Source organism: Camellia sinensis, chromosome 2 (genome assembly GCF_055761805.1).
Source record: "Camellia sinensis isolate YWXY chromosome 2, ASM5576180v1, whole genome shotgun sequence".
Lineage (NCBI taxonomy): Eukaryota > Viridiplantae > Streptophyta > Magnoliopsida > Ericales > Theaceae > Camellia > Camellia sinensis.
In genome coordinates this window covers 51,199,912-51,272,000 of record NC_138962.1, presented here as the reverse complement: position 1 = coordinate 51,272,000, position 72,089 = coordinate 51,199,912, and the positions used below count along the sequence as shown (strand labels likewise).

General features: G+C 40.7%; 2 protein-coding genes and 2 pseudogenes across 11 annotated transcripts; 3 read left to right on the top strand and 1 right to left on the bottom strand.

Moving 5' to 3' along the window:
* Positions 1-4,840: 4,840 nt before the first annotated feature.
* On the top strand, positions 4,841-10,982 carry LOC114289891 (disease resistance protein UNI-like). Its single transcript, XM_082914401.1, has 2 exons — positions 4,841-5,014; positions 8,124-10,982. The coding sequence occupies exon 2, from the start codon at positions 8,561-8,563 to the stop codon at positions 10,532-10,534; it is 1,974 nt and encodes a 657-aa protein (XP_082770527.1). The 5' UTR covers positions 4,841-5,014; positions 8,124-8,560; the 3' UTR covers positions 10,535-10,982.
* A 13,283-nt stretch (positions 10,983-24,265) lies between these two features.
* Positions 24,266-34,623, top strand: LOC114289912 (uncharacterized). 9 transcript variants are annotated; one of them, XM_082914399.1, is made up of 9 exons: positions 24,348-24,509; positions 25,737-25,801; positions 31,817-31,874; positions 32,068-33,153; positions 33,279-33,401; positions 33,487-33,606; positions 33,692-33,787; positions 33,907-34,106; positions 34,193-34,623. In XM_082914399.1, the coding sequence occupies exons 4-9, from the start codon at positions 32,071-32,073 to the stop codon at positions 34,440-34,442; spliced, it is 1,872 nt and encodes a 623-aa protein (XP_082770525.1). In that variant the 5' UTR covers positions 24,348-24,509; positions 25,737-25,801; positions 31,817-31,874; positions 32,068-32,070; the 3' UTR covers positions 34,443-34,623. The 9 variants fall into 9 exon arrangements, with proteins under 9 accessions (XP_082770523.1, XP_082770519.1, XP_082770520.1 ...); XM_082914398.1 differs by having other exon boundaries at positions 24,438-24,509; positions 31,980-33,153; XM_082914393.1 differs by lacking the exon at positions 25,737-25,801 and having other exon boundaries at positions 24,267-24,509; positions 31,980-33,153.
* Positions 34,624-37,198: 2,575 nt separating this feature from the next.
* LOC145813647 (putative xyloglucan galactosyltransferase GT19 pseudogene) lies at positions 37,199-38,035 on the top strand (annotated as a pseudogene).
* A 2,001-nt stretch (positions 38,036-40,036) lies between these two features.
* Positions 40,037-48,833, bottom strand: LOC145820034 (receptor-like protein kinase 7; annotated as a pseudogene). The gene is made up of 4 exons (XR_014360939.1): positions 48,398-48,833; position 48,282; positions 41,016-43,202; positions 40,037-40,538 (listed from the first exon to the last, which is right to left on the bottom strand). The product of XR_014360939.1 is annotated as a receptor-like protein kinase 7 (transcript).
* Positions 48,834-72,089: the final 23,256 nt, after the last annotated feature.

Below are 72,089 nucleotides of genomic sequence, written 5' to 3'. Positions count from 1 at the left end.
CCACTCTGCACTCTTTCTTTTACAACTAGGAACTTGATATCAATATGCTTTGATTTTGTCGAGCTCCTGTTGTTATTGGAATATAAAACTGCAGACTTATTGTCACAATATATCTTAAGTGGGCTTTCAGTGCCTTCCAAAATACGCAACCCAGTGATAAAATTCCGCAGCCATATCCCTTGGTTTGATGCCTCATAACATGCTACAAATTCTGCAGCCATGGTGGATGAAGCTATGAGCGTCTGCTTTGCAGACCTCCAAGAAATTGCTCCGCCAGCTAACAGATAAATATAGCCTGATGTGGATTTCCTTAAGGCTTGGCATCCAGCAAAATCGGAGTCGGAATATCCAATGACCTCTAACTTATCCGATCTCCTATATGTGAGCATATATTCCTTTGTTCTCTGTAAATATCGCATAACACGCTTGACTGCTTTCCAATGATCCATGCCAGGATTACTTAAATATCTGCCTAACATGCCAACTATAAACGCAATACCCGGACGCGTACATACTTGAGCATACATTAGACTCCCTACAGCCGAGGCATAAGGAATCTTCTGCATTTCTTGAATTTCAAGACTGTTCTTCGGGCATTGGCTGAGACTAAACTTGTCTCCCTTAGCAACCGGGGTTTCACCTGATTTACAATTTTGCATGCCAAATCTAATGAGTATTTTTTCGATATAGCTCCTTTGTGATAATCCCAAAATACCCCGAGAACGATCTCGGAGTATTTCGATTCCTAATACAAAGGAAGCATCACCAAGATCTTTCATTTCAAAATTCTTAGATAGAAATCTCTTGGTGTCATGCAATAAGTTTATTTCGTTTGTGGCAAGCAATATGTCGTCAACATATAAAACCAAAAATATGTGTTTACTCCCACTGAACTTGTGATACACACATTCATCAACAACGTTAGTTTCAAAACCATACGAAGTGAGAACTTGATGAAATTTGAAGTACCACTGACGAGAAGCTTGTTTGAGTCCATAGATGGATTTAGTCAATTTGCAAACCATATTCTTTGGGTCTCCTGACACAAAGTTTTCTGGCTGCACCATATAAATTGTTTCTTTAATGTCACCATTAAGAAAAGCTGTTTTGACATCCATCTGATGCAACTCAAGATCAAAATATGCAACAAGCGCCATAATTGTCCTAAAAGAATCTTTCGAAGAAACTGGAGAGAAAGTTTCTTTAAAGTCAATTCCTTCTTTTTGAGTAAAGCCTTTGGCTACAAGACGTGCCTTATACCTCTCCACATTACCATTTGAATCCCTTTTGGTTTTAAATATCCATTTACAACCTACGGGCTTCGCACCAACTGGTAATGAGACAAGTTCCCAAACTTTATTGTCTTGCATAGACTTATATTCTTCATTCATGGCTTCTATCCACTTATAAGAGTTGGAACTTTCCATGGCTTGACGAAAGTTGATTGGATCATCTTTCGACATTCTATTTTCTACCTCATGTTCCTGGAGATATACAATATAATCATCTGAAAATGCAAATCTCCTTTCTCTGGTGGATCGCCTTAATGGCACAGATTCTTGAGGTTGAGGTTGTAGAGTTTGTTCCTCAGGAACAATTACCTCATCTTGAATGGGGGTTTGAACTATATTATCTTGAACAACATTGTCTGGTTGAGGATCCGAAATTACTTCTCGAGCAATGACATGTATAGGAACCTGTGATTGGTCAAAAGTAGTAGTAGGAAGTGGGATTACTCCTGCTTCCTCCTCAAAGACAATGTCTCTAACTGGATTTCTCCCCCCAAACTCAACATCCTCAAAAAATGTTTCAATTCCCGTCTCAAATATTGACCTATTTGTGGGATCATAAAACTTGTAACCCCGTGATCGTTCGGCATAGCCAATAAAGTAGCTGCTAATGGTTTTAGAGTCCAATTTTCGTTCATGAGGTTTATAAGGCCTCGCCTCAACAGGATAACCTTTTAAACAATTATGCTCACATTAAGTTACCAAACAGATAATCTCTAAATAAATTAATTTAATAACAACATCTCAAGATACCTAGCACAACATTAATACCAAGCCTTTGGGCAGTGATATTAACTGTAAGTGGTATTCTTGTTGTAATGATCAAACATTGACAATAAGTTATGTCAAATAACAAATCTATCTTTTGATGGATTTATTATTCACATTAGGTTTCCTTGACAATTGGCACATGTTTATCACCACAAAATGTGTGTGTAATTCTGCCAAGTATTAATCATGTCTTTGGACTAATAAATACCCGCATGAGACACACAGACATGAACTTCAAAACATTCCATATAAAACAATCAAGACGAGAGAGATCACTTTTGTGACATCTTGTTTGAATTGACTTATATTGAGAATGTTAGAAAATTAAATTTCTGTAGACGTTGTATGAAATTACATTAAATTTAAAGATTTCTAAATTTGTTACCCCGTATATGTTATATAATCTGCAGCAATCCCAATTATATACATATATATATATGTAAATACATGATGTTCACCATTTCAAAAATGAACCGCCCATCCGAATTATGTTCCATTTCCAGAAAACAAAACAGAATTTGCAGCAGAGGGAAAAACAGAAATACAAAAAACAGAATCTGATTCCAAGAAACTAAATAGGATGAATAAAAGCATATCTATTCTGATAATACACATGATATAACCGCTCTGATACCACTTGTAAACATAAATTTCAGAACATGAAACTTCATGTTTCGGATCATCTACCATGTATATCATCAAGAAAACAAGACTAAAACGACATACCTGAATCCATTGATGAACGGTTAAACGAAAGCGTCTGATTGTCAATAAAACCTTAATATTGACTTTGTTAGAGCCTTCTAATCCTTTCCCTTATGTGCCTTATGTTTCTCCTTGAAAGGATTTAGAAAACAAAACAGTATTCTTATTTTTTCACTCTTGGGAAGGAATAGGGACCATAACCTTTTAAAGGTTGTAATTGGTTTTCATAACTAAAAGGTAATGAAAACCAATAAATTAACCATTATTGGTTTCATAACTGAAAGGTAATAAAAACCAATAAATTAACCATTATTAGTTTCATAACTGAAAGGTAATAAAAACCAATAAATTAACCATTATTAGTTTCATAACTGAAAGGTAATAAAAACTAATAAATTAACCATTATTATTATTGGTTTTAAAACTGAAAGGTAATGAAAACCAACTTTAACCAATATGTTTTAATTTCTATTTCTGCCCCTCATAGAAATAGAAATTATACAACTAGTATCTACACATTAGGTCCATAACACATATACCCTTAAGCCTATTAACTAAATTGAATCACTTAAATTGTAGGCTTCTTATAAATGATAACACCACATTTAATTATGTGGTCCCATTGAGACATTATCTAACATTCTCTGGTCATGACCAGATGCAATAGCTGCTGTTGCCATAGGCAGACAAGAATCAACTTAAGAATATAGTTGGCTTATTAAATAGAACTACAAATAGTAGGTTAGTCCCTCTACTTCACTGTAGAAGTGGATTTCACCTTAATGTTTGAGGGAGATGCTGGTTTTAGTGACTCACATTGGCAGCAAATTGTGTAAAGAAAATTTGTGTGGCTTTGTGTGGTTTTATCCAGAGAAAATTTGTGTGGCTTTGTGTGACTCTATCCAGAGAAAATTGTGTTAGAGAAAATTTGTGTGACTTTGTATGGCTCTATCCAAAAAAAAAATTGTGTAGAGAAAATTTGTGTGGCCTTGTGTCGCTCTATCCAGAGAAAATTGTGCAGAAAAAATTTGCGTTTTTGATCAAATCAGAGAAAATTGAACAAAAAAACAAAAAAGCAGATATGAAGCTATCCAGAGAAATTTGTGTGGCTCTGTCCAATAACTTCACCAAAAGTCACCAACTAAAAGTCTTTATGTATAAAAGTTCAAAGACCAAACAATTACAGATATAGACTCTTAAACATTTTAACCCAAACATACATCATAAGTAATCTTTCAAAACTCTGGGTCAATCAGACTCTTAGACTCAAAAGCCTCCGTATCATCATCTCGGATGTACTCTATCTCTCTTCCTCTCTCTCTCTCTTTCTCTCTCTCTCTCTCATCTCTTTCTCTCTCTATCTATGCATTTGATCTCAAAGTATGTGTATAATTGTTGAGAATGAATTGATCTCAAAGTCTGTGTATAATGTTGGGGCGGTGGTGAAGCTTCAAAGAATGTTGAGGACGAAGAGGAGAGAGAGAGAGGGGTTGTTTGGTGCAAAAAGAGAGAGGAGAGAGAATGAGAGAGTGAGTGTTATATATGGGTATGGGTGAGGGAGGACCTTAGACTACAAAAGAACAGATTGTGAACTTAATCTATTACTAAAAGTTGGATAGGGACCTTAGACCGATTTTCCCAAATAAAATCTGGCTAAAACAAATCGGATCTAACCGTATGACTTTATAATATCTCCAATTATTCATTAGATATTTTATTATTTGAATAAAAATTTAATCTGATATAATATATTTTAATCCTTTTATAAAATTTGATCAGTCGATTGGCCAAGTTATTCATCTGTTCACCTATCTGGAGGAAATTTTATTAAATTCATCCAAAAATCAGTTGTTTGGGAGGATGTTTAGGAGAATATCCGGATGAATGTTCGGTCCAATAATCACTTATAAATTTAATAAAAGAATAAACACACCAATATTGATTTTTTAATTTGATATTAAACTGGTAAAATAATTAAAATATTATTTTTTTAACATAATTATTAAATTAAAGTTATAATAAAAGATGAGACGAGAGATGGTCTTCTTGTTTTAAATAACCCCAACGATACCATATCGATCCACCGACTCCTTTACCCGTTTCTGATTTTTCGGCTTCTCCCTGGCTCTCGCTCTCGCTCTCGCGGCGGATCTCAGGGGGTTGCGTAGATCTCAGCTCTCTGGCACGGTTGAGGAAATCTCAAAGTTAGATTCAGTGGTTTTAGTTGACCTCTCTGGATCTCTATATATGTTTGTATTCCATCCATTTTTCCAACTTTTCATTAAATCCTAGAGTATAATATACAGATATATAATTATTAAGATTATTTTTCGTTGCTTTTCGATAGAATTTGTACCTCCTACGTTTCTTTTTGTATCTATGAATGCATTCTGTTTGAGTTTTCATGAAAAAAAAAATAAAAAAAAAAATTAAAACTAATTTAGTGGAGAAAATGAAACAAAAAATGCAAAACCAGATAAGTGATGCCCAGAAAAATAGAGCGACGACCTAAATAAATATATTTATTTAAATAAGTGCACTTATTTAGGCATGGGATCTACTATATAATCCATCTTTTTATCTTTTTTTTCCATCACATCACCTCTCTACGTTTCTACATATCTTTTCGTAAAAAGACAAAAAAAATGCATTTTTTTAGGATACCCTAAACCAACCTCTAATGCCAAACAAGCTGTTATTATTTCTATATAATTTTCTCTCTCTCTTTTTTAAATAGTGAAAATGATTTTAAAATTTTAGAGATATATATTTGTGTTTATTTTTATCAAATTAATTTTAAATTTTAAATTTTTTTTGAGAAAACAAATTCTCAAAACTTAACCAAACAAAACAAAGCTAAGGTGATAGTTTTGTTAACTAAGGTGGGTCTTTGATCTGGTGGTTATGTGGTGTCGGGTTCAACTCTCACTTTGTGAGGTCTGGGGTTCAAGTCAGGAGTTTGATATTGTTAGGCTTCGGCTTAATTATTAGGTTTGGTGACTTTTTAGTTATCGTTGGGCTGGAGGTCTCGGGTTTAACTCGAGTAGCTCTTGATAGAATCTTCTCTTTTTGCTGACCCTAATGGTGTGACTGAACCTCGCTACCACATTCATCAAAGAGATATTAATAAATTTTTCCCCAAAGCGAGTTCGCCACCAACATCCGCTAAAATTTGTCCTTTTTTAATGCATCTACCCCGCTGAACCTGGGGTTTTTGACGCATACAAGTATTTTGTTGGAACCTTGATACATAACTAATGGAATGTTTAGAGTGTCTCCATTACCTGATAAAATGATCTTGTCAGTATTAGCATAAATGATCTTTCCCGCGGAGTTTGATACTTTGTGCTAGTATTTGTTTCTCTCCATTATGCGGTTGTCTGTAGCTGATTGTTGGGCGTGGCTTGGTAATTGGTTGTTAGGTTAGGTAACTTTCTAGCTTTTGTTGGGTTGGTGGTTTATTTGAGGTAATATTTCTCATATTTGTAATTACTCTGTTAGCGATTGACAAAAAAAAAATGATAATTTTATGTTTTTTGTTCAGTGAATTGAACACTGGTTGGTTTGTTTTGGTGCAAGCAAGGTTTTGACAAGCGGTTGCGGTGACGCGGTAGCGGTCGTGGGGTGGGGTGTAAAGTCCGTCGCGTAACGGTTGCGGTAACCGAAACCCTGATTTTTTTTTTTAAATTTTTCGCACAATTTGAAGAAAACTTACCGATTTAGTGAGATTTAAAATAAATTTTGATCAATTTTGTTAATTTTTAAGTATAATCCAATACATTTTATATTTTTAAATCACTATAAATTGAGTTTTTTACATTTTATTTCAATAGTTAATGATTTTAAGAATAATTGATTTTAAATGTCTAGAAATTATTTTTTACCAATGTCTTAACTAACTGAATAGAATAAAAAATATTCACAATTATTAAATGAAAGGATTATAAAATAAAAATTGTGCCATAAATTTAAAAAAAAATTATAAAGAAAAAAAATTCATATAATATTTTTTCTTTGGGCATGGATTACTTGAGTATTTATTCTTTTTTTTTATAAGCTTTTTTTTTTTTTTAAGAAAAAAAAAGTTATTCAGAATATTGTAAAATGGTGTATCGGTGTCTAAGGAACCGTTACGGTACCGCTACAGCCGTTATGTAACACCGAAATGGCTGTTACACGTGAATTTTCGTAACACTACTATAACAACCGTAAGGGGTGGCGGTAACCACTACAACCGTTACGTAACGGTTGCGACCGCTTTTTAAAGCCTTGGGTGCAAGTCAACAGAAAATCAAGTATGTCAGTTTGGTGGCAAATTCTACACCCTTAAACTTTGTTAGCTTCGGGCTTTAAATCAGCATAAAGTTGATTTACTGTGATTTTTATAGTTTTCGAAATTTATTTTTTCTTAGAAATAGAAAATGGAAACTGATTTAAAAATTTGTTTGACAAATTGTTTTTGATTTTTTTATTGTTTTAAGAAACATTTAAAGTTGTTTTCTTAATTTTTTAAACACTTTCTGCACAAAAGTAAAAGTTATGGCTAATTTTGAACTCCCCCCCCCCCTCTCTCTCTCTCTCTCTCTAAAATAACAAAAAAACAAAACAAAAATATTGAAATGAAATGAAACCATACCAAACAGTTCATAATTTGAAGTTTGGCCCCGAATCTTGTTTTGTTTTTGTTTTATTAATAATTTCTTAGAGGAAAGTGAGTCTAGCCTAGCTTGTACGGATACCTGCCTATTCATGATCAAAACCAGAAGCTTGGCTGCCGTGGACTGATGTAGTGCTAGACGACCAATTTCTATGATGAGAATATAAAATAGAAGCTAATGCTAAATTAAAGCAAACCAAACTAACTCTTTGGTTTATTATATTTCTCAAAAGTTGTAGAAGCATTTTTCCACATGTGCATATTTGGTTCTCATCTGCTTCAGCTTGAACACCATATTTATATGTAATTTGTTCCAAATATGGCAACTTCATGATAGAATTTTCTCTTCCCATGTAGAGGTTTTGTGAGTTTAGGTGTCGAGCGGTTCAAAGTCTAGCTGTTATACATCTTATTCCTGTTTGTGTTTGTTTGTAATCATTCACCCGTCTGAAGTTTAGAAACAACATTAGGGAGAAAAATTCTTGAATAACATAAATGTTGGGCCATTTTTACTAATATATATTTATAGGATTACCTTTTTGTCAGTGATTGACATTCTAATATTTTCAGGTGAATATGAAGTCAAATTGTATATATTAGCATTATTTTCTTTCTTTTTCTTTTGTTTTTGGAAATCAAATTTCAAATTGCTTTGTAATTAACATTGAAATTCTCTTTCTCTGCAATTTCTGTAATTGCAGGAACTGACCACACCATGGAATTCTTGGGTTCCATTTTTGAAATTGGGAAGAATGCATTGGAAGCAACTGGAAAATGGGTTTTAAATATCAATAGCCTTGATGCAAACATGAAAAATCTCAAAAGAAAGATAGAGTACTTGAGCTGTCAAGAGGATGATATAAATACAGAACTGAGCAGTGCAGAGCGGTCATTGAAAAGACGAAAGAAAGAAGTTGAAGTTTGGCTTGGGGATGTGAAAACGTTAAAAGGTAATGTGCGAACTTTGCAGATACTTGAGGAAGAAGTAGTTGGATGGAAGTATGTCTTCTCACGTGCACGGTTGGGAAAGCTTGTCATGGAGAAGATTCACGAGGTGGAAGAATTGCAAGTGAAGGGTAGATTTTCTAATGGTTTGCTGATTGATGCACTGCCAACTAGTTGATGGTCCAGACCAACAATGGGATCTTTTGGTGAAACCACAAGTGAAAGGAACATGGAGAAAGTTTGGGAATACTTAATGGATGATGAGGTTAGAACAATTGGTGTGTTCGGAATGGGGGGAGTTGGCAAAACAACCATCATGAAGCACATTAACAGTCGACTCTTGAATGAAACTTGTAACTTTGATGATGTTATTTGGGTCACAGTATCTAAAGCGTTCAACATTAGCAAACTACAGAGTGACATAGCTAAGGCATTGAATCTTGATTTTTCAGATTACAAGGATGAAACCAGAATAGCAACTGAATTATACGCAATCCTTTCTCGAAAGGAGAGGTATGTGCTCATCTTAGATGATCTATGGGAAGCATTTCCTATGGAGAAGGTGGGTATTCCTGAACCGGCCAGATTTAATGGATGTAAACTAGTTTTGAGAATACGATTCTTTGAAGTGTGTAAAAAAATGGCGAGCAGACCTGTCAAAGTGGAGCTTCTCACGGAAGAAGAAGCACTAAATTTATTTATGAGTAAGGTTGAAGGTCAGACAGTGCTTATTCCTGAAGTGAAAGAAATTGCTAGAAAAGTTGCCAAAGAATGTACGGGACTGCCCCTTGCAATCGTTACTTTGGCCGGAAGTATGAGGGGAGTAAATGACATTCATGAGTGGAGAAATACATTAAATCAATTGATAAGCTCAACAAAACAGATCAGTGACATTGAAAATGTAGTGTTTGAGCTACTAAAGTTTTGTTATAGTCGCCTAAAAGATGAAAAGCTCCAATACTGTTTCTTGTGTTGTGCATTGTATCCACGAGATCATATCATCCCTAGGAAAGAGCTGATAGAGTATTGGATATCTGAGGGACTAATAGCTGAGGCGAACAGTATAGAAGCAATGTTCAACACCGGTCATGCTATATTGAATAAACTCGTAAATATCTTCTTGCTGGAGAGTGCGAAGATACACAGGACAGAATGTGTGAGGATGCATGATTTGATCAGAGATATGGCTCTCAAAATAACAAAAACGAGTCCTAGATTCATGGTACAATCTGGTGAGGGATTAGAAAGAGTATCATATACAAACTGGTCTGCGGAACTTGAGACGGTTTCCTTAATGTATAACACGATAAAAGAACTTACTTTTAAACCACCCATTTGCCATCGGCTCACAACCTTACTATTGGGACATATTCCATTAAGAAAGATTTCAGATTCTTTCTTTACTCCTATGCAACGTCTTAAGATACTGGATTTGTCCAACACCTACATACAGTATCTGCCAGAGTCCATCTCCAACTTAGTGAATTTACATGCACTTTTACTAGTGAATTGTGTGTGCTTAGAGTATGTGCCATCACTGGTGAAGCTGAAGGCATTAAAAGAGTTCAAACTGAATAGAAGTCTGATTGGAGAAGTACCCCAAGGTATGGAAGAATTGGTTAATCTTAGAAATCTCGACCTCTCCTTCAATAAAAGCCTACATATGCTTCCTTGCTGGAACTTATGCAGACTCTCCCAACATCAAATCCTTAGAATTGAAGGGTCAGGAGCTTTGGTGTCAGCACAAGAGGTCTTTGGCTACTTGACGCAATTAAAAGTTCTTGGTGCTCAGTTTCTCAATGTACAGGAGCTTACCAGTTATGTGACATCTCAACAATGCCAAACCTTGGAAAACTACCGCCTTATAGTGGGAAATAATTTTGAATATATAAACAACTCTGTGGGGAAAGAAGTTCATGCGATCGGTTTTGACTCTAAACCTTTTGGGAGTGGAGTTGATTCATTGGTGCTTCCCAGCAACATAGAATACTTTGGGATTACAAGATGCGAGGATCTCATTAGCTTATCAGATATTCTGTCCTTGAGGGATGCCGGTCATTTGAGAATTTGTCTTGTCCAATACTGTAATGGGATAGAATCCATCTTTTCATCATCATCCTTCTCAGAAGATTGCCAGATCCCACTAAGAATTGTTGAGGAATTATGACTTCTTGATTTACCCAGATTTAGGGTACTCTTTGATGGAGTTGTTCCACCACGCAACATTTCATTTAACCTTAAGAAGTTGTACTTCTATAGATGTTCCAGTGTTAAGAATATTTTTCCTGCCATGTTGCAGAACTTCCCTAACCTTGAGGAACTAACCGTATCTGATTGTGAGAATGTTGAAGAAATAATAGTAGAAGTAGAGATGAGATATCAGAGCCATCATCAAGATGATAGCAACATAATCACACTCCGAAATTTGAAGAGTTTACGGCTAGGAAAGATACCAATACTGAAGAACATATATAAGGGCATAATGGTTTGTGAATCTCTGCAAGATATTCTTGTACATAGTTGTCCCATGTTAAGGAGACTGCCTCTTTCTTTCCACGTGAATAGTGGGCATGCATCAGCACCTCCCGGTCAGCACGTTAGGGGAGATGAAGAGTGGTGGGTGTTAGTATTATTAGTGTACAGAAAAGCTGTAAAGTCAAGCATAGCTAGTTGTCATTTATATTATATAATATGTAATGTTTCCTGCTTTCGGTGTCTAACTTAGCATCCTATGCTGTCATCTCCTCTCTATAAAGAGAGTGCTCATCTTCTTGTAATAACACATAGAAATACAGAGTTATTCATTTTGCTCTCTCTCCCTCTCTTTATCAAACTATTCTTACATGGTATCAGAGCTAGGTTAAGAACCTAATAATTCAGCTTCACCGGCGGGCGGCAGCCTCGCCTTGGCCGTCCGCCGGACCTCTACACATATCTTCACTCCGCTGCCACAAATTATTCTTCTTGATCTTGATCTTCTTGTTGCTGTTGCTGCTGCAGTAGTTTCTAACAAATTCCATCTTGGTCACCTCCACTCCACTCTTCTTCACCACCTCGCCGGAGCAAACATTTCTACACTGTTAAAAAAAAAAAAAATTAGATGTGAAGAAGAGGTCTGTGTCATACCTGATTCGAGCGATGCATCGGTGAACATCAACCCTGAATCTTCCTTTCATAAATCTCTCTTTATTGCCTTCAACGAACTGAAGCACAGATAGATTGTTGATTGTACAACCCACTAACCCCATTCACAAATTGCTGTCGATTCTTTCTCCGCTTTTTAACGACTTCAAATCCATCACCCTCTTCATTCGTACTCTTGTTTACTTCCGATGTTTTTGACTGCTTACCGTTGCCAATTTCAGAATCCAAGTCTGCCTTAGCTTCGTTCCCACAAAGAATTTTTATAACTGCGCTATTGTTGGCAATCGCTTCTGATGAATTTTCTGAATACTCAAACTTTTTCTTGTTCACTGCAACAGACTCACTTGCAGGATCAAGATTATGTTGAACCGATTTTACAATGAAGCTAAGCAGTATCTGCCTTGCTAGCTTCGCTTTCTCTCTGTCCTCTCATCTCTATCCTCTCTCACATTCTCAAATTATTATTTCATGGGTGAAAATACTGCTCCCAGTCTGTCATAATTGTTTCAGGAAGCACATGGGCTCCTTTAGCTACTGCTGCAAGCACTTGAGATAGTTGCTATTTTAAAATCAAGTAAGTGGGTTTATTTATCATGATGGGGCCATCAGAAGTTTTTTAGTGGAGATTATATATATGTTATATGGTTCATATCTGAACATCATTGGTCTTCAAGTGGGAATTGGAGGGATTTTAAACTTGGTCATGGAAAAGTGGGTTTGCGTGCGTCTTTGGTTGATAAGTGTGATATAATGATGCTGTCCATGCCTTAGTGGGCTACATGGGTATTCTTCTCCCGCGTGAAAAAAAAAAAAAAAAAAAAAAAAAAAAAAAAAAAAAAACTTTTTCCTATTATTATTATTATTATTCTTTTTTTACATTTTCGCTCTGTGTTAAGTTGTTTTGCTCCCCTTTTTTAAAAAACAAATAAAAAATAAAAAATAAAAAAAAACAAAACAAAACAAAACAAAACACAAAAACCAACAGTCTGATCACACAACACTTCCTTATTTATTATTATTATTTTTTAATCACCCCATGTTCCTCTGTTCCCACATACCCCAAGCACGACATCACCTTTCTTTTATTATATATATATATATCTATATATTTTATTATAATCTCTTACCCCAACAACACACCCACAAAAAAAAAAAAAAAAAAACAAAACAAAACAAAACAAAACAAAAAAAAAAAAACCTTTCTATCATTTTTTTTTTTTTTAAACATCTTCACTCTGTGTTGAGCTGTTTTGCTCCACTTTATCCATCATTTTGTTTCAACCTCAAATAGGTTTTTATCTTCACACCTCTTTGAGTTTGAGGGGGGGTATTCTACATATATCATGGTGAGCATATTCTACATATATCATGGTGAGCATGGTTACACACCATGCGAACCACCAAAGATGGTGCGCATGGTTATACACCATGGGAACCATCCAAGCCACCCCATGGCGCACTCCTTAAGTCGTCACCTTGGTGCACCACCAAATTCTTGTACATCGGTCCGGCATGACCCCGTAAACTGTCCCGACATTGATTCCGGTCAGCTTCTACAACGGTCCGGCATGACCCCGTAAACTGTCCCGACATTGATTCTGGTTAACTTCTACATCGGTCCGGCATGACCTCGTAAACTGTCCAGACATTATCTGCTACAACGGTCTGACACAACCATACAGTGTCTTCACCAACGGTTCGACGCGACCATACAGTGTCTCCTATCCTATTTTATTTTCTTGTTTTGTTACTCTTTCCAAACTCAAGTTGGTTTGTGTCTATCCTCCTTGAGTTTGAGGGGGGCTGTTAGTATTATTAGTGTACAGAAAAGCTGTAAAGTCAAGCATAGCTAGTTGTCATTTATATTATATAATATGTAATGTTTCCTGCTTTCGGTGCCTAACTTAGCATCCTATGCTGTCATCTCCTCTCTATAAAGAGAGTGCTCATCTTCTTGTAATAACACATAGAAATACAGAGTTATTCATTTTGCTCTCTCTCCCTCTCTTTATCAAACTGTGGGAATATCTGCAATGGGATGATCCCCACACCAAAACCACTCTGCAGCCTTTGTTTGTTCCATTTCACAAGGTAAATATCATTATATCGTGTCAGATTAAAAATTTGGCAAACTATATTCAAATCAATCCTTGACAAAGGCCATACCTTCTGAGAGAGGTAGCTAGTTTTAATAAATTTCATTGGGGAGTACTTTTTTATTATTATTTATAATCATGTAGTATTCGTTGTTTAATGTTGCACTAAGAATTTTGTGAACTCTTTGGCTTGTGGTTTTGGATTCTTTTAACTGCAATAAAGGAGGTAAGTGACCTTCCACCACATCCAGTAACTTTTTTATATTTGTAGAATCTGTTTGAAAAACGTTGATGAAATCCTCACTTCGTTGTTATGAAAATAAAATGTTTTATTACTTTCTTGTGTTTATGTTAAATGATCAGGATCAAATATAAGAATTGCCCACTTTGAAGCTATCAAAGTTGAGAGGGTAATTTATGTGAAAATTGGGCCGAGTTAGGTAATGGGCCACTATGAGCCACAGTACAAAGGGCCGAGTGAAATGGCCATGTAAGTTACTCCGGTCGTGTGGATATTTTGAAGTTAGTCCGGTCCTAAGGCCGTGAAGCTAGTCCGGTCCAACAGAAGATCGAAGTTAGATCGGTCTAACGGTACTTCAGAGTTAGACCGGTCTTGGAATTACACCAGTCATGACGTGTTAGTTCGGTCTAACCACGCCATGAGTTGTGCATGAGAAGCTGACGTAAGAGCAGTAAAAGGAAGAGCTAGTTCGGCTTATTCTACGGCTATGCATAGTCAGGTTTACTTCGGTCATGTTGGAGTTCGGCCATTGTAAAAACTATCTCACATGGTTTAAGCAGTCAGGGGGTGTTGAAGGATAAGCATTATCTTTCAGGAGTATGAATCCTAGGAGGACTCTGCATGGAGAAGTAGAAGTCCTACTAGGATTGTGCCACACGAAACCTATAAAAGCTCACAAACATCACCTTTGGAGAGGTAACACACAACTTTGATTCTTTAATGCACAGAGCTTTTTGTCTTTGTCTATTTTGCTGACTTAGGCATCGGAGAGGTATCCGGCACACACCCGTCGGCTAACTCACGTTTGTGTTTTCAGGGAGTAAAGCGACGATGTATGGAGGAGCGCAGACTTGATCAACAGGATTATACGGGAAGAATATTTCGTGCCCGTACAAAAATCATTTGTGATTAACTGTTTTATTGCTATCAAAATGTTTTATAAAGCTCATTGTGGTTTCATAAATTTTTTCATGAGCATGGATCTAGTTTGACTATGATTTGTACACTAAGCCAATGCGGTTCAGTGTTGGCACATAAACTAGTTTCTTTTAGGCTTGAACTATGAAGCACGGGTACGGGTACTGGTATTGGTACGATATGAGTATGTCGATATGGTAAAATTCAAAAAAAATAAGGTACGGGTACGGCTTGATATGCTTTGTAAAAAAATATTTATTTTTAATTTAGAGTAATGCAAAAATTAATCAAATAGTTTAATTTGTTAAGGTTCAACCTACAATTAACATTTAATGTCAAAAGTAGAAATATAAATCAAAAATAAATGTCAATATATTAAATAACTTACAAACCATAATTTAATTTTAAAATTATGCTAAGTATAAAACAAAAAATAAAAAAGAAGTCTAGTGAAAGGAGTTTTATTTCTGTAATAGAAGAAAATATTGTTTCAACTGAGGTACGTTACGGCTTGGGTATATATTAGGTACATTTGGATACGTCAAAAATTAATAAGTAAAAACTTGAGTCTGTATTTCGTGTACCCGGTACGTATACAGAAGTACCATACGCCGGCAAGTATCCGGTACGGATACGGCATGTTTTTACCCATGCTTCATAGGGCTTTAACCACATAGTTGAATGTGATTTTCGGCCTTGTCACGAGCCAATGTAGCTGTACTCACTAAAATTTGAATTTGTGTATTGAACCATTGAGTTTTGGATTGTCTGTATTAAGTTATTTATTGTTGAGACATTGAACGATGAACCCTATGAGTATTTGAACTGTATGATTATTGAATTTACCTTATTGGAATTGTTTTACTTAAATGACAACTGAATTGCATGATTCCCCCCCCCCCCCAAAAAAAAATATATATATATAAAATAAAATAAAAAAATTACATTTCATTTCTATCAAAAGGTTCATATAAAATCATTACGTATTGAAATACATAATTGACTTATATTTGATATGATTAGTTGTGGTAGATAGTTACTTACTCCTTCTGTATTACAGTTCTAGAGGAGCAATGCTATGCAGTTTTTTCTTGGAGTGGAGTGCTGAGTTTTGAAGCTATTCTGCATTATTTTGTTGGGGACATTAGTTTATATTTTAATTATAGAACCCTAATTTATTTGGTGTAATGGATTGTTGTGAATCTTTGTGACATGCTCTGCCATGTTATGCTCCTCTTGGACTGAACTTGTGGATTGTTGTTATCTCTTGTATTGTGGATTAAAGAACTATTCAGTTTGCTTGTTTTTATTTTTCAGAAAATACTTTTCAGAAAATTTTACTTTCTTATTTTTCGTATTTTTTTGTTTTTACTGAATTTTTTTAATATTTTAAGCAATTTTTTTACTTTTTAGACACACCGAACATAAATGAAAGTGTGGAGGAAGAGTATTTTAGTGCCAATCTATAAGAATAAAGGTGATGTCCAGAATTGTAACAACTATAGAGGAATTAAGCTAATGTGTCATATAATGAAAGTGTGGGAGATGGTGATGGAACGTCGATTGCGAGACATAACAGAGGTGTCAGAGAATCAATTTGGGTTTATGCCTGGTAGGTCAACAATGGAAGCGATCTATCTTTTGAGGAAAGTAATAGAAAAGTATAAAGAAAAGAAAAGAGACATTCATATGGTGTTTATCGACCTTGAGAAAGCATATGACAGAGTGCCCCGAGATATAATATGGTGGGCGTTAGAGAAGAAAGGGGTGACAAAAGGCTACATTGACGTGATTAGGGACATGTATGAAGGGGTGGTGACCACTATTAGATCGCCAGCTGGAGAAACAAATGAATTTCCTATCACTGTAGGGTTACACCAAGGATCTACCTTAAGTCCTTATCTTTTTGCTTTAGTTATGGACGAGTTGACGATAAATATTCAGGATGACGTGCCATGGTGTATGATTTTTGCAGACGATATTGTGTTAGTGGATGAGACTAGAGAAGGAGTTAACACAAAGTTGGAGATCTGGAGAAAAGCTCTTGAATCTAAAGGATTTCGGATAAGCAGAACTAAGACAGAGTACATGGAGTGTAAATTTAGTAACAGTAACAATGAAAGCAGAGGAGAAGTGAAGATTGAGAACCAAGAACTGCCTAAGAGTGAACATTTTCGTTATTTAGGGTCAATTATCACAACAGCGGGAGAGATTGATGCAGATGTGGCCCATAGGATTAAGGCGGGATGGTGTAAGTGGAGAAGTGCGTCTGGGGTATTGTGCGATAAACGAATACCTACTAGACTCAAAGGTAAGTTTTATAGAACGGCTATTAGACCAGCTATGTTGTATGGGACGGAGTGTTGGGCAACTAAGAAACAACATGTAGATAAGATGAGTGTGGCTGAGATGAGGATGCTAAGGTGGATGTGTGGTAAGACTAGACAGGACAGGATTAGGAATGAGTGTATTCGGGAATGGATAGGAGTAGCACCGATAGAAGATAAGTTGAGAGAGAATCGTTTGAGATGGTTTGGTCATATTCAACGGAGACCAACAGAGGCAGTAGTGAAGAGATGCGATGCTGTAACGGTAGATGGAAGTGTTAGGGGACGAGGTAGGCCTAGATTAACGTTGACTAGCGTTATAAATAGAGATATGAATCTACTTAATTTGACCAATGAAATAGCCTTTGATAGGGCCGCGTGGAGAAGAAGGATTCATGTAGCCGACCCCATTTGATGGGACTTAAGGCTTCGTTTGGTTTGGTTTGGTTACACACCTAACATAAATACACCTAAAAAGTAAAAAAATTATAAAAAAAATCTTTTAAAAATTCACTAAATACCAAAAATATAAAAAAATACAATAATTCAGTACATTTTTTTGTATTTCTATGTATTTATTAATTTTTTAAAATATTTTTTCACAATTTTTTTACTTTTTAGATACATCTAACTAAGGTGTATCTAAAAAAGTAAAAAAAATGTTTAAAATTTAAAAAATATTCACTAAAAACAAAAGAATACGAAAACTAAAAAATTCAATTTTTAAAAAAATTAATCCAGAAAACTCAAATCAAACACACTGATTGATTGGTTTTTTTTTTTTTCATAATTGCCATTATTATGGAATGAAATTGGGTTGGTTTTCCTTTAGCTTTGCAAGCTCTAAGGGTGAAGTCTTGTTAGTGTGTGGCGTTGCCACTCGCCTAGTTTGGTTGACAGTTGTTCTAAAGAATAGTCTTTGTTTGTGCTAAAAAATTTCATGCATCTTCATAGTTGTCAATTCGAATATACATTCCTCTTTATGCATTTCATCTCATCATTTGTATCTCTGTTGTCTGTATTAACTATATTTGTGTAGTGATTTTGTGAGTGTTTGGAAAGTGGCTATTTTAATAGACTATTTTAATTTTTAACTATTTTAGCCTGTGTTTGGGAAGGCAAGTTGGGGCTAAATTAGCCACATCCGGACAAAAAAGGCTGATTTAGCCAAGTGGAGACAAAACAAAAATCACGTTTGGGTTCAAACCCTTATTGGGGTAAATTTACCAAAATACCCTGACTGCCCCCTCTGAGTCTGAGGTACTGTAAATTCTATAAATTCTACACACGCTCAGCCTCCCTTTATTGTACTGTCACTCTCCAAAAACAAACGAAAGTACAATGATGTCATACATGTACATAGTGCTATAATTTTTAGACCTAAAATTTTAAAAATTATTTAAAATATTATATTTATGATTTAAATTTAAAAAATATTTGAAATAATTTAAATAAATATGTTTTTAAATTTTTTATAAAAAATAAAAAAAATGACATAATTAAAATAATAAAATAATAAAAATATACTAAAATAAGAAAAGTCAAATAATACCTTATTTTATAGGGGTATTTTTTTTAAAGTCCCTGATATTATGATTTTATAGTATAAAGGACATCAACTATTTTCATGATGTCTAAGGTCCCTCAACATCAATCCAGAGAAATTTCAGTCCAGAGAAAATTCAACTAGAGAAAATTTAATCCAGAGAAATTCTCTGATCCAAAACCAGAGAAAATTCAATTTAGAAAAATTCAATTCTGTCTAAAATTTACCTCTCATTCTAGCCAAAATAAGGTGTACAGTTCTAGAAACCATAATCCATGAGAGATAGAAAATCTTCCTATGGAGGTTAGTCTCAACAAAAATCCAAATAGACTCCTCTGAATGTCCCTTCTGCGGAGCAGAACCTGAATCTGCAGTCCATCTGTTCTTCTTATGCAAACCCATCAAGATGATTTGGTTTGCCAAGTTGGGTATTAGGACAGATGATTTCTCCCATCTATCATTCTCAGATTGGATCAACCATATTCTCACTCCATCCTTGATATTTGGAGTTTCTCCTCCAAGCAAGTCAGATTTTGTGCTTTTTGCAGTAATTCTCATGGAAAAAACTTGGCTTTGGAGAAACAGAGCCATCTTTTGCTGTCCAAAGGTTGAACCAGTGAAATTTCAAAATTTCCCTGAACACATGAGAAATTTCAAAATTTCTCTGGACTCCCCAAATCCAAAAAAATTCTCAGACAAACATTTCCAGAGATTCTCCCACCCAGAGAATTTCTCTAGACTCCACAACTCAGAGAAAATTCCTAGCCAGAGAAATTCTCTCAACACAAAGAATTTCTTTGGGCATGACTAGATGCAATAGCTGAGTTGACCAGATGCTCCAAATGTTTCATAGAATTTCTCTAGACTTCCCACTTAGAAATTCTCTTCAAATTTCTCTGGTTTGTAAATTTCTTTAGTTTTCCCTCAGAGAAATTTCTAGAATTTCTCTAGATTCCAAACCAGAGAAAAACACCATATTCCAAACAAAGAAGAGAAACATAGTTTTAAAAAAAAAAACAGAGGATTTCTTGAGCTTCTTCATCTAACAATGGCTTAAAACTCTTCTTCTCTCAGGTAACTCTGCTGCCTCGCAATAAAATCCTGCACTTGAGGTAAGGGCCAATAGGAATGGATGGGGTGGGAGATTCTGTTGCCTCACGATTTTCAAAACAAATTCAGTCAAAACAACACAAGAGGTATCATTAGTGAAAAGAGCACTGGAAATGGCAGAAATAAGGTAGATTCAACAAAGTAAGTCCTTGGCTCCCCAACTCTTTCAGGTGAGCAATTTACCCAAGTATTTAAACATGTCTGCCCATTCAAGATACACACTAACAACCATTGTTCCAAAGAGAAGACCAAGGATTGGAAGATCAATGGGCAGCATATGCTTGCTCTGGTGTTATAACTTGGAAAAGTAGACGACAATCTTCTCACCTCCGATACAACTGCTGTCATCGTAGAAATCTATACAATCTCTTGGATTAGAGACAACCTCGTCGGAACGGTTCGCGTTCTCATCACCAACCTGCTCCAGGTCCGCGCTTCCAGCTCTCTGCGTGTGTGTGTATCTGGACAGGTCTGAGAATGGAGAAGTTTAGAGAGAGAGAGAGAGATGAGTTTTGATCGGGTAAGGTCAAATTTCTCTGTGATATGTTTAGGGATCTTAGACATCAAAAAATAATTTTGTGGATCTCTTCCATTGCGAAAAATAGGAGAGGGACCCTAGACCATTTTTTCCTATTTTATATGTGAATTCTATATTACATTAATTTAATTCGTATTTCACAATACACTGTAAAAAAATCTAAATAACATATGAAAAACCATTTGTGAAAACTAAAAACAAATTAATGTATACAAATTAAAAAAAATTGACAAAAGTGTAAATAATAAAAAAAAAAGAACCACAAAAATAAGTCTCATCAAACAAACAAACAAAAAAACAAAAAAGAAATTTGCAAACAGAAATTAGCATTTGCCACGTAATTTGGAAAAAAATAAAACACATGAAAACCCATTATTCAAAAACAAAAACAAATTAATGTACACAAATAAAAAAAGTTGACAAAAACATGAATTTAAAAAAAAGAACGACAAAGTTTACGGCTCATCGAAAAAAATAAAAAATTAAAACATAAAAAGAGAAATTAGCATTTGCCACGTAATGTACAAATAAATAAAACACATGAAACCCCATTTTTGAAATATAAATACAAATTAATGTATATAAAAAAATTTTTGACAATTTTGTAAATTTAAAAAAAAAGAACTCCAAAAATACGGCTCATCCAAAAAATAATAAATAAAAACATAAAAATAGAAATTAGCATTTGCCACGTAATTTACAAATAAATAAAACACATGAAAACCCATTTTTGAAATATAAAAACAAATTAATGTGTATAAATAAAAAAATGACAAAAACGTAAATTAAAAAAAATAACGACAAAAATACGCCTCATTCAAAAATATTTAAAAAAAACATAAATTACCATTCGCCACGTAATTTACAAATAAATAAAACACATGAAAACTTATTTTTGAAAAATAAAAAAAAGTTATTGTACACCAATAAAAATAAATAAGGCAAAAAACCTAAATTAAAGAACAAGAACTAATTAATGTATAAAAAAAAAATGACAAAACATAAATTTAAAAAACAAAAAAAAAAACATGAAAATACACCAAATCCAAACCCAAAATAAAAAATAAAATAAAATTAAATTAAAAAAATTCGGTCCAAACAGAGGCTGACGTGGAGGACCACTTTCAATGAGTTGACATGTAAACGTGGATGAAGGGCAGTTTCGTAATTTGACAGGAAGACACCTCACCAAAAAGCCAAAAAATCAAAAAAGTCAAAAAGTTCTTCCCAAACCAGACTTTTAGTCCAGGCTAAAATAGCCAAAAAGTCAAAAAGCCAACCCACTTCCCAAACGGAGGTTTAGAAGGCTAAAATTTTTGTATTTGGGAAGAAAGTTGGATTTTTTTGTAATTGGATGTGATGTTTGTGAGATAAAAAGTAAAATGATTGTGGATTTGATGTGACATTTTGTCTTATTGACTATTTTAGCCTATTTTGTCTTTTAGTGCTATTTTAGCCAAAAAAAAAATAAAAAAAATTTCTTTCCAAATACTCCCAAAAAGTTTGTTGCTTGTCCTTGAGACCCAACTCAACTAATTTTGGGAAGCACAGTCAAAATTATGTTCATTTACTGAACTGATGATTTTTCATTTTCTTCATTTTTATTTATTTATTTTTATTGATCGAGGAAAACAAGTCGAGATTGCAAAACAGGGAGGGAAACATCAAAGGAGAGAAAATAAGAAAATCCAGGAGGTGGGTGCAGAAGTCAATCTAATGATCTCTCTCTTGAATTCTCGGTTGGACTCTTTGTAGTATTGTTTCCAATTTCATTTGTAATCGTAATGAAATGGAAAAGTCTGAAACCAGACATATTCACCTAGAATTTTCTAGGTGAGTAGATGTGTGGTAGAGATTAAATGTGTATAGTATAAGGTCTTTGTGTAGAATAAATCTGAATCATAAGATGATAATTTTGGATAATTTTTGGATAATTATGTCTGAGTTTGTAATATTACTAAAGAAAAAATGAAAAGGAAAAAAACAAAATACAATAATCTTTTTTTTGACTGAAAAATACAACAATCTTGACTATGATTTTCAGTAATCTTTAGTATGTTTGAGTTTATATAATTTAAATTTGTTGACTTGATTTTTTTTTTTATTTTTCACGATAAGAAATATGTTAATTCATCAACTAATGTTTCATTTCATCTACTTTGCCCATTAGATTGGTGGTGTCGTGCCTGAAAAATCAAGATGAATATAAATCCTTAACATTGATTTCTTGTTAAATTGAAACTCTAAATTCAAGTTGGAACCAAATATGAAAATCAGCAGCAAGAGGTTTAGTTACCTGTCATAATAGTTAGGGTTCAATAATAAGATATGAAAACCGAGTTTTCATATTGCTGTTAATCAACAAAAACAGAGCAATGCTATATATGAAACTTACATAAAAATGAATGTAAAAATTGAGAGGGTGATTGTATTGAAGTCTATCCCACCTGTTGGCATAAAAATGAATTGCAAAAACCGTTTCACGTGTAATGCAATGACTTCCAACTACAAATTAGAGTCAAAATTCAACATGTAATGGTGATATTATATTATTATTAGCACGCAATATTATCATCGAATGATAAATTAATACATGGAATGAGTGAATCTCACTATAACTACTAATATGTATATTAATAACATATTGTGGTTCATTAAGTTATTAGTTGTTAAATTTAATAGTTTAGGAGAGTTTTAAGTGATGTGTGATAGCTTGAAAGGGTAAAAAAAGTGTTACCAAAAGACAACTTAAGAAAGCAAATTAAATTTTTTGTTTTTACAATGTCATGTATATTTTAATTGAATAAAAACCTAAGCAAAAATTGATCAAACAATTTATTATTTATCACATAATTGTGTCTCGTTTAGTAACATCACTTTTTAGCTTAAAAGTCACTAAAAAAATCAAAAAACCAACAATTTATATAAAAAAAAAAAAGTTAAAGATTTCATTTTCTCTCTACTTTTTGTACATCTTTTCATAAAAAATGAAAAAGTTATCTCAAACATACAAGTTTTTTTTACAGTATATTTTAGCCAAAAAGATAAAAAGTTACTAAAAAAGTCTGTTGCCAAACGAGGTTGAATACCAGTGATTGTTTGTGTCTCACAATTGTAACTAACTATCCACATGATTTTGAATATGGGAGAATTATACAAGAAATAAACTACTATAATTTAATTTGTGTTTAAATTAGTTACATCTCGTTTGAATAAACTAAGTTTAAATATATTTTAATGGTTGTTTGGAAATACCTAAAAAAGTCATTTTTTAGTGATTTTTTTTCAAAATTATGTTAAAATATTTTACTTTTCTAGTTAGTCTTGGGCAGATGAATGCAAAAAATCATTTTTTTTTGGAAAAATTCCAAAAAAAGTTGAAAAATCAAAATAAGCCAAAAAAGTCAACAATTTTTCGCTTATTTTTGAACTTTTTTTAATTTTTCGTATCGTCGAGTTGAAATTTCGAAGCCTAAAAATTTTTAATTTTTTTTTTTTAAATTCACTAAAATCAAAATAACGCCAAGTTTGGGTACTTCCAAAAAAGTCAAAAAGTCAAAAAGTTACTCAAAAAGTTAAAAAGTTAACACTATTCACCAAAAGTCAACAATTACGGATGCACAACTCCCAATTCAAAATTTTCCCTACAAATCAATTTTTACAATTTTTTATTACACATTTTTCAATAAAAAGTCAAAAAGTTAACCAAAACATCCATATTTTCAACCTCAATTTTTTAGTCCAAAAAGACAAAAAGTGCACTTTTTTAGTCTTCTCAAACTTGGCCTAAAACTCCATAAATTGTTAAATCAAAACTCATGGGTTGCTTACAGCCCTAATTGCATACTTGTGTTTCAAATGACAAAAGCCAGCAATAATAAACAGGGGAAGCATCAATTCCTTTAGCTTTAGGGAAAAGTGAAATGACAGATATGCCCCTGGATTCCGTTATCTGTAACTTCCTTCTGAAGATAAGAGAACTTTGTAACAGCTGCTTACAGAGAACTTTGTCAGGTGTTTAAAATTCTCTCTCTCTCTCTCTCATCGGAAGAAATGGAGGAGAAACCCCAATTGTCGATCATCAATATTGAAGAAGATGGAGGTGGTGGGGAGGAGGAGGATGAGTTATACGAGAAGATCGAAGCGCCCAAGTTCGTGGACTTCACAGCCTCCTCCGATCCCTATCCTCCCGACGATCGTTACTGGTTCTGTTTGCGTGTCGGTACGTGTTTGTTTCCTCATCCCCACCCACATCATTCACTTGATTTCCTGATTTTGTTTATTTGTTTATTTTTTACTTTGTGTTTTTCTTCTTGAGGGTTTGATTTTGATTCATGTGTGTATGTACTAATCTATGTCACAGCTCTGCTTTTCTTGTCTACTGATTAGTTTGTTTGTTTAGTTAATCATTCTTTTTGTTTAGTTAGCTCTGCTTTTATCTGAATATGAGGATTCCCTCCCTTCCAAAATCTGTATTAGAGGGGCTGTTTGGGGGTGCCCATTTCAATAATCTGAATCATTCATTTTGTTAGACACTTCGTATATTTTATTCACAAAAAAATTAGGTTGATAAGATAATTGAAACTTGTTTAATTTACCGTGTTTTTACTAAAAAAATGAATGACAATTGTGTTTTTAAAAATGAACCATACATTTTTTTTGATAAAAAAATAATAAATTGAACAAGTTGTAATTATTAGATTAATCTTTTTTTTTGTTGTTGATAAAATACATGAAATGATCGACAAAATGAATGGTTCGAATTATCGAAACGGGACCCGTAGTGGCCCCATAAGTCCAAACAGTCCCCCTCCTCCTTAAAAGAAATGGGCTTTCTTTTTCTTTGATTTTCACTTTCCCTTACCAATCTGCACCAGGGTTATGAATTTGAGCTTTTGTTAATCATGGATAAATTTAGGTTGTATTTTACATAACTCTTTTTTCCTTTCTCCTTTCCAAATTCTTATTTAAATTAACCTGGTTCTCATCACCTTTGAACTTTTTATTTTTTAAACTCTCTTTTTTTCTTTTTCTTTTTATTTTTTCATTTTTTAAATTTAGTAGACTCTATTTGGTTGCCGAGAAAATTGAAGAAAGAGGGAAATTTGTTAATGAGGTGTTGCATCTTTTAAAGGCTATAGCTTTACTTTTCTGCTCTAGATCTAGAGACACACACACACACACATATTATTCCAAAAGCGTATGGATAGGTCTGATTACCCATTTTTTCTTGTGGTATGTATGTGTAAAAGTTACAATGTTTGATCTTTCTTGTTGCATTTCCTTCATTATATAAAATTTGGATTTTCAAGCTAAAATGTGCCAATTACCCTCTATATGTTCTCTGTAGTCCGAAAATATCAACCGTTGGCTTGGATATGCATCTAGTATTTTCCAAATAAACAATCTTTAATACCTTGTGTGACTCGTCTATTCAATTATGTCTCAGGATGTGATCAAAAGCATGAAGAGGAAATCGACCCTGAAGCAATTTCCAAAAACTTTGTTCTTCGGGTTGGTTATATGTTGTCCTTTTTGTTAAATGGTGTAGTTGAAAGGTTATAATCTAGAGTTTGATGTTAGGATCAAACACACCCAGAAAAATTGTTTCACACACACAAAGAACACAATATTTACGTGGTTTGGCCCAATGCCTACATCCACGGACAGAAATGAGGATTTTTCACTAAAATAGAGCATAATACAAATACAGAGGAGAAGATGAAACTCACTCAACTCACAGCTCTCACTCTCCAATTTCTGATACAAATCACCCTCTCCCTTCCGTCTTTATTTATACACAAAGAGAATGAGAGAGAGAGAGGAGACAAACCAACTCACCAAAAAATTTCTACCCTCTTTAATAGCAATGGTAAAAATCAACAAAGACAACAACGGGAAGAGAAGGGAGAGACAATCTTCCAGATGCCCAACTCAGACCTCCTTCTCTCGAGGTGGAAGTCTTCTCACGCCATGTTCTCTGACTCTCTCTTTTGCATGGTTTTGCATGCATGGTTTTGCAAACATGTGGGTTGGAACAACAATTCTCCCCCTCCATACCCACATGCATGACTGACTTCTCACTTGAAGTCCATCCCAGCAATGTCTCTGCAAATTTTGAGTTTGTCTCTCGAGACCACCTTTGTAAGCATGTCAGCTGGATTCTTATCTGTGTGGATCTTGATTAGTTCCAATAACTGCTTGTCCATCACTTTACGTATCCAATGATACCGAACATCAATGTGCTTTGTGCGAGAATGGTACATCGAATTCTTGCGCAGGTCTATGGCACTCTGGCTATCACAATGTACCGTGAACTTTTCTTGCTTTAATCCCAACTCTTGGAGAAACCGCTTCAACCACAACATCTCTTTCCCAACTTCCGCTGCGGCAATATACTCTGCCTCTGCTGTGGATAAAGCAACACATTTCTGCAGCTTGGACTGCCAAGACAGAGCTCTCCCTGCGAAAGTGAACAGAAATCTTGATGTAGATTTCCTACCATTAAGATCGTCTGCCATATCTGAATCAGTATAGCCTTCCAAGACTAGTTTAGCATCTCTAAAGCACAAACACATTTTTGTTGTACCCTTGAGGTACCTCAGAATCCACTTGACTGCTTCTCAATACTCTTTTCCTGGATTGGAAAAGAATCTGCTTACAACTCCAACCGCATGAGCAATATCTGGTCGGGTGGACACCATTTCATACATCAAACTCCCTACAGCGGATGAGTAGGGAATTGCCTCCATCTCTTGTCTTTCCTTCGTAGAGGAGGGACAAGAATTCTTGCTCAGCTTGAAATGATTAGCTAGCGGAGTACTGACTGGCTTGGCATCTTTCATGTTGACCTTCTCAATCACCCGTTCAATGTACTTCTCCTATGACAGCCACAACTTCTTGGCTTTCCTATCACACACAATTTTCATGCCCAAAATTTGCTGTGCAGGGCCTAGGTCTTTCATGTCAAAGGACTGTGATAACTCCTTCTTCAGTGATCTGATTGTTGTGGCATCTTGTCCAACGATCAACATGTCATCAACATAGAGCAGAAGTATGATAAAGTTTCCACCGGGAAATTTCCTGACATAAACACATTGGTCTGCAGCAGTTCTCTTATACTCATGACCTACCATGAATGAGTCTAACTTCTTGTACCACTGTCTCGGCGCTTGTTTGAGGCCGTAGAGACTCTTTTCAATCTGCAGACTAAGTTTTCTTTCCCTTTGACTTCAAAACCTTCTGGTTGCTCTATGTAAATTTCTTCCTTCAGATCACCATGGAGAAATGTCGTCTTCACATCCATCTGTTCAAGTTCCAAATTCAAACTAGCTGCTAGTCCCAAAACTACTCGAATGGATGTCACTGTCACAACTGGCGAGAAGATTTCATCAAAATCAATACCTTTCTTCTGCCCAAAACCTTTGACAACCAATTGAGCCTTATACTTGACTAGCTTTCTGCTGCCATCTTTCTTCAACTTGAACACCCATTTGTTCTATAATGCTTTTCGACCCTGGGGAAGCTTCACCAAATCATAAGTCTGATTCTTCTACAAGGACTGCATCTCTTCTTGCATAGCTTGCTGCCAGCTACTCTTCTCCTTATGATTTTGGGCTTCTTGAAAACTTTCTGGCTCCCCCTCATCGGTAAGCAAAATATACTCAGAAGCAGGGTATTTGGATGACGGCTTAACCTTTCTTGTTGATCTTCGTAACTGTGGACCAACAGTCTCTGGTAGAGGGGGTTGTGGCTCTCCCTGCTCAACACCCTCTGCTTCTGGATCTTCTTCTTCTAGAAATCCATCCTGCAACTCTACATTATTGACTGCATGCTGCGGTAGCTCTTCTTCATCAGTGGCATACTGTGATGGTGCAGGGTTTGGAATAATTTCTGTAACATCATCAACTTTGGGTTTGGTTGGTTGCCCAAAGTCTTCTACAGTCTGGCCTTCTTGAAACACCACATCTCGGCTTCGAATGACCTTCTTGTTTTTCGGATCCCACAATCTGTATCTAAATTCTTCATCTCCATAGCCAATAAAGATGCATGGAGTGGCTTTGTCATCCAGCTTCTGTCTGTGCTCCTTGGATACATGTGCAAATGCTTTGCACCCAAACACTCTCGAGTGAGAGTAAGAAATCTCCCTTCCAGACCATACTTCTTCTGGAATCTGAAAATTCAGTAGAACTGATGGCGATCTGTTGATCAAATAGCAAGCAACACGAACAGTTTCTCCCCAAAATGGCTTTGGCAGCTTTGCCATTTTAAGCATACATCTGACCTCCTCCACAATGGTCCGGTTCATTCTCTTGGCTACACCATTATGTTGTGGGGTTCCAGGAACAGTCTTCTCATGCCGAATACCGCGAGTAGCACAGTAGGCTTCAAACTTCTTTGACGTGTACTCGCCTCCATTGTCTGTTCGGAGACACTTCAGCTTCTTTCCGGTCTCCCTTTCCACCATAGCATGGAATGCCTGAAAATGCTGGAACACCTCAGCTTTGGTCTTTAAGACATAAACCCATACCTTCCGTGATGCATCATCAATGAACGTCAGGAAGTATTTTCTATCACCCAAAGATTCCACTTCTATGGGACCGCAAACATCAGAGTACACCAAGGATCCTCTAGAGTGAAATTTTCCTAAAGTTTCCTAGAGTGCTACATTGTGTGGTTGAGATTTACTGGCAAGTCACATCAAAAAATGCTTCCCAAAGATGTGACTTGCCAGTAAATCTCAACCACACAATGTAGCACTCTAGGAAACTTTAGGAAAAAATCACTTTAGAGGATCCTTGCTCATCAGAGTATACTCTGCTCAACAACTCTGATTGTCTTTTGGATGATGAATGGAAAGCGACTCTATGATGCTTCCCAAACAAGCAGATGTCACAAGGATTTAATTTTGCATCTTTGGCAAAGGGAATAAGTGACTTCTTTGCAAAAATCTGCAACCCTTTCTCACTCATGTGACCCAGTCTTTTGTGCCACAAATTTGGTGATGCCTCATCTTCTGCTGCATTGAGGCTATCTGAATTCACCTCCACATGAGTCTTGTATAGTGTGCCAATTGCCTGTCCTTTGGCTACCACGAGAGATTCCTTTTTCAACTTCCATATGCCTTTGTCGAAGTAGTTCTCATAGCTTTGTCGATCTAAGGCTATCCCTGAGATAAGATTCAGGCGTAAATCGGGAACATGTCTGACATCTTTCAACACCATCGTGCACCCAACTTTGGTTTGGATGCGAACATCACCAATTCCCACAATCTTCGAAAAACTGGAGTTACCCATCTTCACTGTACCAAAATCTCCAGCTTGGTACGTACTGAAGAACTCCTTCTGGGATGTAGCGTGGTAGAAAGCTGCTGTATCTACCACCCACTCAGTGTCGTTGTCTGACATATGGAGGCATTCTTCTTCTTCAACAGAGAATAATGCAATATCTTCTGAGACAGTAACTGCAGTGTTCCCATCTTCGGCCTTTGGCTGTCTATTGTCTTGTTTTTGTTCTCCCTTCAAGGCATAGCAATACTTCTTTATGTGACCCTCCTGGCCACAATGGTAACATTTGAACCTTGGCCGGCTCGTACCTTCTCTGGATTTCCCTCTGTCTTGAGATCTTCCTCTGCTGCGTCCTCTACTTTTGCTTCTTCCCTTGCCCCTGCCTCTGTCTCTGCCTTTATTTTCTGTGACGAGGGCATGGGATTGATCTCCACCCATTTCTTTCTTTCTTGCCTCTTCACTAAATAAAGCATCTGTAACCATCCTCATGGTTAGTTTTCCTTCTGAGGCAGAGTTGCTGAGGGACACCACCAATGTCTCCCAACTGTCTGGCAAAGAACTGAGCAGCAATAGGGCCTGCATCTTATCATCTAACTCCATTTTGACAGTTGCTAGTTGGTTCACCAGATTTTGAAACTCACTGGTGTGTTTAGCAACAGAGATACCGCCTTTCAACTTCAAATTCACAAGTCTTCTCATCAGGAGGGCTTTGTTCCGAGTAGTCTTCGACTGGTACATGCCTTCTAACTTTGTCCAGAGAGCATAGGCATTAGTCTCCTGGGCGACATGGTGGAAGACACTGTGATCGATCCATTGTCTGATCTGGCCAATGGTCTTTCGGTTCTTCCGCTTCCAGTCTTCATCTTTTTCCATTGCTGGTTTAACTCCATTAAGCTCAATGGGGTCAAACAAATCTCGGCAATATAGGACATCCTCTATTCTAGGCTTCCAATTGGCATAATTGGAAGTATTCAGCTTTATCATGGAACCTGAAGGCGACGTTGATTCCTTCATCATACAAAAAGTGATCTCTGGCTGAAAAACAGGTTTTGCTGTGGAGTCCAGACTGGTCAAATTAGGCTGAAAAGCACTTTGGATTGCCAAAAGAAAGACTGCAAATTTTTGAAATCAAATTTGCAAAATCTGACCATACAGATGTGTCCGAAATATTCCAAATAGTTGGAAAGCACTATTGGATCACCCAAATCGAACGTCAAATGGCTTAGACAAAGCCAAAACAGATTGAATGGTTCAGATCGGCAGAATCTGGTGCAGCTAAGAAGCACCAGATTATTTCTCCAGTTCGGCTGGCTTCGGGCTGACGTCAGCGGCTCAGTCAACGGCTCGGTCAGCGGCTTTGACTTCGGCTCAGCTCGGCTTTGATCGGCTTGGTCAGCGGCTGGAAGGCTTGGTCAATGGCTCAGATTCGGCTCGGCTCGGCTTGGATGATGAAGTCGGCTGGCGTGCGCGCGTGCGGCGCGTGTATGCCCGTGAAATCACGCTTCTTCTTCCTCTGGAAGCGCATGAGGCGCGTGTGAGGGTGGGGGCGCGTGGGAACGACGTCAGAGGAGCATGGAGAGCGTGCGGCCTACTCCGACCTCCATTTTTGACGTGGTTTTTTCCTATGTGCTTGTCTCATTGAGGGCTTCAAGCTTATGTGATCAAAAGTGGATTTTGACTACTTTGATTTTTAGGCAATTCTGAAAAATGCACTCTGTTTTTCCAAAAAAAGACTCAACCAGCTCTGATACCACTTTGTTAGGATCAAACACACCCAGGAAAATTATATCACACACACAGAGAACACAATATTTACGTGGTTCGGCCCAATGCCTACATCCACAGACAGAAATGAGGATTTTTCACTAAAATGGAGCATAATACAAATACAGAGGAGGAGATGAAACTCACTCAACTCACAGCTCTCACTCTCCAATTTCTGATACAAATCACCCTCTCTCTCCCGTCTCTATTTATACACAAAGAGAATGAGAGAGAGAGGAGACAAACCAACTCACCAAAAAATTTCTACCCTCTTTAATAGCAATGGTAAAAATCAACAAAGACAACAACGGGAAGAGAAGGGAGAGACAATCTTCCAGATGCCCAACTCAGACCTCCTTCTCTCGAGGTGGAAGTCTTCTCACGCCATGTTCTCTGACTCTCTCCTTTGCATGGTTTTACATGCATGGTTTTGCAAGCATGTGGGTTGGAACAACATTTGACACATTGATTCAAACAGGTCATGGCAGCCAGGAGTCCCAATATCCTCACAAAGCACTAAACAAAAAGGCTTCTAGGTACTAAAAAAAGCTTTTAAATGGATGAATTTGAATTTTTGTCATTTTTTTTCCTGTGGTCTATGTAATTTTAATTTTCAATTAACACTTTACTTGATCTTTTAGTGTGAATGAGAAATGCCCACTTTCAGTTCCAGCAAAACCTTCAAAGTCTGGAATATCAAGATTAGCAGTGATTTCTTCATTTTCTCAGGAAATGGTTGATGCCAGAGGGAAAGTTAAGCCTCTTTCCAAGCTTAGTTCAACCCCAAATCCCAAGGTCAAGCAAGTTGCAGCCAAGTACTTAACTACTCCTGGGAACAAAAATTGCCTTCCGAGTCCAAACTCCTTTCGAAGTGTTCAGAACCCAAAGCCAACAAGCATTGCAGAACGAAATAATAGAACAGTAGCAAAGGCTTTGGTCTTCCAATCCCCAAAGAAAGTCATCAGCATAAAAACTTCATCGGAATTGCGTACTCCTTTAACAAAGATTTGTGAAGGGATGAAGAGGCTTGGGATAAGCTGTCAAAGGAAGCATATATTGGGGTATTCTAACAAGTCATCAAAGGACATTAGACGTGATCCTAACAAATCATTGCCTTTGAATCCATCAAGAAGAAAACTAAGTGCCTACAAGGACAAAAGCAAGGCCAAGGAATTGTTTGGGCCTCCAAATTGCAAGGAGAAGGGAAATAAGCCTTTCAACTCTATGCCCAGGGAAACAGTTGAAAATGACTTAATTGGCATGGAGATTGACATGAAATCAAGGGATAGCTCGGTATTAGGTAGTTCAAGGATTACTGAAGCAAATGTATGTGAGGAATGGTTGTCAACTGAAAAAACATCAGGAAATTTGTATACCATAACTTCTACTCGAGAAGAAGTCGTTACTTGCTTAGAGGTAGTGCCACTAACAAAGAATTCAGACATGGTGCTGTTAGATGCCTCAAAAAGCGAAATGAACACCTCATCAAACTCTAAAGATGGGAGTTTGGAAGAAAATGATTTCCTCAAATTTGAAGAAAACTCTGAAGGGGGCAATGAAAGCAGTGAAGGAATTGACAAGGAAAGAAAAACAAAAGCAAGTTCAGAGAAGAGAGAAAGCCCAGAAGACCACAACACGGAATCTGAAAATTTAGGAGTAATAGGACATGAAGGTGAAGCAGTGGACAGCGATGACAAAGAAAATGCCTATGGTGATGACAAAGAAAATGCTTTGGTCTCTGATGGTAACAGGTGTGAGGCTAGTTCTGGGAAAAAAATATTTCGCAAGCAAGAGACAAATGAAATTACTAAAAAGGTTCTATTTCTTTCTCTTGTGTTTTAGAATAACAAGAACTTTATCACATATAATTTTCTGTTTCATATTAGATGGTTGCATCATCTCATTATTTTGATTTTCTTATACTTTTGAAATTAATGTAGGTTAACCAAACACAGGACAAAAATTTGAAAGAAGGGCTCACTGTAGATGCCACTGGTGCTCAAGGGGTGAAGTATAAAAAACCAAAACCCACAAATCCCAAGCCTTTCAGGCTAAGGACTGATGTAAGCCGTGCCTTTCCCAAATTAAATATGTACAAAAAAAATATGTTCTTGCTTGTCACATCTAATAGAACTGATGATTTTTTAGGAGAGAGGAATTCTTAAGGAAGCAAAATTGGAGAGGAAAATGCAAGCACTAGTTCATGGAATGAAATCCACAATGCTCCCAAGCAGAAGTTTGCACAAAAAGCATAGGAATGAAATCCAAGTGAGCATTTTCTTGTGGGGATTATTTCTTGTATTTATCATGGAATGAATAATACTGAAGCCAGATAATTTGCATTTGATCGCAGAGAAATGACAAGTGCCTTGAACAAAGAAAGTGCAATCACGATACAAATGAAAGCAGTGGAAATGAATTACAGAAAAATTATAAAAAGGATGAACCTGTAAGTCATCTTCATTTTCAGTTGTTTACTTATTTGTACACTTTTAAATTCCTCTCTGTTATTGTAAGGTTCAAAAGTTTGAGATTTCCTGAAAAAATTCTTTATCTTGTAATTTGCAGAAACAGAGTCGAACAGCTTCAGAAGGACAAGCATATCCAAACATAACCCCACAGAGATGTTCCAAATCAACACAACAAAACCCTAAACCAATAACCTTCAGACTTGAATATGGCAGGGATGTTAATAGTCAAAAATCAGAAAACAACTTAAGAAAGACGAAGTCATCTTCACAGCATGAACAGTTTATTAGTCCCAAAGGGTGTGTACTACTCTTGGTTTAGTATTGTCTCATCCTTGATTTATGAAAAATTCTCCATAAGACTGATTTAGTATACACTTTTTCAGGGTTGCTTCAACGAAGAAGGCAATGGCTTATGGTAAACAACACACTGTGATAAAAGAAACATCATCAACAGCTTCAAGGTCTGAGGAAGCAGGAGAGCCAAGCCATAGTGATATTAGCCATGCAAATAAAGCTGCTACTTCCTCTGCTTCCAGGTTATTGTCACAGGGAAAAAGGCCTTTAACCATTCCAAAGGAGCCAAATTTTCACAACGTCCACATACCCAAGTGTTGCGCAAGGAAAGTGGCTTAGGCAAAGTGTTATTGTCTTCTTCTTGTTCAATTTTTTATTGAATTATATTTGCTTGTTTAAATTTATTTACTTTCCATTTCATACACAACGCTCTGCAACTTTGTAATAGTTGAGGTAACTAATGTATTTGTGTGTATTCATCTACACAGACATGCAATAAATTGTTTCATTCTTTTAAGTCTGCATCATTTCAGTTTTATGAAGTCATGTACCCTGTAAAATAAAATTGATGTATATTATTGATTGATTGTATTTACTGATATTACAAGATTGATTTGTGTATATTGATTACAACTCCTATATATAGAAGAGAAGGTAGCAGATTGTGGTGGTGCTGGTAGGGGGTGAAGTGGAGGTGGTAGGTAGAGTGGGTTAGGTTTAGTGGAGTTGAGTGGGTGTAGTGGGTTAGGTTAGTGGGTTAGGTTTAGTGTACATTAACAGCCCCCCTCAAACTCAAGGAGGTTAGACACAAACCAACTTGAGTTTGGAGAGAGTTACAAAACAGAAAAATAAACTGATAAATAAAATAAAACAGGATAGGAGACACGGTATGGTCGTGTCAGACCGTTGTAGCAGACAGTTTACGGGGTCATGTCGGACCGTTGAAGCAGACACTGTGTGGTCGTGTCAGATGTAGAAGACAGTTTACGGGGTCATGTCGGACCGTTGTAACAGGACAGTTTACGGGGTCATGTTGGACCGTTGTAGAAGACAGTTTACGGGGTCATGTCGGACCGATGTAGCAGGACAGTTTACGGGGTCATGTCGGACCGTTGTAGCAGGACAGTTTACGGGGTCATGTCGGACCGTTGTAGCAGACACTGTGTGGTCGTGTCAGACCGATGTAGAAGACAGTTTACGGGGTCATGTCGGACCGTTGTAGCAGAACAGTTTATGGGGTCATGTCGGACCGTTGTAGAAGCTGTGGTGGTGCACCGAGGAGGCGACTTAGGGAGTGCGCCATGAGCGACTTATACATGATACTGGTATAACCCCCCCTCAAACTCAAATAGGTGTGAAGATAGAAACCTATTTGAGGTTGAAACAAAGGGATTGATAAAGTTGACAGGTGTAAAAGACACTGTATGAGTGTGTATATAGGCTGCCCAAAAAATATACATGGATGTAGATATCGAGCCCTCAAAAGTCGTGCCCTCAAAAGGTGTGCCCGCACCCTCAAAAGGCGTGCCATCAAAAGGCGTGCCCGAGGCATCAAAAGGCGTGCCATGAAAAGGCGTGCCAGTTTGTCGGCGAGAAGAGGCGCGCGATGCGCGTGGCTGCCTCGGCTATTTAACCAAGACAGAGCTGAGGCAGAGGCGAAGACAAACAATTGGCGAAAATCCTCTGAAAAACTCTTCGTTTTGCTGAGAAGGTTTTGCTGAGAAGATACTCTGTAACACTCTCTATAACACTCTGTTGCCCAGAAAAAATGGCTTCGTCTTCCCGCGGGCTGCTTACCCTCTTTCCCGACCTCAACGAGTCCACAGGAGAGAGAACTGGTGCGGTGGCCAGTGAACCTCAACCAAACACTGCTGGGTTTGCTCCGCTGAACTTTCCGATGCGGTCTGTGGAGCAAAAAATGGCGGTGCAGTCGGATGTGGAAGCCAATCAGTATACGTTGAAGGCATGTGTGGAGTCCATGACGGCGGTCACAAATCTGTCGCACCGGCTACAGAGTAGGACAAATGAGGTGCAGCAGTTAAACTCCCAGCTGGCTCTGCTCCAACGCATGTATAAGGATGCGCGAGCAGAGATGAGCGTGCTAAGGGCAGAAAACAAGGAGCTGAAGCGGAAGGCCACCGTGATGTTCCGCTTTGGAGGTCCGCCATATGCTGCAGTGGAGGAGTATGGGGGAGTGAACGTGCTCGGCGGCGTGGAAAACACGGAGGCAGCACCGTCAAGGGCCGCCCAGGACGGAGGCAAAAAGAAAAGACCGGCGGCAGAGTAGAGAAGAAAAAATCCCACCTGCGGATGTGGGTGGTTGTTTGTATTTCGTTATTTTTTTTTTTTTTTTTTTTTTTTTTTGTTTTTTTTTTTGTTTTTGTTTGTTGTGTATGGAAAAAAAAAAAAAAAAAAAAAAAAAAAAAGTTTGGGAAATGAAAACCGAGATGGTTGTTGTTTTGTGTTTTTTTTTTTTTTTTTTTTTTTTTTTTTTTTTTTTAGATATGTGATAAAATAAATGAAATTATAAAATCAATGGGGAACAGGTTGGCAGAAGAAAAGTGTAAAAGAAATGATGGGAAATATTAAAAGAAATGTGGGAGAAATGATAAGTGTAATGTGATGATGATAAAAGAAAATAAAAATCAGGAAGAGACATGCCACGTGAGTTGAAGAATAAAAAATAAAAAAAAGGAAAAGGTTGAAAGATTAAAAAACCAGAGGTGCATGTGTGAGTGTATGAGTCTCTTGTTTATATTAAAAAAAAAAACCAGAGGTGCATGTGTGAATGGTGTAGCAGTGTAGTGTGGGTGGAGAATAAAGAAAAGAAAAGAAAGGGAATCATGTGATTGTATTCGGAATTGTGGCCTGGGTGGAGAATAAAGAAAAAAAAAGAAAAGAAAACAGGATAGCTGTCATCCGGTATTCTGAATGGTGGCCTCAGACCCACATGAAATGTGGCCAAAAAAAAAAAAACCCGTGAAAAAAAAAAAGGAGAGACAGAGAGTGAGGGGATATAGTGGAGGGTTTTCGGACCAGTGAGGGGAGTCTGAGATTTCGGAGATTGAGGACTTGAGAGAAGCGAGCTTTGATCGGACGATCCACCCATTTGGGGCACTTCCTTTTTGGAACTACCCGAGGTTTTCAATGTCACTGCGTTGACACTGGAGTCCAGAGCTTGGCCTTGGCAAGAACAAGCCATTCCTTACCCAACTTCGTTTCACCCACAAAACAATCCTCTTCTCGATTCGTGGGTCGCCCGGGTCCGCCGTTCCCGGCGGAACAATTTCATGCTTTTCGCCGGCGGCGGAGGGATACCCTCGTCGCCGAATATTCGCCGGAGTATTCGCTTGGAATGTGATAACAGTAATTCGAGCGTTTCGAATGGTGGGTTTGCGAAATTGTGTGAGTTTGTCGATTGTTCTAATGGGGTTTGTGAGAGAGACCCAATTCGATTCATGAAACCAAGGTTGCAATCCAGCTTTTGTTTGCAGCCTCCTGGGGATACTCCAACGAGGCGGTCGTCTTTCGATAGTATTCTCGCCGGTTGTATCCCAGTTTTCGTCGAAGAACAGTCCACGAAATCGCAGTATAATTGGCACTTGCCTGAAGAGGAATTTGGGGAATTTTCAGTGTTTATACCCAAGGAAGATGTGGTGTTTAAAGGGTTGAAGATTGTGGATGTGTTGATGGGGATTCCTAGAGTTGACGTGAGGAGGATGAGAGAGAAACTTATGGAGTTGATACCAAGGATTGTGTATAGAAAGCATGGAAGTTCACTGGGATTGAGGAGTGTGAAAGATGCATTTGATGTTGCTATTGATGGAGAGAGAGGATTGAAGGAGGTGGGTGAGAAGGTGGTGTTGGTTTTGATGAAGCTGCAGGTGGTGGTGGAGAAGTGGATGACGGCAGCGAGGTGGTGTTGGGTTTGATGGATGAAAATCCGGCATGCAGAAATAGTTGGAAGATGAGAGGTCCGGCGGGCGGCTAAGGCGAGGCTGCCGCCCGCCGGTGAAGCGAAAATACTAGGTTCTTAACCTAGCTCTGATACCATGTAAAATAAAATTGATGTATATTATTGATTGATTGTATTTACTGATATTACAAGATTGATTTGTGTATATTGATTACAACTCCTATATATAGAAGAGAAGGTAGCAGATTGTGGTGGTGCTGGTAGGGGGTGAAGTGGAGGTGGTAGGTAGAGTGGGTTAGGTTTAGTGGAGTTGAGTGGGTGTAGTGGGTTAGGTTAGTGGGTTAGGTTTAGTGTACATTAACATACCCTATGTTTTTTCCCCCTTGAACAGAATTTTTTGTGATTTATATATATATATATATATATTATTTTGTAGTGTTTACATGAAGAAATAATCGTGATACCACTATCCTGACTTTAGACACTGTAGCTTTAAACTTCTTGAAGTAAGCTCACTAGGCATGTAATTAACTTGAAAGACGATAAAGGTAAAACAAAATTGCTTAATCAAAGTGTAAATGAAGTTGTTATTTAGTCTATTGGTATAATTAACAAAAATTTGACAAAATATGTAGACATATATATATATATATATATATATATATATATTAAATGGGTGAACAAACGCATGTAGCTGCAAAAAATAAAGCCACCCCTATGCACTTGAGGACTGTTGTGTGTATACTTATCGGAATGCTTCTGCAATTAAAAGAAATAAGATGATATTAAAAGATTCAATTCTTCTAAAAGGTGATTGATTTTAACAGCATTCTTTATGTCATGGTTTAGCTTGATAACCAAAAGCCCAATTAGATTTATTTTTGAAGTCAGTCATGATGAATCAGGTAAAATCGAAGAATTTCCTTGGACGAAATCACAGTCCTAGCTTCACAATTAAAGAATCCTATTCTCTTGGTTCTTCTACCAATCTTGAAGTATAAGACTTGTACTTTGAAGAGAAAGGGATAAGACAGAATAAAGAATCAAAGCCAATGGACCTGATCCCATCCTTCTCATTATTGCATGTTCAATTTGCTCATAAAGGGAGAAAGGCCTTCATGTGTAATAAATACGAGTCAATCATGTTGGGTAAAGCTGTGTACACTGGTGGCACTGAGGTCCTCTTTTTTTAAAAATTATTTCCCATTACTTGACAAATGAAGTATACAATGCAGCATAATCAACTCAAATTATATAAAAAAAAAAAGTTCAAGAGAGTGAGAGCAGAGCTTCTCTCTCTAGGAGATTTCCGGCGGTGTTCCGGCGAGACTCCGACAACTCCTTTTACATTACTAAAGTGTAGATCTACACTCCTAAAGTATAGATCTACAATTTTAGAGTGTAGATCTAAATTTTTTATATCTGAAATAGTAGTTTGAGAGTTTTCTTCCCTGATTTCTGCATAGATTTTTGGATTTTCGACACCCATAATGATTCCCCTCCTCTCTCAAGCCTTCCTCCCCAACTTTATCTTTTGGTGTTGTCCGAAGTACGGTGGCAGCGGCGGAGTTGGGCAGCAACGATGGGGACGACAGGCTTTCAGGCAAATTTTGGCCTCCAGACCACAATTTTGAGAATATTGGTGGTTTTTCCTAGATCATAACTAGTTTTTTTGACGAATTTTTTGCTATTTGTTTTTTTTTTCTTTTCATTTTGTTGTTTGGTTTGTATGGCCCTTTGGATCTTGTTTCTGTATGTTATTGTTGTTTTAATATAAACGTTTTCATGTTCTCAAAAAAAAAAAAAAAAAAAACTCAAATTATTCCATTTATACTCAGTAGTTCATCACCTGCAAATGAGTGGAATAAAAATAATTGTATTTCATATCATTACATACGTTTCTCTCTGCCTCCCTCTCTTACAGGCTAAAAAGAGCTAAACTAGCAAGCTTGGCATTTGAATTTATTACCAAATAAACATTACAATCTGATCATATAAACTAATGGACTTGTTGATTTACTGGCAACAAATTGAGGCGTGCCATGTTTACACTGATCTTCACTTGAATTGTCTACTGTGTTATTAGTCCCCAGATTAAGAGCTACTCTTCCAACTGAATCTGTGTCATTGAACTTGCTATTGTTCTCCAACTCCTCAGCTCTTACTGTTTTCGCCGCCTTTACTGACAATTATGCCTGTTAAATTACAAGGCTCGGCCTCTTCCAACATCTGCACTATCATCCTCATGGAAGGCCTCAGTGCTGGAGTCTTCATCGTGCAGTGAACTGCAATTCTCAACACCCTGGCAGCATCTTCCTTCATGGCCTCTGAGATGGCTGCGTCCACCAAATGAATCAAGCTGCCTTTGCTTCTCATCTCTTCGCACACCCACTGGACTATGCCTTTGTTCTCTCCGAACTCTGGCTCGACAGGCCTCTTTCCTGTCACTAGTTCCATCAGCACCACTCCAAAGCTATATACGTCACTCTTCTCGTTCACCTTGCTTGTGTATGCGTATTCTTCAAAACCAAAACAGGGCACAACAATCAGTTTCATTGCAACAAGTAGAGAAAATTTAGAACCACCTATTGTGATTTCAAAACACTGAAGCACTTCTGGAAAGTAAAAATGCAACTATAATGACAGAACAAACAAAAATGAGAAAGTAAAATAGGGTAATTACACAAGAATACAAGATATACGTCGCATGTCCATGGGCGAAGAATGACAAAAGGTTTTGGCTATTAAAATAGGAGAAAATACAATAAGCGGCTGTCTCTTTCTAAGTCGTCTATAACAAGAGTTCGCTCTACTCACGTAACCCTATTCCCCGAAATAACCTATAATATATTAAAATTTGAATACAACAAGAACTGAGTTAGACATTAATCGGTTTGAGCAGGTCATGTGCATGAACCTGGTAAAGCATGAGACATTCACAACAGCTACTAAACTTTATCACTGAAAATAGCATGTACATGGAAATAAAAGCTAACCTGGAGCTATGTAACCATGAGTCCCTGCAATAATGTGGGTAGAATCCCCAAACTCCATTTTGCTGCACAACTTTTGCTAGGCCAAAATCTGCAATATTGGGCTTCAATTGCTCATCCTACAAGATGTTGCTTGTTTTCACATCTCGGTGAATCACTGGCCTATCACACCCATGATGCAAGTACTCAAGCCCTTTGGCAGCCCCCACCGCAATCTCGTATCGCACCTCCCAATCCATCTGGATCTTCTGACACGTGTGCAACCTGTCCCACAAACTCCCATTAGGCAGGTACTCGTAAACCAGCAGATTCCAGTCCTCGCTTGTAATGAAACAATATAATTTCACTACATTCACATGCCTAATCGAGCTCAACATGGCCACCTCGGCATCATATTCCAGTGACCGGAGATTTCCCTTAGGAATCATCGCCGAGCTGCTCCGGCAGCTTCTCCGGTCACCGGAATCTGACTTCCAAATATGTTTAACAGCCAATTGTTTGCCATTCCTTAGCATGACTTTGTACACATTTCCTGACCCACCTTTGCCAATCAAATTTTCCTTTTTGATTGCATTCGTGTCTTCCTCTTCAGTGAAGCTCAACATATGGAATTGTTTCATATCCAAAGAACTGTATCGTTTGATTGGACGGTCGTGATTTTCCGGCTTATATTTATACTTAACATACAGGAAACATGCAAGTGACACAAACAAGACAGCTGCCCCAGCTACAAAGCAAGATATAACCGTCCGAACATTGCTGGACTTGCCGGAATCTGACGAACATGGCCGGAGATTCCTCATATTCTCACCACATAGCCCCGGGTTTCCGGCAAAGCCACGGACAAATGCTTCAATCGATAAAGAATCTGGTATACGACCCATCAACCTATTGTTTGACAAATCAAGAATGCTAAGTTTTAGCGAAGATAAACTCACTGGAATTTCCCCGGAAAGTTCGTTGTGTGACAGATTTAAGGAGTTCAGGCTCCTTAAAGAACCAATACTAGCCGGAATCTTGCCGGAAAACAAATTTCCAGCGTGGTTTATGTCACTTAGAGAAACACACGAGCCTAAAGACTCTGGAATAGTACCAGAAAACAAGTTGTTTTCTAAATGAAGATTGCTCAGTTTCTTCAAATTGCCAATTGTTGCCGGAATTTCACCAGAAAATTGATTCGAAACCAGCTCAATGTCCACTAAAGAGGTAGATTCCGAGATTGTGGCTGGTAATTCACTGGAAAATTGATTGTGCGAAAGGCGAGGACAATGGACCTTCAAACTGGTTCATAGTGAGATCAATGATTGATAAATTCGGCAAGCTCCAAATTCCAGCAGGAATTTTCCTGGAAAGTGAATTGTTGTTTACTCGTAAACGATTCAACGACAAGCAACTCACATAGTTTTCCGGTAACCCACCGGTGAACTTGTTCTGAAGCATGAGAAGCTCACTCATTTTGCCATTTTTGCACATGTTAGGCGGTATAGAACCCGTTAGAAAGTTCTCCGAAACGTCGATGTATGTGAAGTTGCCATACAATCCAATGTTCAGAGGAATTGAGCCTGTGAGCTTGTTGGTGTACAGAGAGAGGTTTGTGAGGGAATTGAATTCTCCCAATTCAATCGGAATTTCACCCGAGAATTTGTTTTCGAATAGCTGCAATGAGACTAGCTTTGTCAAATATTTGATCTCAGAGATGTCTCCTTCAAGGCTGTTAGTCGAAGCGTCGAAATTGATCAAATTTGTGAGGTTTCCGAACCCATTTGGAAATTTTCCCGAGAGCTGATTTGAATAAAGCTCGAGCTGCCAGAGGTTCTTCAGTTTTGTGATTCCCTCTGGGATTTTCCCGGAAAGTTGGTTATAGGAAAGCTCAAGATTTTGAAGCAGAGTGAGGTTTCCAATTCCTTCAGGAATTTCTCCTTCAAGACTAGAGTTTGTGAGGTAGACCCGATACAATTTGTGAAGATTTAAAATCTCCAGAGGAAATGGACTCCAATCAAATGGGTTGTCACCGAGGCTCAAGAATTCAAGACTAGTAAGATTTTCCAGCGATTTCCATGGAAACTGGCCGGAAAATCCACTGTGGTTCAAATTCAAGAACTTGAGTTGGGTTAAAGAAGACAAGTCCGGGAATTTTCCGGCCAATGAATTCATACCTAAATCCAAGTACTGTAATTTAGTGCAATTCGACTGAAAGATTAGTTTGAGAGAGAAGCTAGAGAGCAAAGAGTGATAGAAGCTAGAGAGCAAAATGTTTCTGTATTGTGTGTTATATCGTTACAAGAGAAATGAACTCTCTCTTTATAGAGAGAAGAAATGTACATTGGATACCAAATGATGATCCATTACCACCGAAAGCAGAAAGGAAAAGAGACAGCTATACAATTAGCAATATTATATTAACAGCCCCCCGCAAACTCAAGGAGGGAAAGCATCTACCAAGTTGAGTTTGGAAACAAGATCATTAAAGCGGCCAGGAGGATGAGCCTTAGTGAAGATATCAGCGGGTTGATCGACTGAAGCAATAGGAAGAAGATGAACAGTTCCACAAGTAACATGCTGGCGAATGAAATGACAATCAATCTCAATATGTTTGGTGCGATCATGAAAAACATCATTGTGAGCAATCTGAATAGCACTCCGATTGTCACAGTAGAGAGGGGTAGGAGTAGATGAAGAAACTCCCATATCAGCAAGGAGCCAGCGAAGCCAGAGAAGTTCCTGAGTAGTATCAGCAAGAGCTCGGTATTCAGCTTCGGTGCTAGAGCGGGCAGTGAGAGATTGTTTTTTGCTACGCCAAGCAAGAAGAGAATCCCCTAAGAAGAAGCAGAATCCCGTGGTGGAGCGTCGATCCGTAGGATCCCCAGCCCAATCAGCATCGGAAAAGGCACGTAGGTCAAGAGAGGAAGAAGCCGAGAAGTGAAGACCATGGAACAGAGTGCCTTTGAGGTAGCGAAGGATGCGGAGTAGAGCAGTATAGTAGGGAGTGCGAGGAGCCGACATGTACTGACTGACAATGTGAACAGCATAGGCAATGTCAGGACGAGTGACTGTGAGATAGACAAGACTGCCGACGAGCTGGCGATAAAGAGTAGCATCAGAGAGAAGAGTGCCATCGAGAGGAGTGAGACGAATCTGAGGATCAATCGGAGTAGAGGCAGTTTTGCAATCAGTAAGACCAGCACGAGCCAGAAGATCGGATGCATATTTGGCCTGGGACAAATAGGAACCAGTAGAATCATGAGAGACTTCAAGGCCTAAGAAGTAGTTAAGAGTACCAAGGTCCTTCATCTCAAATTGTTGGTGGAGAAATTGTTTGAGGTGGAGAATACCAGCTGTATCATTACCAGTGATAATCATATCATCCACATACAGAAGAAGAAGAGTAGTACCATGAGAAGTAGTCTGTATAGAGAGCAGAGTCATAGGAACTAGAGGTGAATCCGAAGTCAAGAATGGTAGAACTGAACGTAGCAAACCAAGTACGAGGTTCTTGCTTGAGACCATAGAGAGCACGCTGTAGTTTGCAAACCTGATGAGGTTGAAAAGTGGACCCAGGTGGAGGTTGCATGTAGACCTCCTCAAGGAGATGACCATTGAGGAAAGCATTTTTGACATCCATCTGAAAGAGCCCCCAGTGGCGAGCAGTAGCAACAGCAAGTAAACTGCGAACAGATGTAAGCCGAGCAACAGGAGAGAATGTCTCCTCATAATCAATGCCATATTCTTGGTTGAAGCCCTTGGCAACAAGACGAGCTTTGTAGCGTTCAATAGAGCCATCAGAATGTGTTTTGATTTTGTAAACCCATTTGCAGCCAATTGCAGTCTTGCCAGGAGGAAGATCAACAAGATCCCAAGTATGAGCTTTATCCAAGGCATGGAGTTCATCAGTCATAGCTTGCTGCCAAAGAGGATTAGTACAAGCCTCACGATAGGAGGTAGGTTCATAAGTAGAGAAGGCAGCAGATCCAACAATATAATCACGAAGATGGATAGGAGGTTGAGTTACCCGGTGTGGTCGACCCAGAGGAGGATCGGTGAGAGGAAGAGCCGGTGGAGAAGGAGGTGTGGTAGCAAGAGGTAGACCTTCAGGTAGAGCAGGCTGGACAGGATCAGGGGTGAGCAAGGGCGTCTCGATGGAGGAGGAACCTGTATCAAAATCAGCAGAGAAAAGATCGATGGAAGGATTAGTAAATAGTGCAGTAGTGGAAAGTCCGGGTAAGTGAAAAGAGGATAGCGAGGAAAACATTTGGTGTTCCCAGAAAACGACATGGCGGGAGATACGAAGACGTTTAGAGAGAGGATCCCAACAGCGGAAGCCTTTATGTTCAATGCCATACCCAAGAAAGCAACAAAGACGAGAGCGAGGTTCAAGCTTGGTGTGTTCATGGGATTGAAGTAGAACAAAGCAAGCAGAGCCAAAAACCCGGAGATTGGCGTATGGAGGGGGAGTGCCATGCAGACGTTCAAAGGGAGTTGGATTATGGATGACAGGTGTAGGAGCACAGTTGATAGTGTAAACAGCAGTGAGGGCAGCTTCGCCCCAAAAGTTTTCAGGGCAGGAAGAAGAGAGAAGGAGAGCGCGAGTAGTGTCAAGAATATGCCTATGTTTCCGTTCAGCGCGGCCATTTTGCTGGGATGTGCCAGCACAGGAACGATGAGGCAATGTACCATGATGGTGAAGAAAGGAAAGGAAATCTGAATCCCGATATTCCATAGCATTGTCAGAGCGAAAAATTTTGATGGTTTTGGAGAATTGGGTGTGGACCATTTGTGCAAAACGATAATAAATGTGTTTCAATTCAGACCTATGTTTCATGAGAAAAAGCCAAGTAAACCGGGAAAAATCATCAATAAAAACAACAAAATAGCGGGATCCCCCCATAGTAGTAGTAGGTGAGGGTCCCCAAATGTCCGAATGTATAAGATCAAAAGGTGCAAGAGAAACAGAAGTACTTTTATTAAATGATAAAGCAGGTTGTTTGGCAAGTTGACAGGGTATACAATCGAAATTATCGGGAATTACATGACCCAACTGTCCACTAGAAACCAAAGACCTTAAGCGATTAACAGAAATATGCCCTAAGCGACAATGCCAAAGATGAAAGGGAGATAATGAGGAAGTAGATGTAGGAGCAGCAATTTGAGGAGAGGCAGGAACATGAAGGTGAATGAGTTCATAGAGACGTCCATGCTTACGGCCGATCCCAATAGTCTGCCCTGTCTGAGGGTCCTGTACCAAACAATCAGTAGCAGAAAATGTGACAGTTAGACCAAGTTCACATAATTGACCAATGGAAATAAGGTTTAAGGTAAGAGCAGGGATATGATAAACGTGAGGTATGGATAAAGAAGAGGTGGAAACAGTACCAACATGACGAACAGACATGAGAGAACCATCAGCAGTATGTATTGAGGGAATATGAGGAGAGGAAGATAAGGAAGAAAAAATAGTAGAACTGGAGGTCATATGATTACAACAGGCAGAGTCAAAATACCAAGAAGAGTTACCTGGAATGACAGACAAAGTAGTAGGAGGAGGTGTACCAGATGGGGAGAGAAGCTGTTTGAGTATGGCCTCTACATCTGTTGGAGAAAAGCGAGGGGTAGATGGAGTAGGTGACTCAGAGAACCCGGCAGAGGTGGCAGTGTCAGTGTGATGAGACTGATTCCCGGAAGCAGCAGCAGCAGTGTGATGAGACTGATTGCCGGAACGGTGAAAGTTTCCCCGGGAAGAGCCACCGCGAGAGGAGTGGCTATTGGAGGATGAGCGAGAGGGATTGCGAAAACAATCCTGTTGCAGATGGCCAGGACCAAGTTTGTTGCAGTAGCGGCAGGATCTGACGGGGCAATGGACCAGGAGATGGGTTGAAGGAAGGCCCCGATTCTGACAGTAGAGGCAAGCAGTAGTCCGCTGGGGAAATGATGGCCGGGACGGAGGAGTGGCAAGAACAGAGTCCACATGATGAGTTTGAAGAGTACCGAGACGAGTCTCCTCGGAGAGCAACTCAGAAATTGCTTGTTCAAGAGTGGGCAATGGATGGCGATGAAGCAGAGAGGCACGTACGGGCTCAAAAGATGAGGTAAGAGCCATGAGAAATTGCACCAACCTTTGCTGGTTGCGATGGATAGTAAATAAAACGGCATCTTCAGGGTCATGCCATGCTGGTTCGGAAAGAGCAAGCTGATCCCAAACAGAGTACATTTGAAAAAGGAAGTCATTAATGGACTGAGTGGATTCTTGGCGCATGCGGTGAAGTTGGTTCTGAAGTTGATATTGATGGGCAAGACCAGTAGTCTGGTATCGTTCTTTCAAAAAATCCCAGATGTCTTTCGCAAGAGTAGTTATAGAGTCAAGCTGAAAGCGGCCAAATTGAAGACTGATAGAGGTAATAGAGGTATTACGAAACCAGGTAATGATTTGGTAATTCTTACTGTCCCATTCCTCAAGTCGGTCTTCATATGTAGCAGTATGAACAGGAGTTTCAGTAGTGGCACTGTCTTTTACTGGTTTAGCCACATCCCCGGTGACAATTCGCCAGAGCTTCTTGCCTTTGAGGAAAGAGGACATAGCTTGGGCCCACAGAACATAGTTTGAACCATTTAAAATGACGGAAATGGGATGGGAGGCATCATGATGATCCATAATACTAGTTGAGTAGGGTTAAAGTAATAGAAATAGATCCGTAGGAGCAAAATTAGGTAAAACAGAGTGTACCAGTGAGTCCGGAAGGTCGAAAATAGCAAGGAAAGGTATGCTGGACAGAGATGATGTCAGCAATGATGTCAGCGGCGCACGTTAGCAGAGTGCAGGGAGGAGCACGTTAGCAGGAAGGCAACGGCGCACGTTAGCAGACAGGCGCAGGCGCGGCGCACGGTAGCTGGTTTGGCGCACGTGGGTGCACACTAGCAAAGCGGCGCACGGTACGCGTACGGTAGCAGGCGCGGCGTATGGGAGCCGCGGACGTGTGGGCGCGTGTGGGCGCGTGGCGGAAGTGAGCGACAGGAGTTGGCGCGTGTGGGCGCGTGTGAGAGTGGTGGCGGTCGTGTTGACGCGCAGAGGCTAAGGGCGGCGCGTGTGGGCGCGTGTTGGCTTTTCTGAGAACGGGCTTGGTGCCGTTGGACTCAGGAGAAAATTTCGAACAGGTTGATGCACTCTGATACCATGAAAGATTAGTTTGAGAGAGAAGCTAGAGAGCAAAGAGTGATAGAAGCTAGAGAGCAAAATGTTTCTGTATTGTGTGTTATATCGTTACAAGAGAAATGAACTCTCTCTTTATAGAGAGAAGAAATGTACATTGGATACCAAATGATGATCCATTACCACCGAAAGCAGAAAGGAAAAGAGACAGCTATACAATTAGCAATATTATATTAACATCGACAATTCTTCAGTAACAATTTCATACAATGAATTCAAACCCAGAGAGAGTTTTTCAATGGATTGAAGAGAGCAATTGCGTCGAGAGGAAGAGTTCCAGATAAATTTTGTTGAGAGAGATTGATTTCTTTGACAGTTTGGTCGGAGTTGCAAGTGATTCCAGTGAAGTTGCAGATTGAGTTTTGATTTGGTGTCCATGTATTGAATACATTTGTGTTTGAATTTAGCAGTGAGGTTTTGAATATGAGAAGGGATTGGAGGTCGTTGGTTTTGGAGAGAGAAATGAGAGAGAGGAAGGAGAGGAGGAAGAGGATTTTGCGGCTGGGATTTTCCCGGAATATGGGTTCGGCCAACATGGCGGCCGGTGGTGGAGCAAGGAGGAGGAGGGAGGGTTGGTTGGTTGGTGTTTGTTTTGTTTTGTTGTGTAAATGAAATGTGGATATAAGACTTGGAGAATCTAGTCTTATCATTGAATAATACACGGGGTGGCTTGTAGGAGTTCGAACTTTTTGAGTTGAGTTGGCACATGGACATTTTATTTGTGATGTTTTAAATAATTATATTTTTTTATTTTTTTTATAAAATATGAATTGGATATGGATTAGATTTGAAGTGATGTGATAGATATGTAATATCACTTAAATAAGATGATATAATTTAAATAGGATAGTGACTTTTTAATTTTTTTAAATTATAACAAACAAAACCTTAGATATGAAGAAGCATAATGGGACAATTTATTTTGAAGCGAGACATTAAAATAAAATAAAAATTACCTTCAAATTTTAAAATTAAAAAAATTATATTGCTATACAAATTTAAAATTATTATTTAATAATTACCTTTTTTCATTTTAATTTTTTTTAAATTAAGTTTTTTATTTTTTTTTGGTTTTTATTTTTAGTGAATATTTTAAAAAATTTACGTAATTTTATTTTATAACTTTTTTTTAGATATATCTAAAAAGTAAAATATTTATAAAAAATCAATAAATACACAAGAATATGAAAATGTATTGAATTTTTATATTTTTTGTATTTTTGGTATTTAGTGAATTTTTTAAAGATTTTTTTTACAAATATTATACTTTTTAATTGTATTTACGTTAGGTGTATCTAAAAATTAAAAAAATTGCTTAAAATATTAAAAAAATTAGTGAAAACAAAAAAATACGAAAAATAAATTTTTTTAATTTTTTAAAAAGTAAATCCTGAAAAGTGAAACTAAATAAGCAAATTACTTTTTTGGTTTTTTATCTTTAGTTTTTCATCGCTTGTCCCACCTCGGACCTGACCCTCATGAAACTTTCTCCCACTCCCACCCAAATTCGCAAATATAACTCCCACCCCGACCCTACCCGATTTGCAACACAATCAAAAATTTAACAATAGTATTAAAATTTAATAATTAAAACTAAAATATGCTATTTATAATTAAAACAAATTATTATATAGTGTACATATATTAAAGTAATATTATATATATAACATAATAGAAATTTCATAATACAATGTATAGATATTATATATATTCTATAAAAATTCAACAATATATTATTCATGTATTATATTTGCGGGTTGAGTAAAAATACTGTAGACACCCCATTTTTGACCGACCTTAAGACTCAGACGTCACCGATTGAGCGCTTGGTGATGTTGCATAATGTGCTCGCTCAGAAGTTTCAGAGTCGCGGCCGTGAGCCCTGTCTCCGGACTTCCGAACCCTCTTTTGTACCTTGCCTCGGTTTGCGAACCAGACTCGGTTTTCTCTGTTTCTTTTCTTGAGGGAAGGGAGAGGTCCCGTAGACCATCTCTCAATGTCCGTAGGCTACATTTGGTGGCCGTAGGCCATTTTGCCCATTTCGGAGTTCGGTTTCCGGTTTTCGGAGCCGTCAGACCGTGTGCCTCGGTTCGGGACCGCTTAACCATCTCCTATTGCTCCGTTTTTTTTTGGCATACATCTTATTTAATCCCTTTTGAGGGACATTGGGGGCTGAGAAACCCACTTCGTGGCCGAACGCCATTTTCGGTGCTTAACAGCCCATTTTCGGGACCCCGAACTGCGTGTTTTGGCCCCGGAACTTTCATTTTGCAACGGTTTTCGTTCGTTTTTGGCAGGTACCTCTGTTTTATCACTAGAGAGGTCACTGAAGGGTGGGAGGCCAGCAATTGTTGCAACAACCAGTTATACATCCTCCGACGCCCTCCGACGCCCGTTTTTCGCACTTCCGGGCCAATGTTGAACCCCTTGGGCCCATTTTCTCGAACTTTGAACCACATATTTGTGATGTACACACATGAGAGGACCCTAAAAGTTCATGGCCGGCCAGTAATTCCACTTGACCCTTTTGACCCCCTCCTTCCGGGCCAATGTTGAACCCCTTGGGCCCATTTTCTCGAACTTTGAACCACATATTTGTGATGTACACACATGAGAGGACCCTAAAAGTTGGTGGCCGGCCAGTAATTCCACCTGACCCTTTTGAACCCCTCTTTCCGAGCTAATGTTGAACCCCTTGGACCCACTTTCTTAGACTTTTAACCACAGGGTTGTGTTGTACACAGATAGGAGGACACCATCAGTTGGTGGCCGGCCAGAAAATCTGATTGACCCTTTTGACCCCTAGCCGGCCGGCTAGGGGGTGTGGCCGGCCGGCCACCTGCAGCAAAAGTACCTGGCCGGCCGAAATCTTGGCACTGTGCACTTTTATAGCTGTGGGGCTTTATCCCCCAGAAAAGATCTTTATCCGGGGGATATTTTGTGCAGGAAAGTTTGTCTCCTTTTATCCCACCTTTACACCCCCTTGTTGGCCTATATAGCAAGCAAGATATATCCTTTGTTGGGGTTAGAAAACTTCACCTTCAAGCTTCCATACACAACTCCATCTTTATCCTTCTCATTTCTTTGAAAATCTCTAAGTCCCTAAGCTCCATTCCTTCTACACCACCAAGCTCTACCACCACCACCTCATTTCCAGCAACAAGGAAGGTTTCTCAAAGGCAAAAGAAGCTGCAAATTGGTCCAAGAAGCAACAAAAGTCTTAGTCTTCAAGGGTGAGTAGCTTTTCTTCACTTTGACCCTTTTTCTTGATCCATTGGTAAGCCCCCTATGCCTTTTGTTTCAAGCTCCGGCCCTAACTGAAAAGGGCCCTCTTTTGAGCTCATATTCACTTTTCATTAAGGGCTCAACCCTGTTTGAGCCCTCCATGATGCACTTGCTTCATTGATCATCTTATATGTCATAATCTTGCATGCTATTTTCGACCCATGAGTAATCTGTTTTTGAGCATGTTGTAAACTTATATTAGGCTTATTTCGATCCCCTCTTCAACATTGAAGAAGGGCTCAACACCATTTGGGACTTCCATGTTGTACCTACCTTTATGCTCCTCTTTTCTTCCCCATTCTTGCATGCAATGGCAGCCTACCATGCTTTTGTTTTTGGCCATTTTACAGTTCTAAAAAAGTGCCTATTTTGATCCATTCTTCATGTTTCATTTAGGTCCTTTCATGGTTTGGGACCTCCATAGGTCACTTCATGTTATATCTCTCTTTTATTCCCCATTCTTGCATGTTTAGTTAGCCTATCATGATTTTGTTTTTGGCCATTTTACAGTTCTGAAAAAAGTGCTTATTTTGGTCCATTCTACATGTTTTATTAAGGGTCTTTGGCTGTTTGGCGAATATTTTGCATACCTCATGTTATAGCCACTTTTGAGCCTCATTTTGCATCACATTTCTATCATGATTGAATACTGATTTGAGGTTTTCTATAAACTGTAAATATTCATATTTTTAGTCCCTCTTCAATGTTGTAGAAGGAAAATTTTCAGTTTGGGTTTTGCTTATATCACTTGCTTCATTACCCCTCTCTTGGCCCCTATTCTTGCATGCCATTTTTGCCATACCTATGCTTACTGTTTGGCCATGTTTATAACTGTGAAAGTGCCTTTTTTGGGACTGTCTAGCTTCTGTCTTTGCATTGCATGTCCATGTTGTGCATGTTTGGCATAGCTATAGGCCATTTCGGGCGCCTAAATTCGCATTTCAGGACAATTCCATGCATTTCATGTCATTTCGCCTCATTTCGGGACTGTTTTCCCCCATATTTTAGTGCTGAAATTCCATTAGAATGATTGCTATCCATTCCATGTCATTTCATCGCATTCTGCCATTGCCTCGGTTTGCGTGCCCGTGTGCACGCATTTCGAGGCACCTCTTTTTTATCCGCCGGCATCCTATGTGAGTGTGGCTGAGGCTCACTCATGTTGGTATAAGCCCATATCATGTTTTCATGTCATTTCATCGCATTCTGCCATCGCCTCGGTTTGCGTGCCCGTGTGCACGCATTTCGAGGCACCTCTTTTTTATCCGCCGACATCCTATGTGAGTGTGGCTGAGGCTCACTCATGTTGGTATAAGCCCATATCATGTTTTCATGTCATTTCATCGCATTCTGCCATTGCCTCGGTTTGCGTGCCCATGCGCACGCATTTCAAGGCGTCTCACTTTCATTGCATTCTGTCATCGCCTCAGTTTGCGTGCCCGTGCGCACGCATTTCAAGGCGTCTCACTTTCATTGCATTCTGTCATCACCTCGGTTTGCGTGCCCGTGTGCACGCATTTCAAGGCGTCTCACTTTCATTGCATTCTGTCATCGCCTCGGTTTGCGTGCCCGTGCGCACGCATTTCAAGGCGTCTCACTTTCATTGCATTCTGTCATCGCCTCAATTTGCGTGCCCGTGCGCACGCATTTCAAGGCATCTCATTTTCATTACATTCTGCCATCGCCTCGGCTTGCGTGCCCGTGCGCACGCATTCAAGGCGTCTCATTTTCAGCGCGTTCTGTCATTTTCTCGATTTGTGTGCCTGTGCGCACGCATTTCGAGGCGTCTCATTTTCACATCATAGTGCATACTAGGATGCATTTTAGATCGCGTTCTGTATTTTCTCGGTTTGCGTGCTCGTGTGCACGCATTTTGAGACATTTCATTTCCATAGCATTGTATATGTTAGGATTATATCTTAGTTGCATTTCATGCATATCATGCATATTGCATCGTGTCCGGAATAGGAGTTAGCCCGGGTACGGGAAACGAGGTACATTTTGTACTCCGAGTGACGGAATGTGTCTCAATTCCCCAGTCACCGATACTCCGGATTATCCATGATGGAGTTAGGTTTTAGCTATAGTTTCATGTGCATTCATCCTATATTGAGTTGTGCATTTCGACTCCTCGGCCATCATGCCTCGGTATGCGTGATTGGTGGCACGAGGTTCGAGACATGCATATATCTGTGCAAATACATTGCTATGCCCCTTTCCTGCTCTCTGTTGCAGCAAAATCAGGAATCAGCCACTTTTTGGGGCTTGGCACGCATTTCAAGAACAGGTGTAAACAGAGGCTAATTGGGGCATTCCGGTGGATTTCCGCGCAAGACAACCCGGACATGCACCATCCATCAGAAGCAAGGCAGTCCCTGGCTTGCACGCCATTTTCATTTACTTTCTTATTTAATTCATTAATTAATTAGAATTTTGTAATATTTTGGACTGTAATATTCTTTTATTCGGGACTGTAATATTTGGACTGTATTATTTATTCGGACCCTCTGCGCGAGGGCACAACTGTAATAAGTGTGCGTGAGTGTGATGTATGTCTTCCAACCCCACGTCTTTCTCCCTTTTATTTATCCGCTTATTATGGTTAGATTAGGGCATGTTTAAATTAGCATACAGTATGACAGCATGTTTGCATTCATTCATCTGTATTGCATGCACCGGGCTCGGCGCATCATACTAACTGCATTGTACTTTCAATTTCAAAGTTGAATACATGATAGTTGTAACATTCCATATGCCATCTTAGAATAGCCGAGCCTGCTATAGTTGCATTTTGCATGTGTTGCATTAGGCATTTTTGTATACTTAGGATTCATGCATGATTTCTAATGTAGTTTCTGTTTTTGGCTTGGAGTACTCGGTAAGTTTTATGCTTTAGCATCCTTGCATGCGTGTGAGTGAATGCCATGATAGCATGCTTACCATGAGGCTATGTGCTTATCTGATATATCTGCCTGAATGCCTGTGGGTGAAGGTTGGGTTACTTAAATTGGAATAAATCATCAAATGTTTCAAGCCTACCTGCGGGTAGCAAACCATTTTCAAAAACAAACACGAAATGTTTCGTTCCAATTCAGGCGACCCGGTCTATATTTGTGTGCTGTGCGCATCACATAGTAACCTAGGCTAATAAACCGGAATAAGAACTCGCAATGTTTTCAAAAATTAATATCATGGTTAGTAGAGGCCGGTCTATGACCGGGCGAGCGGGGGTGCTCACGAAGTGACCTTCCCCAATCGTACCCAAGTTCCCGAGCCGAGGCAACTTTGGTGATGACGGACACGTGGCCTTTTGGCACCGAGTCAGGGTTTCCTAAATTTTCCAAAATAAAATATTTAGGTGGCGACTCTGTATCTGGCAAAGCAGTCCATGTTTGGCACTTCTTTCAAAAATCTGTTTTCTTAAAACAATGTGCCGGATTTGGACTCTTTGGTTCAGACTTAGAACCGTGACAATTTTAGAGTCCTGAGCTGTAGTGACCCCAAATGAACAGAACGGGACTTCATCCTCAAGGGGCGTTCGGGGACGTCCACAGTTTCTGGCGACTCTGCTGGGGATTTAGAGAACTTGACTCGAACTCGTGATACCTGTTTTTTACTACACTTGTGTGTTTCTTTGCATTGCATTTGCATTGGTGCGCCTAGGACACCGTGTTTGCCATCTGCTATTCCTGAACGGTTTGCCGGAGGCTTGTCTTGTCAAGGCATGACCATAAGGCTGACCGGTTGTGGGCTCTGCCAGTATGGGAACACAAACCCCGGTTTTACCGGGGCACCCTCTTTGACCATTCGACCTAGTGCATATTCGGATCCATAGTGACCATTCCAAATTAGGACAGGTTGCTTACCCGTTTATAGGTTGTTTGAAACCGCTGCGTGCGTAGTGAAACCCTAGCTCCTGACACAATAAGACAGGGAAACCCTACCCCAACATAGGGGTGTTTTGGCTCTCACTTATCTGTTATGTGCTTTAGAGTGCGTCTCTACAAGAATGCATGTATCAGTATATGAGTTTGGGCATCAGGCCTGCGGGCATCAGTTCAGTATTGTCAGTATCAGACCTGCGGGCATCAATTCAAGATCGTCAGTACTAAGGCCTGCGGGCATCAGTTCAGTATTGTCAGCATCAGGCCTGCGGGCATTAGTTCAGTATTATGGGTATCAGGCCTGCGGGCATCAGCCAGTATTTGAGAATTAGTTATCTGCGGATATCAGATTCTATTTTAGGGGACAGTGATACAGGGATAATAATCAGTGTTTGAGGACAGTGTGTTATTCAGCTTATTGACTGTGTGTTGATTATGCCCGGCTGTGTGTCATGCATTTTATTTTAAGCTGTTATGCTATCCGTTTATCTGTTTATTTATTTCCTTTTCGCTTTATTTATCTTTTGCTAGGTCAGTTCTAGCACAATTGCTTCCAACCCGACAGGCATTCCCCAAGCACTTTGGACACGAGGTCGTCGACTCCGTCGATCTGAGGATCTAATCGACGGACAGCCAGCGTTCCATTCTCTACCCCCTGTTACCAGAAGGAAGCAGAAAAAGCGCAGTGTATCTGAACAGAGAGCACCAGAACAGTGGTTTCCCCCATCAGTGGACAGTTGGATTGAGATCCCCATTGAGACAGATCTGTCAGTAGTTCAAACAAATCAAAACAGTATGACGGCACCAACAGGAGTTGAGGAGATGATGCGCCAAATGCAGGAAACCATGCGGGCCATGCAGCAGGATGCCGTTCGCCGAGATGAACTCGCTAAGCAACAGGTTGAAATTATGACCCAGCAGGCTGAGCTGATTACCAGACTGCAACAACAGAATACAGCATCTGCTTCACACCAAATTCCTCCTCCGGCAGGGGCCCCATTACCTGAGCAGACACCTGCTATTCAGAACGCTCCTCCAAACACCCAGAATACTGTGCCGACTATCCAAAACTTACAAGAGGACACGAATCTTCCAACGGGGCCAGCTCCGCCCCCGCTTCCACCACAACTGTCCAAGGTCCATACATCCAATCACCCGGACTCTCCCTTCGAGGTCGAGGTTGATCATACAGCTCTGAAATTGAGCAAATTGGAGAAGCTCTTCAAGAAATCCCAAGGGGTCAAGGCTATGCCGGATATCGAAGATGGATATACCGAGGAGGCCGTAACACTCCCCGATAGGTTCAAAATGCCACAAATCGACCGCTTTGATGGGTCCGGCGACCCCATGGTCCATATCCGACTGTTTGCAGACGTCTTGCGGCCAATGGGCCTAACACGACCACAGAAGCTCTCACTATTCGGCCGAACCCTGTCGGGTGTGGCCTCCCATTGGTATGCAAAGTTACAAGACGAAGTGAAGAGGAACTGGGATGAAATGGCTGAGGCCTTTGTCGCACAATATTCATACAACACTCAGATCGAGATCACAACTCGTGATCTCGAAACGACAAGGCAAGAGCCCAAAGAAACTTTCTCGGACTTTGTGATCCGATGGAGGGCAAAGGCGTCAATGATGACTTTAAGGCCCACGGACAAATATCAAATCCGGATGATTGTGCGCAATCTCCACCCAAAGCTAATGCAGAGGATAATTGTAGTCCCCTTCCCTCCTTTCGTAGATTTACATGAGATGGGGGTGCAAATCGAAGACGCAATGAGACAAGGTCTGTTTGACCACGACAGAGAACAACCGAGGAGGACGTTCAACCGTAACAACAATGCGGGCCCGAGTGGCGCTGCAAATATAAGAGCCTCGGAAGTTAGTATGGTCACCACCACTCCCCCTCCCCCTCCAAGGCCCATGACTGCCACACCCTTCTCCGGCGCGTCCGGAAGTAACACACAAGCCAACAGATTCCAACCGCGAGGCCAAAGAACCTTTACCCCACTATATATGCCCCTGACCAAAGTTCTGGGAATATTGATCAGAAAAAATCATTTAAAACCCCTGGAGCCAAAGCCATTACCGAATCCACTCCCCCCCTCTTATGACCCAGCCAAGTACTGCGCATATCACCAACAACACGGTCACGACACTGATCGTTGTTACAGATTGCGTCATGAGATCCAAGATCTTATTGACAAACAGGTGATCGCGCCTCCTGATAAACCCAATGTCACAACCAACCCTCTCCCACCACATGACCAACCTCCCCCTCCCAAAAGAATTAATTTTATCCAGACTGGGGTCGCATCTTACGATCCTAGCATCTATATTACGCCCACCCACCTGCCCAAGCCGGAGGTGCTCCTTCCCGATTGCACTGACTTCTTGTGCATGGTGGACATCTCTAAAACCCAACCAGAACCGATGGTGGTGACCGTCGAAGATAGGGCAGGGCAGATTTTGGGAGAGAATGAGATTGTTGAATCTGAGACTGGACAGAGTTTTGCTGGGGGAGCCTATGATCCAAGAAAGTACATCCTATCAACGAGCCGAATTGGGCTAAGTATAGAATTTCCAGAGACAGGAGAGCTATGCATGATCCGGGGGGATGGATCTGGGCTATGGGCAGATAATCTGACAGCCGCAGAGGAGGACTTTGCCAACCTGCAATTCCTCGATGACCAGGAACTGGGGGATGCGTCAATCAATTGGTACGATTATGAGGGATCAACGGAGGCCACTGGATGGCTCGAGGATCAACCAGATGCAGTGGGGGAAGCCCAACCAGAACAGAGCCCAGCGGGGGCAGAAGTATCAGTTGTGGCCGGAACGGCCGAAAGTCAAGTTGTATCGCCGGAGAGCGCCGGTGCTAAGAATTCCGCTCGAGACATGGGCATTACGGATACGGGAATTATTGAACAAACAGCTGTACTGACGCAGCTAGAACGAGAGAAGTTTGAGGAGGCTGAGAGAATTAGGAAAGCTAAAGGCCCTGAGGGGACTGAAAGTGCTGTGTGCACGAAGATGGAGAACGCTGTGAGCATGTGGACAGAGAATACTGTGAGTACAACTAAACCGGAGCCAGACAGGTGTCTATTGGCTGCCGATGGAATGTGGTGGGAAGACGATGACTTATGTCTTGCCCACACGGATGAAGACTGGGGGAATAATCAACCGGATGACACTTGGTACCTCGATGAGGTTGACCATATGACAAGAAGTGGGCGGTACTTCAAACCCCCACACCTGGACCAACCCGAGGCATCCGGGAAGGATAGAGAAGCGGAGAAACAGAAGGAGAAGCAGGTTGAAGATGAAGCTGTGCTGAAACAATTAAAGAAGATACAAGCAGACATCTCCATCTGGGGACTGCTAATGGCATCATGAGTACACAGAGAAGCTGTCCTATCTGCTATGGACAAGTCCAAACTCTCCATAGACACCACGCCTGAACAGCTGGTTGGGCTGGTTTTTCCGGGAGGAGGTTCCTCGGCATTAACCTTTTCGGACAAGGAGCTACCGCCTGAGGGCACAAGTCACAACAAACCTCTCTATATTTCTGTGGAATGTAGAGATAAGTGGATACCGGTGGTACTTGTTGATATCGGGTCTGCAATTAATGTCTGCCCAACCAGAACGGCATATGCAATCGGGTTGAAACCCGTGGACTTCGTCCCAACTACCCAAGTGATCAGAGCATACGACAATACCAGCAGAGAAGTGATGGGGACTGTTAAAATTCAAACCAAGGTTGGTCCAGGACAACACAGCATCGAATTTCATATCTTGGACGTTCCCGCAACCTTTAACCTACTTTTGGGGCGACCGTGGTTGCACCAGGTCAAAGCAGTCTCTTCCACTCTACATCAGATGCTAAAGTACTCCCACGGGAAAGGGGTAACGATCGTTTTTGGGAATTCATCAATCCATCCGCCGCCGGAAGTGTCCACACCCGTCTTGGAGATCGAGCACGGCACGGAGGATGTGTTTTTGTCGGGGTTCACTTTGGCCGAGGCTCAAGTGGTGCAGAATGTCATGGCTGTGAATGAGGGCATGTATGTTAGTGCACAATCTATCTACCTCATGAACAAGCTAAAACATACCCCCGGAATGGGATTAGGGAGAAGCGGCCGGAAGGGCGTCTCAGTGTTAGCCGAAGTGCCACACAACCCTCACGCCTTTGGACTGGGTTATCTGCCCACCAAGGAGGATTGGGTGAGGAAAGGAAAAGAAATGGCCGGAAGGGCCAGAGCAAAGAAGGCTGGGAAGCCATTTGAGTTAATGCACAGGCCCATCTGGGGTACCCTAAACGGACGCATCGTCCGGGAGGGGGAAGATTTTCCGTTCTGCGGCTTCCCGGAGCCATGGCTAAACGCCGAGGGGACGCGCGTGCCTGGTTTTGAAATCTTCTTCGACATACAATTATCTGGGGATGACGTTGCCGAAGCGCAGACAGACCCACCAACTGAGGTTGAGCAATGTGAAGCAGTGGATCCTGAGGGCACAGAGCTTGAAATGGGGGTAGCACTGGTGAGTCTACTATCAGATCCTCCGATCGGCCAAGAGTGCTTGGGGGATAACTCTTTGGTTTCTGTGATTGGAGATGAAATAGCTGCGGGCTTTCCAGCGCCGATCTTGGATGCATCTATCGCACCTTCTCTCATCTGGCAATATGAAGAAGGCTTTTTATCTAGCAGCTCCGGGTCAGGTAGTGAGCCGGAATCTGATTCTACCGAATCTTATGCGTCGGAATCAGATTCCAGCTCGACTGAGTCTGAGTCCGGTATTCCTGGGGGTGATAACCCGGATGCCACAGTCCTGTCTAGGTCGTCTTTTTCATTTTCTTTTGAGTCTGTTGTAACAGAGGAATCTGACGGCTTGGAAATATTTAATGAGAATGATGTGGATGTGGTTTCTGAGTATTTTTCTGTGCCTTTGATTTATTGCTTAAATCAGGATTTTCAAAATTTTGATGAAAACAACGAGGGAGAAATTCCCCCAGTTTTGCAACGATTAATTGATCAAGAGCAGGAAAGATTTGTTAAACCTTTAATGGATGAAATCACTACTGTGAATGTTGGTACTGAGAAGGACCCGCGGCTGGTCCAGATCGGGTCCACGTTGTCTTCGGAGGAGCGCGAGCGCTTAGTCGCTTTATTAAAAGATTTCAAAGATGTTTTCGCGTGGTCCTACGAAGACATGCCTGGAATCGATCCTGAGATTATACAGCACCGGATCCCTTTTGATCCCGAGGCCCGCCCTGTCAAACAGAAACTCAGAAGGATTTGCCCGGACTGGGCCCTCAAAATTAAGGAAGAGGTCACCAAGCAAATTGACACAGGGTTCCTGCTGGTATCTGAATACCCAACTTGGTTGGCCAATATTGTTCCGGTGCCAAAGAAGGATGGCAGAATTCGGGTCTGTGTAGACTTCAGAGATTTGAACAGGGCCAGTCCGAAGGACGACTTTCCCTTGCCACACATTGATGAATTGGTGGATTTCACGGCAGGACACGCCTTGCTTTCGTTTATGGATGGTTTCTCAGGCTATAATCAGATAGTAATGGCACCCGAAGACCGGGAGAAGACTGCGTTCACTACCCCGTGGGGGACATATTGTTATAGAGTGATGCCATTCGGGTTGAAAAATGCTGGAGCTACGTATCAACGGGCAGTAACTACAATATTGCATGATATGATCCATAAGGAGGTCGAGGTGTATGTGGACGACATGATTGTCAAGTCCAAAGATAGAGAGGGCCACTACACCGCCTTACAAAAATTCTTTCAAAGGATCAAAGAGTTTCGGCTGCGACTGAATCCCCAGAAATGCACGTTTGGTGTTACAGCAGGGAAGATGTTAGGGTTTCTAATTACACAAAGGGGCATCGAGGTCGACCCTTCCAAAATCAAGGCCATCTTAGAAATGCCACCACCAAGGACTGAAAAGGAGGTGCGAGGCTTTCTGGGTAAAGTGCAATTCATAAGACGGTTTATTTCTAAATTAACCTTGACTTGTGAACCACTTTTTGGTCTCTTGAAGAAAGGAAAGAAATTCCAATGGGACGGCCGATGTCAAGCAGCTTTTGAGCAGATCAAAGAATATCTACAGAACCCACCCGTGTTGTCACCACCAGAGCCAGGGAGACCGTTGATATTGTACCTTTCGGTAACTGAGACCACCATGGGCTGCATGCTCGCGCAGGAGTCAGAAGACAAAGTGGAAAGAGCCATATACTATCTGAGCAAAAAGATGCTGGATTACGAGACCCGCTATACACCGCTGGAGAAGGCTTGTTTGGCCTTGGTATGGGCAACCAGGAAGCTGCGGCACTACCTGTTAGCCCACTCTGTAATGTTGGTTTCGCGTTTGGATCCCATCAAATATCTCTTCGAGAAACCAGCACTTACGGGTAGGCTAGCTCGTTGGCTGCTGTTGCTCTCCGAATTTGATTTAAAGTATATAACGCGCAAGTCAGTAAAAGGGAGAGCGGTAGCGGAGTTCCTTGCCGACCACCCGGTTGAGGGAGATGAAGCGGTTGAGTATCTATTCCCAGATGAAGCTATTCTGCACGTTGAAGATGAAACTTGGACGATGTACTTTGACGGAGCACAAACCAGTATGGGTATGGGATAGGGGTGTTGCTGATAGCGCCTGACGATTCCCGTATCCCTTTAGCATTCAAGCTCCGGTTCAAAGTTTCCAACAATGAAGCAGAGTATGAGGCATGTATTGCTGGCCTGGAAGCAGCCCTGGAACTAGGGGCAAGACGATTGGACGTCATTGGGGACTCGAACCTTGTTGTGTCTCGAGCAAAAGGAGATTGGAAAGTCAAGGAGGAAAGGATGATAATTTACCACCAAACCTTGGATCTGCTAATTCCTCGGTTTGAGAAGCTAAATTTCACCCACCTCGTAAGAGAGAACAACAGGTTTGCAGATTCATTAGCAACTCTATCTTCTATGATAGACATCCCGTCCGGAGTCCGGATGCGTCCAGTCATTATTGATCAGAAGTTTGCGCCAGCATACGAGTCGATTTCCACCATAGATGAGGTTCAAGACGGCAACCCCTGGTATTACGACATCTGGAACTTCTTGGAAAAGGAGACATATCCACTAGGGGCAAATGCCAAAGATAAGAGGGCTGTCAGAAGAATGGCTGCTCAGTTCGTTATCTGCGGGGGAAAGCTGTACAAAAGGGGTCATCTAGGAATGCATAAGCTCTGTGTAGAAGCTGAAGAGTCAAAACGCCTGATGGAAGCCATCCATGGGGGGGAGTGCGGTGCACACATGAATGGAGTAATGCTGGCCAGAAAGATCCTCAGACAGGGCTACTACTGGTCAACCATGGAGGAGGATTGTATTAGCTTTGTTCGGCGATGCCACAAGTGTCAAATTCATGCAAACCGCATGAACATCCCGCTGTCAAAACTGTACAACATGACTTCGCCATGGCCTTTTTCAGTCTGGGGAATTGATGTGATCGGAGCTGTTACCCCGAAGGGGTCAAACGGGCATGAGTTTATCCTGGTAGCGATAGATTATTTCACAAAGTGGGTCGAAGCCCAATCATACGCGGTGTTGAAGGCGTCGCATGTCGCAAAGTTCATCAGAAACAACATCATCTGTCGCTACGGGGTGCCAAACGAGATAATTTCAGATAATGGTTCCCACTTCAAGAAAGAAGTGATAGACTTGTTGGAAAAATACAATGTGGCTTTCCATAAGTCATCTACATACCGGCCGCAGACCAACGGAGCGGTTGAAGCCGCCAACAAGAATATCAAGCATATACTACAGAAGATGGTAGGAACCTATCGGGATTGGCCAGACAAGCTGCCATTTGCTCTGTGGGGCTACAGGACTTCAATCAGAACTTCTACTGGAGCAACTCCATATTCATTGGTCTATGGAATGGAGGCTGTTCTACCCATTGAGATTGAGGTTCCGTCGTTACGAGTGTTGGCTGAATGCCAGATAGCCGAAGCAGATTGGCAGCAAAGCAGATTCGAAGAACTCATGCTCTTTGATGAAAGAAGACTGAAAGCACTGTACCATATCCAAGGCTATCAACGCAGAATTGCCCGGGCTTTCAACAAGAAGGTTAAGTCCAGGAATCTGAAAGAGGGAGATTTGGTGCTCAAAGACAACCGAGCTCCCATCCACGACCCAAGGGGCAAGTTCAAACCCAATTGGACTGGTCCTTACATCATCAAAGCTATCTGGTCAGGTGGAGCTGTGGTTCTGATGGATCTAGATGGCTTGGAGTTCTCACAACCGATCAATATGGACAAGTTGAAGAAATACTATCCTTGAGAGGCTCGCTAGGCCGAAAACCCGAAAGGGCGACCTAGGCAAAAGTCAGAGCACAAAAAAAAATTAGAAAATATAAAAACTGAGCTCGCAAGGTTGAAAACCCGCAAAGGGCGGCCTTGGCAAAAGTTAGGGCGCAAAAGGAGAGTGAAAATACTCGAGTGAACCTGAGCCTGAACTACGTAAGGCTTGATTCCCATCTTTGGGATACGTAGGCAGCTTCATATCGAAGTTCAGCCATAAACTTTTCCCCGATCAACTCTGTCCATTTTGATCGTCTCAGTCATCTTTATCCATCAGCATTTATCGTGATCTCCGGTACAGTGCTGTTCAGACTAGGGGCAACTTTTCGTTGCCGCGACAGTGTAAAGTTACTCAGACTAGGGGCAACTTTCCGTTGCCGCGACAGTGCAAAGTTACTCAGACTAGGGGCAACTTTCCGTTGCTATGAAGTGCCACATTGTTCTTCAGACTAGGGGCAACTTTCCAGTTGCAGGGATCTGGGGTTGTGCATTTCAGTGACAGATCTCCAGCGTGTCCAGTTCTGATCCACATCGAAAATAGTTTTAAAAAGTTTTAATAAAAGTTGACTTTGTTCAAATTAATCTTTTTACGACTAAGACCATTTTTGGACCCTAAGCGAAAAATTTTCAGTACCACAACTTTCAATTTCATTGATTTCAAAACTGAATTCTCCTGCTCTTGCATTACAATCGAGGTTGCTTTTTTTTAGTACATTCATAAAGAAAACTTGAAAATGCTAAATAAGCAATAAATTTGGGGCATAGTTGAATCAAGTATCTCTGCGTCCCCTCCCAGAGCTGGACGGAGCATCTGATGCCAAGCTAGGCCCAACCTGTGCCTCCTCATTGAGCCAATCCAAGCACTCATCGGACAAAGTGCAACTGAAAGTAGAAGCAGGGGCCAGGAGCTCTCTAGTCCTCCATACCGTGGCATATCGGGCAAGCTGTGCACCCCGGATCGGGAAAGCGTCTGGGTACTCAATCCCCTCCGGTGGACAGGTCTGATCATGACCAAACTGACGCAGAAACCGGAACGGAAAATAGAATACGCAGTGGGTTAGACCAATCAATTGGATCCCAATCAGCCGAGACATACTATAGCTCATTGCCGGGAGGTTGAGCCAAGGGCAACGCCAAGCAATGCCGTCTGCGGACAAATTGCACATCCAATCGAACCACCACCTTTCGTCAAGAGCATTGACTAGACGCTGCCGAAAGAAGTAACCTCGAGCTGAATAGGCCGGGCAAGAGTCCACAACCTGCAACTTGTCCATTAACCATACCTAGGTGAGGGATGGAAAATGAGAGAATAAAGAACAGAGAGATGTACGATGAGAGAAAAGTAAGACAAGGGTTTTGTGAGAAAAACCGAGCCTGAGGGTCAAGTGACGTGAGCAAATATATACGTAAGGTTGGGTGGGAAACATTACCTGCAGCAGCAGTGGACTCCCAGCAAACCTGGTCGCCTCCCGACGATAGACAGAATCTAAGCCCATCAGTGTCTCGGCCAAGGTCATGGCAATACAACTCTTTCCTTCTCTCAAACCTTGGGCGACTTCAATCAGGCGAATACTAGCCCCGCCAAAGCCCGAGGAAAGCAGAAAGTGAGACAACAAACATAAGCAGAGGGCGTGTTGCCGGAAACCCTGCCAATAATGGTTGCTGCGGTCACCGGCGTCGGAAAAACGATGGATCAAGCCGAGGATGTCCAGTTCCCCACCACAAATCAGAGATCGAGCGTCATGCGCCGTGAGCCCACACATCCGCCCTAAAGCCTGAGCGTGGCCAAAACGGAGCTGGGGCAAGATCACTTCAGAGCATTCAGACTCCATCAAAACCTGAAAATCTTCGAAAGTGGGACACATCTCTTGGCCGCCAAAGCTAAAAACATGCGTCACTGGATTCCAGAACCTTGCCGCAGCATGGAGAAAAGGAAGCTGTAGCGGAGTACGGCTCAGCGTGAATAGTGCATTCAAGCCGAAACCCCGGAAATTCAGCTTTTCCGAGCCATCTAGAGAGGAGATCCAAGATGTGACATTTTCTGCGAGAAACGCCTCTATCTTTGTCTAAAACTAAGATGAAATGAATTTTCCCGAAGTTGAGGCTTTTATAGAAGGAAAAACACTATTCACGGGGACACGTGTCAAAAATCTGGAGGCTGCAGGACTGAGTGGCCGGCCGGCCACCTTTTCTGGCTGGCCAGCCATTTACTTTTTACAAAACTGGCCGGCCAGCTGTCTCTCTCCACAAAATGGCCGGCCGGCTCCCAGGGATGGCCAGCAATGCTGCAGTATATCTCCTTGGCCCTGTTTTACTCTTCGAGAGGAAGTTTCAAGCATTTCCATACAACGGGAGAGTCAAAGGCCTTCATCTCCCTCCGTTTCGGATGCGTTCCGGTGCCCAGATCGTCCGAAGTACACTCTGTTATCGTTTTGTTTATCGAGTTGTTGTTTTGATTATCGAGTTGTTGTTTTGCTTATCGAGTTGTTTGTCGAGCGGACGTGTTTCGTGTTTTTGAGTCATTGCGCTCTGTTCAAGCAATTTTTGCTAAAGTCTTGTTTATTTACATTGTCAATATTGTTGCATTTTTGCTTATCGAGTTGTAAACTTCCTAAGGTTCTGTTATATCTTAGTAAATTGAGTTTCCTAGTTTGTTGCGTCGATTCACTACCTGACTTGGTGATTACACAATGCGCATTCCCATTCAATTTCATTCTTGTGCAAAATAAATGATGCGATACGATGCTAAAAGTTTAAAATACAAACACCTTTTCAAAAGCTATTTCATTCCATCATGCTTTACAACAAACAAAGGTACAAGTTTTACAAAAAATAAAACTGCCTAACAATGTGCAAAGTGCTACAAATTACTAGTAAAAGAAAAATAAAGCAGGAAACAACAGCATCAATGTCCTCGGGAACGGGAACGAGAAGCACTCCTCATCCTCTTCTGCGGAACAACCTCCGCACCATCATCACCATCTGAGTCGGAACTTTCATCCTCAGGATCCCCCTCAGCCTCGCCTCTATTCCCCGAGCCAAAACCGGAGCCCCCCTCCTCAGCAGATGTCTCTGACTGACGATCGGTAGCCTCTTCCTCCTCCTCAACATCCTCCTCCTCCTCATCAGGCTCCACCTCTACAACGTGAGTCCTGCGTCTGCGGATAGGCCCTCCTCGAGCTCCCCGAAAAGGCCTAGATGGCCCGGATCCTCGGGAAGGCCAAGATGGCCCCGCCCCCTGAAAAGGCCCAGATGGCCCAGCTCCCCAAGGAGGCCCAGGTGGCCTGGCCTGCGGCTGACCGGACCATGAAGGCATCTGAAAACAAAGAGTTCAATTCAAATACATCAGTCCAAATATATACATCAGATACAGATACAAGCAAAGGCTACGCAAAGTGGGTGCATGTAAATACAGTGTACAAGTGGGGTGTGTGTCAGACGTGCTCTACACAAATAGTCTACCGATGCAGTAGAAATCAGCATGTCATCAGAAGTATGATAAATGCCAGAAAACTGAAGGGTACCTGAATGCCCGCGACAGACAACTGTGCCTCCCTCCGCAAGACCATGCCCTCGAGTGTGGCCACCAGTCCAACCACCTCCTCCATATACCCTCGATGTGGCTGCAAATATGAGCTCATAATCATCAGTGAACAAAAGAATGTCTAAACATCTGAATGATGAATGAAAAACAGTGGAGCATACCAGCGGTGAGTCAGGATCAATGGCGTATCGATCACTGGGCATCGGAGGCTCTAGTGGGATCGGGGTCGGAGAGATAGCCCCATACTGCCACGCCATCAACTCAGTAGGCATATTTGGCCATCCAGGATGAGGATAAGCCGACGGAGTCGGAGGAACCGGTCTACTCCCACCTCTAGATGTACCAGCCCTGCTAGTAGAAGGGGCGTCTGCAGCCCGAGCCTGAGCCTGGCCCGAGGATGACATACCGGCAGGCCTCATCATCGGGATACGAGCTCCCGTCAATGGAGGCATCAAATATATGTGACGGTAAGTGGCGTAGTCCCCCTCCTCAATATGTAGTAAAGCATCACTACCCAGCATGGCGCCGACTACCTCTGAGTAAGAGAGCCTGTCAGCAGTCCGCATACTGGCTGGGGGTACTGCGGGAAGATCCTGAGAAAGATACCCCCATACCTGGCGCAGAAAGCGTTCCCCCAGGAACCATACCCTGCCAACCGGCCCTTCGAGCAGGACCCTATACTGGGAGATGTCCGACGCTCCGGTATACTGAAGTCGGAGACCATCACCCAGGGGCGCCCAAGGCTGCCATGTGATCTGCGGATGATAAATGCATAAACCAATCAGAAATCGAGAATATACAGAGCAAATCAACGATGAAGATGAAAAGAACTGAAAGTTCTGAGATACCTCTGAATGTCGCACAGTGTCAAAGTACTGTCGCAGGTAAAGGAGGGTCTCTCGAGGTCTCGGCCGGTGCGGGCCCTTGAACACCAATGAATATGGGGTCATGGGAATCCCTGCCACCTCCAGCTCTGGGGCTAATGATGGGAAGTATACATAGACCCATAGCTGAGAAAAGCAGTGCAGAATGTAAGTACGAAATGTTGAGAACAAAATACAGACTGTAAAAGTGCGCTGTGTGTGCAATGTACAATTAATGAGAAGCAGAAATATAAATCAAGGGGACAGAAAAGTACCTCCCAGGCTCTCCAGTAGCCGCCAAGTAAATCGCCCCGCCCGCAGGAGGTCGCGCTCATATAAAAGTAAAGGGTAGCCAGGCCGGCGCCACCCCAGTCATATCTACTGACCTGTGATAGGTCGACCAGAGCGCTCAGCAGATATAACCCGACTGTGTTCCCTCTGTCAGTGAACAGGGTAGTCCCGAAGAGGAACATAAGGAAACCACGGGCATACTGCTCCGTCTCCTCGGGAGTCTCAGGCACCATCTCCGCCCGCCGGAAGTGGGAAGAGAACCAAGTGTATTGGACTCTCCCTGAAACCCTATCAACAGGCGGGCGAGCCCCCAGTAGGTACATCCAAGCGGCCTCCCACTCGCCCATATCCTCATCATAGGGGATGGACCAACCTCCTATGTCTAAGCCAGTTAACACAGCGAAGTCTAGGGGCGTCATGGTCATGTCCCCGGTAGCAGAGAAATGAAAGGAGTTGGTGGTGTCCCACCATCTCTCTACCAAGGCTGCCATCAGTGTCCTCCTGGCAGGACAACGTGACAACCCAACGCAGAAGGGTCCAAATCCTGCCAAGTCTACTAAGTCTCGGACACCCTCCGGGAGCTCAGCATACCAGTCCCGCGCGATGGTGGAACCATACCCCCGCACACTACGGGAACCAACCTGCATTCAGAATGAATACATGTGTCAATAATGGAAATAAATGGGCCGTGTGCCAATGAGATGAAATGGGCTATATGCCGATGAAGTGAAATAAGCTACATGCAAATTCTAGTGTGGGCTGCGTGTTCACTATCTATCTGGGCTGCGTGTTCAGAAAATTTGAAATTTGGGCTGCGTGTTCAAACTTTCAGTTAAATTGTGGGCTGCGTGTTCACTATCTATCTGGGCTGCGTGTTCAGAAAATTTGAAATTTGGGCTGCGTGTTCAACTTTCAGTAAAATTGTGGGCTGCGTGTTCACTATCTATCTGGGCTGCGTGTTCAGAAAATTTGAAGTTTGGGCTGCGTGTTCAAACTTTCAGTTAAATTGTGGGCTGCGTGTTCACTATCTATCTGGGCTGCGTGTTCAGAAAATTTGAAATTTGGGCTGCATGTTCAACTTTCAGTTTAAATTGTGGGCTGCGTGTTCAAAGAATTTGAAGTTTGGGCTGCGTGTTCAACTTTCAGTTAAATTGTGGGCTGCGTGTTCACTATCTATCTGGGCTGCGTGTTCAGAAAATTTGAAATTTGGGCTGCATGTTCAACTTTCAGTTTAAATTGTGGGCTGCGTGTTCACTATCTATCTGGGCTGCGTGTTCAGAAAATTTGAAGTTTGGGCTGCGTGTTCAACTTTCAGTTAAATTGTAGGCTGCGTGTTCACTATCTATCTGGGCTGCGTGTTCAGAAAATTTGAAGTTTGGGCTGCGTGTTCAACTTTCAGTTTAAATTGTGGGCTGCGTGTTCACTATCTATCTGGGCTGCGTGTTCAGAAAATTTGAAGTTTGGGCTGCGTGTTCAACTTTCAGTTAAATTGTGGGCTGCGTGTTCACTATCTATCTGGGCTGCGTGTTCAGAAAATTTGAAGTTTGGGCTGCGTGTTCAACTTTCAGTTTAAATTGTGGGCTGCGTGTTCACTATCTATCTGGGCTGCGTGTTCAGAAAATTTGAAGTTTGGGCTGCGTGTTCAACTTTCAGTTTAAATTGTGGGCTGCGTGTTCACTATCTATCTGGGCTGCGTGTTTAGAGAATTTAAAGTTTGGGCTGCGTGTTCAAATTTCAACTAGTGTGGGCTGTGTGTTCACTTTCGAATTCGGGCTGTGTGTTCGACAAATCAGTGTTTGAGCCGTGTGTTCACCTCTTAACTAATGTGTACTGTGCGTTCACAATTAATTAATGAGCCGAGTGTTCAGAAATTCGAGTGTTGAAACTACATGTTCAGGATGCAAGCAAAGTACTATGTCATAAGCTAAACTGCATGTTCAAGCATGGCGAAGGTGCGAAATGTACGAAAAATACAGAAAATGAAGTAAATACCTCTCGGGCCTCATGAGAGAGGTGATGCTCCGGCTCTCGGAGAAGCAGATCCCCGGGTGCTCGCTCGTCAAAGCTAGTAAAGTGACGGAAGACAGCACGAGGGAGGACATGTGCTGGCGGACGGTACCTCCCGAGAATAAAAGGTCGGGTCCTCGGGGGTAGAGTCATGGGATCAAAATCATCTCCGGCACCTGGAAAACCTCCGCCGTGGGGAGAATTGCCCGCCATTTTCAAAGAATCTGCAAAAGGGAGCAAAAATGAGCAAAATGAGCCAAAATTGGAAAAAGTCAATAAAAGTCCACTCTCGGGAAATGAAAAGTCAACAAAAGTCAACTCCCGAGAAAATCTTCCAAATATTAAGACAAACTTACCTCAAATGGTGAAAATGCGAAAAGAAGCTTCGAAACCGAAATTTAATCGCTTCAAAGTGCTTAAAACTGAGTGTTTTTGCGAAAACAATTTACACGGGGCGTTGGAAAACGCGTGTGAAACTCAGATCTGGAGAAGAAAAGTGTTGTAGGAGGCAAGAAAGAAAGGGGCCTCGGCTGCCTTTTATAGGCTCAAGGTCTTGGTTGAAGAAGCATGAAGGAAGGAGGTGAAAAAGACCAAACTGCCCTCGGATCTGGGCACATGGCCGGCCGACCCCCTTTTCTAGCCGGCCAGCTATCTGCTTTTTGGATAACTGGCCGGCCAGCTATCTACTTTATGGAAAACCGGTTGGCCACCTCCCCTCTTCCCTATAACCGGCCGGCCATGTTCCCCACATACCCACCTAGCTCTCTGCAAATTTTGAGGAAGATCGGAGCTCCCGAGACCTGAAAAAGTTCAAGAAAAGTACACTTCCGGTCGCGAAATAGCTCCGCCGGGACTTCAGCTTCAAGTTCTGACATATGTCTCATCATCATTCATTGAAATCAAAGTGTATCCTTTTTGAATGAGCTGTAACCTTTCAGGGAAGCGGATCGGAGGCTGTAATTGAATCGCCTTCGCCGAGACGCGCATTTCCGTACTCGTTATTTCATGACAAATGAACACCCTGATTCATGCTCGTGTCACATTATCTTGCATTCTCATGAGCATACCTGCATTAACATGCACATTTCTTGATATTGGCATACCTCTATACTTGGGCATGCGTTGTCACGCATGTTTCACTCTTGCATTACGATGCATTCACTCACTGGCACTGCGTGTGTCGAACTTTCGGAATCACATTGGACATATAGCATATTGTACTTGTTGCAATTTCTCTCTTTTACAGGCACGATATTGTATGTACGGTTCAATTGAGGCTGGTGCGACCAGACAAATCGCGCAGGTATCGTATCTTCTCCGTGTGAGACGTGGCGGGGATTGAATAATCCTCCGCATTCTTAACTGCATGAAATGTAGTTGTTGCTTTGCATTCTTGCTTAAAACTGTTGCATCTATTTGCGAATACTTGCTTCATTACAGCTTGCTGCATTTGCATGATCATTGGGTTACCTTCGGCTTCTTGCATATCATTTGCACTTTGCCCCTGCCTGCGGGCATGCCTGCGGGCACATCTCTGTTTATCTTGTACGTTTGTCTAAGTCTTCGGCCTTGTCAAAAATGGGTCGTCTCTGGGCTTTGACATTCACTCCCATCACTTGTGACTTCCGAGTTCTGTCAAAGAGGGCAACTGTAGA

Bases quoted from the DNA above. Each gene is read 5' to 3' on its own strand.
- LOC114289891 (XM_082914401.1), top strand. From the start codon at position 8,561: ATGGGATCTTTTGGTGAAACCACAAGTGAAAGGAACATGGAGAAAGTT.
- LOC114289912 (XM_082914392.1), top strand. From the start codon at position 31,621: ATGGTAAAAATCAACAAAGACAACAACGGGAAGAGAAGGGAGAGACAA. The intron at 33,607-33,691 runs GTGAGCATTTTC...ATTTGATCGCAG, and splicing joins AGCATAGGAATGAAATCCAA to AGAAATGACAAGTGCCTTGA. The intron at 34,107-34,192 runs GTGTGTACTACT...ACACTTTTTCAG, and splicing joins CAGTTTATTAGTCCCAAAGG to GGTTGCTTCAACGAAGAAGG.